The sequence below is a fragment of the Folsomia candida genome, unplaced genomic scaffold, assembly GCF_002217175.1.
Source record: "Folsomia candida strain VU population unplaced genomic scaffold, ASM221717v1 Fcan01_Sc024, whole genome shotgun sequence".
NCBI classification, from domain to species: Eukaryota; Metazoa; Arthropoda; class Collembola; order Entomobryomorpha; family Isotomidae; genus Folsomia; species Folsomia candida.
The window spans coordinates 2,315,952-2,379,813 of NW_019091216.1; the positions used below are offsets into that span (position 1 = coordinate 2,315,952).

At 32.9% G+C, this 63,862-nt stretch overlaps 2 protein-coding genes and 1 pseudogene across 3 annotated transcripts; 2 read left to right on the forward strand and 1 right to left on the reverse strand.

Moving 5' to 3' along the window:
• The first annotated feature begins 6,555 nt into the window (after positions 1 to 6,555).
• Positions 6,556 to 35,476, forward strand: LOC110859080. The gene is made up of 11 exons (XM_022107943.2): positions 6,556 to 6,984; positions 11,519 to 12,043; positions 13,717 to 13,896; positions 15,157 to 17,504; positions 28,787 to 28,845; positions 28,927 to 28,956; positions 29,344 to 29,375; positions 29,495 to 29,601; positions 30,977 to 31,227; positions 34,243 to 34,437; positions 35,129 to 35,476. The coding sequence occupies exons 1-11, from the start codon at positions 6,789 to 6,791 to the stop codon at positions 35,208 to 35,210; spliced, it is 4,005 nt and encodes a 1,334-aa protein (XP_021963635.1). The 5' UTR covers positions 6,556 to 6,788; the 3' UTR covers positions 35,211 to 35,476.
• Positions 35,477 to 36,789: 1,313 nt separating this feature from the next.
• Positions 36,790 to 54,430, forward strand: LOC118438652. The gene is made up of 10 exons (XM_035859194.1): positions 36,790 to 37,037; positions 37,928 to 38,361; positions 39,158 to 39,488; positions 40,035 to 40,888; positions 40,983 to 41,031; positions 41,101 to 41,140; positions 41,209 to 41,249; positions 41,338 to 41,432; positions 45,553 to 45,843; positions 53,941 to 54,430. The coding sequence occupies exons 1-10, from the start codon at positions 36,866 to 36,868 to the stop codon at positions 54,124 to 54,126; spliced, it is 2,493 nt and encodes an 830-aa protein (XP_035715087.1). The 5' UTR covers positions 36,790 to 36,865; the 3' UTR covers positions 54,127 to 54,430.
• LOC118438653 lies at positions 47,590 to 49,235 on the reverse strand (annotated as a pseudogene). Its single transcript, XR_004836974.1, has one exon. The product of XR_004836974.1 is annotated as a cytochrome b-like (transcript).
• Positions 54,431 to 63,862: the final 9,432 nt, after the last annotated feature.

A 63,862-nucleotide genomic window follows, 5' to 3' on the forward strand; every position in this document is an offset into this window, starting at 1 on the left:
TCTGTCTGTTTGTCTGTCTTTCGATAACTCTCGAACGAGTTGACCGATTGACTTGAAATTTTTACCATATGCACATTGGACAAAGTTAGGAAACGAGTTCGAAGATGGGCCAAATCGGTCCAGTGGTTGACCGGTGGGGGTCATCGGAGTGGGTGGGGTATTATGCACCAAAATTTCAAAATTGTCGCACAAAGCTGAAATTTGATACAGAGGTTGCTAATGGTTCCTAATACATAAAAATAACTTCAAGTTGCAAAAATTTTCAATTTGAGGAACCCTATGGGGTGACCCATACTGATTTTTCAAAATTGTCATATCGAGCTGAAATTTGGTAGAGAGGTTGCTCTTGGCTCTTAATTGAAGAATATGCATTGGAATCAGTAAAAATTTCATCAGGAAGGACCGTATTGGGAGACCCCCACCGATTTTCAAAAACTAACATAGAAAGCTGAAATTTGGACCAGAGATCCATACTGCTTTTTCACGAAATAATATGAAGTTAAATATGAACAAAAATTAACAGAGGGGCTACGGAGACGACCACCACTGGGAAGTAGTCAAAGGGAAGGGATACTAAACATTAGTAGAATTTGGAGCCTGGTAGTACGAAGGATTGATGAAGAATTAGTGCAAAATAGTAGCACATAATTTTATAGAAAATTGACAAACATGGGTTTACTAATCACGCCTGGTTCGGGCTAAGCAAAGCTGTACTGATAGGTTTTATATTTGACGTTACTGTGAAGCTAAAAAAAATTAAAATTTTAAAAAACATACTTTTCAAAATATTTAATAGTTACAATTTAAATAGTTCTTATTTCACGTTAATATGAAGCAATTGTAATATCGATAAACTACCTGTAATCAATATTTTACTGTAATAATTTCTTTTAATTTTTAATTTTTCACGTTATTGCGAAAAAGGGTAGCAAAAAAATTTTCGTTTTAAAATTTAATAAAATCGAACGAGTGAGTATAAATAATGATAATTGATCAATTTGATAATGATAAAAGATAATTGATAAATTGATGATTTATAAATTTCAAATAATGAGTATTTAATTATTGAAATTTATTACTGAGGTAATTCACGCCAGCATTCGTAATTCCGTAACCAAGTAAATGTATGAGCTTTAGACTAACTTATGACCATCTCGAAGGTAATTTTGTCTTACAAACTTACACTCTAAGAAACCCGGTAACTAAGTTATTACCAGGCGGAGTATCTATGTGACTCTACCGCAGGGTAATTTATTTATTATTTAGCGGCAGACATTTTGTTACCAAACCGGTAATAACCCCGGTCGCGAAATTTGAAAATATTACCAGTTGGTAACTAATTTTCTACCACTAAATAATAAATAAATTACCGTGCGGTAGAGTCACATAGATACTCCGCCTGGTAATAAATTAGTTACCGGGTTTCTTAGAATGTACAAAACCTTGTAGAGATTACGAACGGCATGTTTTTGCTTCGAAAGCTGATCTTTGTGTAAGTTTACTTGGTTACAAAGACTGACGTGAATTGCCTCATTTTTTGCATTTTTCATAGTTCGGATTTATATGGAGGTAATGGTGAAAAATAAATTCGAAATCGATTTTGTAAAAAAATTCATAATTGTAGAAACCATGGGATCTATACTATCTTTTATACGTGTTTGAGCTTAATAATTTGTCTATATTTTACAATCTGGCGTCGAAATTAAGAATATTCTGGAATAAAAATTTTGAAATTTTGCACATGCAAAAAATCCTCCGAGACAAATAAATCGCTAGTAAATTTGTATTTAATAATTGGAATTGATTTTTACTTTGCATTTTTTTTTAAAAATTTTACTTTGCATTTTTAAAAAATTTTTTACTTTGCATTTAAAAAAAATTTACTTTGCATTACTTTGCATTAAATCAATTTACAAAGAGATAATCTAAAATACAAATTTTACGGTGATAGTTTATGATAATTTTTCATATTTGACATTCCCGTGAAGCAAATTTTAACCAAGTAATTTTGCAAATCAAAAAAAAAACATTCTCGCAAAAAAACAAATTTAAAATATATTCATGTTTGTATTTACCTTAAGTGTTTAATTATTAGAATTAATTGTATTTAAAATACAATTAAAATTACAATACATAATTACAATACGTAAAAACGAAATTTGAAGTTTTCAAATTTCGTTTTTATGATGAACAATAAATTCAAAATAAGGTAAAAAAACTGATAATCTTAGTACCTAGTACTGCCATAAGTTTTGACCACTACTCAAATAAATCTAGCGGACTCGGTTTTTTGAATTTTGAAAAAATAGCGATATCACGAGAAAGCCCATTAAATTCCCTACAGAATATACTGAGCACTTTTCCAAATTTCCTCCTTTCGAAGCTACAAGAGCCCAAAGTTTAGGTACCCATAAATAATTCGCGGTACGCACTCATTCCCAGGAATATTAGTCTGATTTCTAAGCGATAGATTTTTTCTCGGAATCAAAACTTGTGTGGAGTTCAGCACGTGCATCTAGCTTCAGTTTGGACCACATGTCATATTCCAGAAGGTTGAGATCCGGCGACAGTGAATTTTGTTCTTGGTCCGAAATGGAGTCAGAAATTTTGAAATTCTACCCTCTCTTTACGATTTTGGCCTTATGAGAAGGTCCTGAGCCCTGCTCGAATATCTTGTAGCTATTTTTTGGTTGGGTGTGGTGTAGTGGATCTCCCATTGGCTCGATTATTTCAAAAAATACCTTCTGACAAAAAATTTCACCTCAAGAGAAAGAAAATTTACTTTTTTGACCAAATCCAGTTTACGCAGAATAAAAAATCACAGGAGCTGGATAGTGTGTCCGATTAAGATTTTTAAAATTTTCGTGAATAATATGGACTGGTAGAGTGTGGACACAGGCCTCGTACTGATTTTATATGGCCTCAATTGTAAAAGTTTGCCTATCTTTCAAAAATATTTATTTTCATCTTTCAAGCGCGTACCGCATGATCTGCGCCCGGCCTCTCAGGGTTCTATTTTTGCTTGGCGTGAAGTTAGCAAGTATTTCTCTTCAAATCTTGAAGACATAAGTTTAAGGTCAAGTTTAGTGGCCTGGGATCTTGTTTTACTCAGCCCGTTCATTTGGAGGGAAATTTTTCTTTGGCTCCGGCATGGGTTCGGCCGAATTCAGGTTTTCCGCGCCTTCGTGATTTTTTGTGACCTTTTTGACCGTTCCCGTCAACTTTTATTTCACTCATTAACATTGCCAGTACCAGTGGATCATTTTATGGTACGGTCGACCATCTTGCGATTAGTTTCGATTTTTATTGAGCAATTGAAAAATGCCGGATTTTTATGCTTACCAAAATGTTTCTGAAAAATTGCAACACGTCGGTTTGGCGGATCTGTCATTTTAGAACCTCGGGTCACAAAAAATTTCGGAACATGGCTTCTGATAGACAATTGCATGGGGAATTCAATAAAAAATACTACAACTGGCTAACGTAACTGGTACTAATGTTTTTGGTGCCCGGAATGCTTGAGACATAACTTATGGCAGTAGTAGGTAGAACAGACTTATTATCGAGAGTCAGCGTTATCTGTCATAATTAATTGACTATAACAATTTGATTAAATTTTACACTTTGGCGTTGAAATAAGCAAATTGTGTAATAAAGGTTTTGAGAATTTTACACAAAAAACATCATCCTGATAAATAAATCACTCAAATAGGTATTTTAAAATAGAAAATTTATTTTTTATTTCGGGTTCATTTGTTCGGAAACAATTCTGAAGACGAAATTATGACCTACTGGAAATGTTTTCCAACTCTACTTTATCTTAAGTTTTAATATTTGGCGTCAATTTGCAGCTAAAAAAATTAAAATTTCCAAAAACACGTCAACCTTCCCGTATCTCGCAAATTGAGCATAGCAACATAACTTGCGAAGTTTTGGGAGATATGCGAGATTTCGCAAAAATTTTGCTGGAAAACCATGGGATTTTTTTTCGCAAATTTACCCAGCAAATCGGCATGTTCGGCTTATTTCGCAAGCTTATTTCGCAAACGCATCCTCACCATCTCCAGCCAGAGAAATTACGAAGTCAGCTTTTGCGAATCCCCTCACGACACAAATTTTTTGATCTTGGCAAGTTTGCTTAATGAGTTGCGATGCAAAATAAGACGTTGTCGTGAGTACGCCCATTATAAAATATATTTTATAATGGGCGTACATTGCCTTTTTATAAAAAGGCAATGTATATCCTTTTAATTTTTAGTTGCACACCTGTTTTTGAAGATTAGTCGCATACATGTTCACATTCATTCATTTAATGATGAATGAATAAATTATTCAGTCAATATTCAAAATTTGAATGAATATTGAATGAATATTTTGTTCTAATTTTTGAATAAATGAATCTTGAGTGAATATCTATTCAATTCGTGTGAATGAATAATGCATGATTATTTTTTTTATCGTTCATTTTTAACTCAATGCTTAATAAATAGGGAAAGTTGAGAAATTCATCTAATACTGTGAATTTTGAATAACATGAATAATGAAGGAATGGTGAATAATGAATAAATGTTGAACAATTAATGAATATTTTTTTTACAAATTATGAATGAATGTATACGGAATGAATATTTTTTTCGAGGCTTCGAATGAATGAACTTTGAATGAATAAATATTTTTTGAACATGCATGATTAGTCGTAGATATTTATTTCTAAGAAATTTAAAATTTGGCAAATTTTTAATGAATAATTCGACTATTTTATGTCAATTTAATAGTAAAAGAAATTTGAGAATTTTGTACATCCAGAAAAAAAACATGTGACAAATAAATTCTTCATGAATATTAAATAATTACTGTTTATTTTTTATTTCAGGGTACACTCTTAATAATTCGGTAAAGTCACGCAGGTAATGATTTCTCGGTAATAAATTTAGTAATAATATTTTACCAGGTAGTAAAAATTCGTTACCATTATGGTAAAACTTTATTACCAAGCCATTACCACACGGTACAACTTATCATTGCCACTTTGGTAGAGTCATATACTTGTGCTTTTCGGTAATGTTTATTACCAGATTATTTACAGAGTAATATAAACTATAGAACACCATTTTGCTACCTGTAGTAAAGATTTGACAGTAATAATTTCTTATAATTTTTCTTACTTGACGTTATTGCGACTAAAAAAATTGATTCCACAAAAATATACGTTTTAAAATTTAAGAATGGCAATGAGGTTCAGTTGCACACATTATTTTACACACAAATTAATAAACAAAGTTTTTCAAAATTTGTCGAATTATTAATTAATATTGGAATGTTTTTGGATATAAGAAAATAAAATATAAATTATAAAATATAAATGATAAAATAGAAATTCTAAGAATTTTGCAGATAGTTGCAAGAAATACTTGCATCAAATTAAAAAATGGGAATGTAGGCACTTTCCAGGAAAAATTACGGTAAATACTTAATCGGAATGATTGATATTTTTTTCATATTTTTCATATTTGGTATTCACAAGAAGAAAATATGAAACTAAAATTTCTGAGAATTCCAAGAAATCAACTTTATTTGCAAAATCTTGTGCCATTAATCATTTCAGCAGAAGAATGCAGTTTATTTTAAATAATGTAATAACACCCACATTACGCGAAATTTAAGCATGTTCATACGTCGCGTATGTATTTACTGCACAAAAACAAGACGGATCATTACATGGTCTGCATTTAAATCGTATTAAGCAGATATTTCAACGGGTTAACTCATTATCAGAGGGCGGCTATGTAATTATTCTCAAGTTTTTTTAATCTGATGAATACCGACGTCAAACTTTATCTGTGTGTTCCCTAACTTGCATAGAACACAAAAATTTCAAAATGTCTTTACACATATTTCTAGGTTTTCGAACACATCTCTGCTATTATTTGAAAAATACTTAAATCTTTTCCATATTTTTTGAAAATACATAAATTTCGTATATATTTCAACGATGTGAGACGAAATTTTTATGTTTAAAGAAATTATGTAAGTCGCAAAATATCCAGAGGAATAAATTCAACAGGGCAAATTTTTCGAAAATTTGTATTTAAAGATTTTTAGACCCAAAGTATATAATACAGAGGATTGCATAAATTTAAAAGCACAAATTTTACGAAAATTCTTATTCTTGTTTTTTTCGTACATAGATAGTTCTTAAATACTTTGATCGTTTTTTCGCAAATATAAATTAAACTTTTCGTAAATACATATCCATCACCTGCTCATAATTATTATGACGATACGCGATGATACGTAGCAGTACCGACGGAAAGTGTGAGAAATAATGAATGACGAAGATGAGACAGAGATTTTACACAAGGGTAAAACCTGATGAATGCAACTAACTAAATAGCTACGTAACAAGATAAAACCCTTGAGATACGAGATGAAGATGAGACGAATGCAATGCAATGAAATGTAAATGAAGAGGAGGAAGAAGACAAAGTGAAGCAAATAAAATGAGAGACCGGCTTCAACAGTTACTTTGATCTGCACATCTTCTAAATCGTATCTACTTTGTTTCCCAGTTGCAAATAATTCAAGGGAGGAAGAACACGAATTTAACAAACTTTCAACTTGTGACAGGTTTCTTTTCCATTGTTTTCTTCTGTTTGATTTTGAAAAAGGAAAGTTTATTTTACTTTTTTAGTTGGAAATCTTTAGCATTTGGAAATCTGAAAGAATGCGGATTAAGTAATTCAAGGTTTAATTAGATAGTTAAGTGGTAGAAAGGGTTAGTTTAGGACATGTTTTTATTACGGGTAAGGAGAGGCAGTGTTGGTGGGGGGAAGAGGACTGATTTTTTTGTGGGGGTGGTGGGAGTGGTTGTGTGTTTTGTGGTGTTAAATAGTTTTGTGGTGGTGGATGGGAGGCATATTTCCTTAAAGAAATTGCATCGTCCGAGAGGAGAAAGAATTACGGAGGATTCCGTGACAGTGGAAGGTATGGAAATTAATATGTAATTTTTGTTAAGAATTCCAGATTTATGGAAACTTTGAAAACTATGGATTGTGTTCCTATAGTTTATTTCTCATAGACTTTCTAGTATGCTGCGTTATGCAAGTTCCAAATTTCCAAATCTTAAAGAATTCTGAAAATAGGCAAAACTATTCGAAATTTCTAAAAATCAGATTAAATAAGATTTAAATTTACACGAATTTTGATCATTCTGCTGGTGAAAAGTTGCAAAGCGAGAAGATGAAGTATAATTTTCATAAATTAAAATTAAAATTGATCTGATCTTTGAAATTTTAAAGTTGTATAACCCTCTGTGTAAAGATTAGTAATCTTAGATTACCATGAAAAATAAAGTGTAGGAGAACTTCGTTTTTTTGTGCAAATTGGCTTTCTTCGACTTTCTGCTAGCAGAAAATAAAATAATTCCGACGTTAAAATATTAAGAACTCAAGCATTTTTTGGAAATTTTATTATACATAAATTTACTACGAGTTTAATATAAAAAAATTTAAACAGCGAAGAAAATCTGACAATAAATTCTACAAGTTCAACTCTCCTCACGTATTTGCATAAAAAGGACTTACAAAAATGCAACTTTTAATGAAATTCTAGTACCACTTTATTCCTGAATTATTTACACAGCAAAAGTAAACACCACAAGATTGTTTAATTACCAAACCTTGTTGACTTTTTAGTCCCCGACTTTGCAAAAGTGGATAAACTTGCAAGTATATACTTACGCCAAGGATTTCGCAATTCGCCAAATTTATGGCGTTCATGAAATCATGTGCAGTATTTACAACACAATTCCCGAATACTTGACTTTTTATTTACAAAACAAATGTAACCAACATTGTTTAAGCAGCCAGCTTGCTCATTTTTAAGTCCCCGACTTTGCAAAAGTGCATAGCCCTGTAAATAGGTATAAAAGTCATGGATTTCGCAATTCGCAAAATTTATGGCCCCCATGAAATCGTGTACAAGTTGTATAAGTACAACATAATAAATATTATGACCAATTATGTACTTTGTTAGGAAGTAAAAAGTGTTGAGAGGGGTACAGAAGCCAATGCACTTTTAGTTTAGGCGTCGTGTCTGCTACTTCCCCAGTGGCCGCGGAAGCTGTGGGGACATTAACGTTGTAGGATGGGGGGAGGGAGGGGCTTATTTGCAAGGGTAGGTGATGGGTACATTAAATAATCGTGGGGACAGAGGTACAATGTTCCCACGCTTCCGCGGCCACTGCTCCTCTTAATGCAATGCAACCAGCTTCCGAATTCTTTCAAGTTCATCACCCAAGTTGATGAGGAAAAGAAGAAGAGGAAAATCGGCTTTTTTTCTCGCTTATAATAAAATCATCAGCTATTATTATTCAAAGTATTTTTTTGCTAAGTCCAGTTATGTCATCATCTTCATCTTCAGATAGGCAGCAATATTTTGGTTTTGTTTGACGCGTCAAAAGATGGGTTTTGCAAATTAATTGCGGTGAGTGGTTAATTTGACAGGAGGCTTAAGATTTAAGAAACAGTATAGTAAAATCCACCCGTTATAAAAAAAAGTTGAATGTGCGAGACAAGAGGTGATGTTTGTTGATTGGGTTGAAGTGATGTGTGTTTAATTACTTGGGAGGAAGGCCGAGATTTTTATGTAAGGATGGGCAAAATATTGTGTAAGAAATACAGATTTTTTTCGAGTTACTTCCGCAGAAATGCGAGAATATGTATGGAAAATACAGGTTTTGTACAGAAATTCATTTTTTATCGGTTCGAAAATGCTTTATTTTTAGAAAATAGTTTAGACAATTTCAAAAATATTTCAAAAAGATTATTTTTTTTTTAAAAAAAAAACATACTTTCGTCCGACTGTTGTCTTCGACACGTAGATTTTCGTCTTCTTGTGGGTGTAACAGCATTGGAAATTCAAATCCTGGGAAGAATCGAGTTCAAAATACTGCACTGCATTTTGACAAAGTTATTTGCCCACCTCTGTCTTTCAATGTCGTAAAAAATTTGTTATTCGCAATTCAATTTATTTTAAAAATTTCGTTGAATACTTGAGAAGAAAAAGGCATCTATGACATTTAACACGATTACAATTCAGAAAAAAAAATTCGGTGTCAAACTCTTAAAATTTTTGAAACCTTGTACGTATGTTAATTTCTCGAGAGTTTAAAAATTTTAAACTTTTGTCAGCACGATGTATACTCCTGGAAACTCGACCCCTGGGAAGAAAGGAGCTGAATATACTTACAATGCGACAGTGTAAACTGGAATCCTCTGATTTGGTTGAAATTTTAAAATTATGTGGTCCAAATCTACGTTTCTTGACACAGTTTGTGCGATGGTCATAATTTGTCAAAATATTTGAGGCCAATCATTTAATAATTTAAAATTTCTTTAAAATAACAAGTTTTGCTTTAAAAATGTAAATTCCAACAATGTGGATTTTATTATGCAACTTTGAACGTACTGATAATTATCAGAAGAGAACTTGTCTAAGAATTTACTTGATTTTCACTCATAAAAATAATTAAATTTTCCGGATTTTTGACTTGCACGCGAAAAATTAATCAGCTTTTGAAAAATTGAAAATGTTATCGTATAATTAAATCAGTCACAAGTTTACAGAACTACACGAGACTTTTGTGTGTAATTAGTAAACCGTCATCATCGTGGTTCCAGATGCAATGTTCAAACTCAATTTTTTCGAAATTTTGGAATGTTTTCTTCCGAGCAAGTATTTTTTCTGATGAAATGTCGGAAATTTCAAGAATGTGGGACTATCATTGGTTGAAATTTTTTTATGTTTCCTTGATAATTGTTGCTCTGTCATATCAATTAGAAAACTTGGGTTTATGATTTTTTTAGAAATTTAAAATTTTTTTAAGGAGAAGCTTAGTCTTCAAAAATTGAAAAATTTAAAGAATGTGGACTTTATTTTTATTATGGAACTTTTGGCTTTTATAATCATGAGAAGAGAAGTTGTCTCAGAATTTGTTTGATTTTCACCCATAACAAAATTCAATCTTACGGATTTTTGACTTACACGCGAAAAATTAATCAGCTTTTGAAAAATTGAAATTGTTATGTAATTAAATAAGTTACAAGTTTACGAAACACGAGACTTTAACGTGTAATTAGTTATTTCAAAAACCATCATCATGAACCGTTCGATTTTTGGAAGTCGACCTTGCCTCAGTTCAAACTTGAACTGACGGACGCAAGGAATTGTGGATTATTTAATGATAGACAAATTAGAGGAAAAGTAGCCATTCAAGTTTTGGTAGCTTTTCGGTGTATGAATTTTTTTCGTATTTTAGAATTGACGTGTTTTGTGTACCTCACATTTTATTTTTTTTGCACTTAACATTTTTCGTAAGTATTTTTTTTGTTTTGAAGGTGTTTTACAAAATTTTTGCGTACTTCGCATTTTACGGATTTTTTTATATATATTTTACGTAGATATGTTTTGTAGTTAAAATAGTACAATTTTGCAAACTTCGCATTTTACGGATTACAAAAATATATTTTATGTAGATATTTTTTGTAGTTTGGATTCTATAAAATTTTGCGAATTTCACATTTTATGGATTTTCTTGCTTTACCGATATATTTTTGAATGTCAAGTTTTGCGTATTTTGTATACTTGATAATTTACGAATTGCAAATACAAACTATGAAAATTTGTCATATCCAAAATACTATAGTTAGTTGGATGCATATTTATTTAGTAATTAGAATTTAATAAATTTAATTTTTTATTATTTCGCTTTAATATGAAGTATTGTTAATATTAATACCATCATTATCTTATTATCATATTATTATCTGCCATAAATAATTAATAACTTATTCATTTTAATTTACATATTTGACGTTACTATGAAGCAAATTGCAACAATAATAATTGGACTTATAATAAACAAAATTTTACGTTTAAAATGAGTTTTTAAACGGTTTTGAGGACTTGATTTCTAAAAACTATACAGTTTTATTTATACTCGACCAAGCTTTAAAAATTTTACGTATTTTTATACTTCATATTTTACAATTTGTTAACAAAAATTAGTGACATGTGAAATCTAAAAATATGTAAAATTTGAATTTCAAAAGAAGACATAATTAATAGGTGAACTTTACGTTACATGCATTTTCTATATTTCATATTTTACGGAATTTTTAATACTTCATATTTTACGATTTGTTAAAAAAAATTGGTGAAATGTGAAATATAAAAAAATAAGCAAAATTTGAATTGCGAAAGCATACGTAAAATATTTCATATTTTACGGAATTTTTAATACTTCATATTTAATGATTTGTTAAAGAAAACTTATAAAATATGTGGTATACAAAAAGTTAAATTCTTTTATGGAGTGTAAAATTTTGTAAAATGCTAAGCTCACATTTTTTTGTAGTTCGAATTTTACCAGTTTTTATCCACCTTCTTTACACAATTTAAACCGGAAATTTATCCAAAATTTCATTTTTTTTACAATAAATTTCCCATTTTTTTGCAGCCGTTCCCCCCACCACGTTGGACTCGTCGACGACCCTCCTCCGCGCCGGGTATGCGTCTCACCTCCGCCAAAACTTGAAAAAAGCCTTCGCCCTCCAACTTTTACATCAAGCTCAACAAAGAAACACGAATAAAAACCATTCGCCCACCAGTGACGAATTTATTTCGAGAAAAACCAAAAAATTGAAGAAAATCAAGAAAAATCAGCAAAATTCGTCCAAATTTCGGGCCCACATTCCATTCTTACCGTTCGACGATGACGAGGATGACGAAACGTCCGGCGAAAATGACGAATCGTCAGATGACGGAGGTTTTGATGACGAGCATAATTTTGCATCTTTCGACTTGGCCGTCACGCACCCCGAGGAAGACCCACATTTTTACCAGGAACGGTACAAAACGGATGGCGGCGGAAATAAAATTGGCGACAAGGCGCCGTATTCCTTGGCGAATTCGTACTTCGATAATGAATATCCGCTCTCCCAGTTGCAAGCGATGGAATGTGCGACACCGACGAAGTCGAAAGGTTGGTAAAAAAAATTTTATAATTTTAGTCAAATTTTTAAAGCTTAAAAAATTCGTTTAAGTTGTGTCACACAATTTAAATGCAATACCAACGAAGTCGAAAGGTTGAAGATTTTGGAATTTTTGTAGTATTTTTAAAATGTTCAAGAATTTGTTTAAGTTGTGTAACATAATTTCAATGCGATACAGACGAAGTGGAAAAATTGGTCGGAAGTTTAGGAATTTGTGTACTATTTTAATTTTTTTAATTCGTTGAAATTGTGTAACATAATTCCAATGCTACATCGACGAAGTGGAAAAGTTGAGAGTTTCAAAGAGTTTTGTTAGAAAATAAAATTTGAAAAATTCAAAGAAAAACTCCTAGAATTGAAATTAGTTGTGTAACGCAATTCCAAGTTTTCCAATTCCCCACATAAAATAAGTAAACTATTTAACAAGAGCAAAAAAAATATATTTAAAAAAGACAAATAAAATCAATTATTTAAATTTACAAAATTACGAATTAATATTGGAATTTACATTTGTTTCATTTTCATTTACAGAATTAAGAATTATTATTAGAATTTACATTTGTTTCATTTTCACGCCAAGTTGTAAATTATGAGAAAATTGTTATTGTTAAACACTAACTTAGGTTTATAATTGTAATAATGCAGTACTCTCTGTTGGAAAATTGAAGTAAATTCTAATGATAATTATACTATAATAATTCGTAATTTTGTAAATTTAAATTATGTAAATTGATTTTATTAACCTTTTTTAATATATGTTTTGCTCTTGTTAAATAGTTTATTTAATTTTTGTGGGGAATTGCAGTGCCGATTTTGTAAATTAAATATTTTGTCATTGGTTTTATTTACATTTTAAAAGATGTTTACTATAATTTTTTTTTGCGTTCAAAATTTACTCGTGGTATAATAAAATTGAATTAAATTCTAATGATACTTACTCTAATAATTCGTAACTTTGTAAATTAAATTATGCAAATTTACTTTATTATGTTTTTCAAATTTTGAACACAAAAAATTGTAGTAAATATTTTTTTAAATGAGAATAAAACCAATTACAAGAAATTTAATTTACAAAATCGGCACTGCAATTCCCCACAAAGATTAAATAAACTATTCAACAAGAGTAAAACATATATTTAAAAAACGGATAATAATAAGATCAATTTACATAATTTAAATTTACAAAATTTACAATTATCATTAGAATTTAGTTCAATTTTCGAACAAATTACTACCACTTGGAACTACTTACTGACCTGTTGTAAGTATTGAATTACTGAAAATTTATTTATATTTTACAATTTGGCGTGCAAATGAAGCACAAAAAGTTTCGAAAATATCCCATATCCAAAAAAACTATAAATAAATTATTATAAAATGGGAAAATAATATAACTTAGGATTTAATGACTTATCATCAAAATCAAATATTTTCAAATTCTGCACAATTATTTCTATTACAAGGCAACTAGTGTTATAAGTACAATTAAACAAAATTGTTCTAATAATTCGTAATTTTATAAATTGATTTTATTATTTACCCAGTTTTTACTCTTGTCAAATAGTTTATTTAATTTTAGTGGGGCGATTTTGTAAGTTAAATTTTTTCAATTGGTTTTATTGTCATTTTTTAATCTAATTTAATGCTAATTTTTTCATTGCAGGATATTGTTCCACGTTCCGAGCCTGTGTTCCGAGCCTGTTTAATGCGGAGGGTGACCTCGAAACGCCAGCGTTGGCGGAACTGGTCTCGATGAGCATTGGTTACTGCACGTCCGCCGTCCGATCCGATTTGGACGTTACGAATCAGTTCTTGAAGAGGAAGGGTCACCGTTTCGCGACAGGTAATCAAATTAGTCACGTGATTATATTATGCAAATGATTAATTAATTCAGGGTGAAATTATAAAATATTTTGATAATTTAGATGCCCCCATTTTTATTATTGTTAAGTAACCCGAGTCAAGGCTTATGCTCCCGTCTTAGTTGCTTGTCTGTCTGTCTGTCTATCGATTAGACTCGTAAAACTTATCAAATCAATGCAAAATTGTGCACATGCAAATTTAGGAATCGAGTTGGAAGATGAGCAAAATGTGTGCAAAAATAATTTTAAAAAAGTTGTGCACACGTGTAGGAATATGAAATATGTTTGGAATAGATGTCCCCATTTTTCCTAGTTGTAAGTTAAAAAAACGATTCTGAGCTTATGCTCCCATCTTGTGTGTCTGTCTGTCTGTTTATCGATTAGACTTGTAAAACTTATCCAATCGACAGAATATTATGCACACGCTAACTTAGAAATCGAATTGGAAGATGATGCAAAACGTGTGCAAAAATAATAAATAAATTGTAATTTTGGCCCGAGTCAGGACGTATATCGATTAAGGTCGTAAAACTTATCCAACCAGCAAACAGAAATTCTCAGTATCGTGCATATCGTGCATTTTTTCAGGTTAAAATACTTTGGATAAGGGACGTATCACGTATCATTAAAAAAATATTGTTATTTTTAAATTAAAATTCGCCAGAATTTTTTTTTCAGGGTAAACTATGTAGCAAGATGGACTGATCTATTACATTTAAACAAATTGAAATTCATCAGCATTTTTTTTCGGCATCAAAGCTTTCAATTGAAAAAAACTTTCACTCTATATACTTTCTGTACCCACAAATGTGTAAAACTGTCTTGTAACTTTAGTTCAACTCAGGACTCCTCAGATCTTTTGTCCGGGTCATGTTAGTTTGTCTGTATCTACATATGTCTGTATATCGACTACCAATGCTATGGTAGTCGATAGTTTGAAAATATGTATACTTTGAAACTTATATTACTCATTTGGTTGGATATGTTTTGAAATGCGTCATATGACGAATTTGGACAAAATCAGGTTAATTATGTAAAGTATTAACTCAAAATAATACAAAATACATTTCTAGGAGGTCCACGTGTTTTGAAAAAATAACACGTGGTTTTGAAAAAAACTAGCACCTGGGTTTGAAAAAAAACTAGCACGTGGTTTTGAAAAAAACTAGCACGTGGTTTTGAAAAAAAACTAGCACGTGGTTTAAAAAAACTAAAACGTGTTTTTTCTTTATTTTGTGCAGTGGCCAACCGAATAATTTGCTGTCCTGGCGTTCCCCCGCCGCCCGAAACTTCCGCGGAGGATTCTTCCGCTGAAAAATTTAACGATTTTCTGGGCGGAAGTGACTCCTTCCTTGAACCAGATGAGGATAACGTCCCTCTTGAAGGCGTATCTTCCCCTCCAAATAAGGTCCCCGGGACTAAAAAGAAACCCGGGAACGGAACGAATCCCGGCATCTTTGTCGACTTGAAGGGCGAATTCGTCGAAGAAAATCCCGACACGGAGGCGGAAGTGTGGCACTCGGAGGAAGACTTAAAAGCCGCGATGAATAAAAAACCGGAAAATGTTATTCCAATCGAAGCCTTAATTCCGGAGGATAAATTGCCGTTTTATGATCCACACACGAACTCGTTTTCGAACCAGATTTTGGATAAATTTGGGGACAAAAATGGTCAAAATTTGCCAAATAATGGGCAAAACTCGCAAAATAGTGGGCAAAACTCGCAAAATAATGGGCAAAATTCATTAAATAATGGGCAAAACTCGCAAAATAATGGGCAAAACTCGCCAAGTAATACCGAAAATTCGCAAAATAATGCAGAAAATTCGCAAAATAAAGACTCTCATGACTCCTCCCCACCACCTCCACCAATAACCGAGCCAAACGACGAATTCATGCCGGAAGGAAGCAGTGACACTGAATCCTCAACCGGAAGTAATGGATTTATTCCCCCCCACGACGACGGAATCATGTCATCAAATGACCCCCCAGATTTTGAAGGTCAACCGATAAGTGACGAACTGACGACGACGGTGCGTTCTTCATCACCCGGTGAGAATTCCACCTTTATAGAAATTTTCCCCAAACCCGTGAATGGTGCTAATGGAAAATTCACCTTGGAAAAAGGGGTCCACGTGCAACCTGCCGCGGCAAATTCAAAAATTCCTGCGCAAACCTCGGTCAATAATTTCGCCGAGAATGTGGTCGACTCGAACAAAATCCTGCTAGTCAGACCGACCAAGAATAAACCCCAGCCGGATGAAAATTCGAGTCAAAAAGTGGAAATTTTTGTGCAACAAACAACACAGACCGATTTTCCCGACGAAATTAATACCCTGCAAAATTTGCATAATGACGATAATTTGCATAATTATGATGACAACGATGACGCCACAAGAACGACGACAGATTTGTATAACAAGTATCATCACGCCGAAGTAGATGACACCTCCACGACGACTCGTTTCGTCGCAGATTTTCCTACGACGACGCCAAATTATGGCGAAATTGACGCCACGAATGGTGCCGGCAAGATAAGCCATAGTGATAACCACCACAATTATGAGAATGAAGACGTCGGAAATTATTTGGCGGACACGATAACAACGACTGTACCCCAGGGGGGAAATCAAAATAATAATTCCCCCGTCCCCCTTGGAGAAAATAGTGCAGATTTCCCTCCACAAACCACGACCCGTTATTACATAACGAATAATGTGGACGAGAATGGTTACACCCCGACGGAAGAGATTGACGGAAGTAAAGAAGCGACACTAGGTTATTTGGATGATGAACAAAGCCAGAAGTTTCCGGAAACGACGACCCCGATTTTTACTTCCGGTGGAGAAAGTGGTATCGGAGAAGGAACGACATTTATTAGTTTGGTTAATGACGGAGAAAGTGAAATTGGTCACGATATTCCAGAAGACATACGTTCAAAAGAACCGCCATATAATTTGAATGACCACGTGACCGGAAATGAAAATGGGATCGGGGATGAACAAAATCATCACTTATTTCCGTCCATAACTGAAAAAAATAAAGAACCGCAGCAGAATTTAAATGACCACGTGGAAGATAAAAACCTGCCCCAGAATTTGAACGAGCACGTGACCGGAAATGAAAACGGGATAGATAATCAACAGTTATTTCCGGTGGATGCGGCGACACTTTCGCCGCAAAATAACGAAAATTCTTTGGATAATGGACCACCTTCTGTTTTCTCTTCGGAGAAACCAATTTCCGGACCGGAAGTAAATACCGGAAGTCAAGAAATGACCGGAGGAAGTGCGGAACCTTCGAAAGAAGGGGAAACCCTGGAGGAAGGAAATCAGTCGATTTCCAACGAATCGAATGTTTCCGATGAGGGCGTTAAACAGTTTGAAACCCCGAAAATTTCGGTGAGTAAAGGACCCCAGATAAAAAATAACCCGGTAAAACATCCTCCCCCCATTCCGACGCCATCACAGGAACCCGAATTCGGTGGGGTTGGTCCGGGTGAATCGGACTTTCAGATTTTATCGGCCTGTGCAACGCAAGATTATTACCGATCACTGGAGGAGGACACGTATCGACAGTATCCGTATTTAGTAAGGAATCGTATTGATTTTCATTTCACGACAACTTTTGTAAATTTACGAGATTTACGAAAATTCCATATTTCGTAAATGCAGGCAAGATTGACGTATGTTTCTTTTGTGTTCGTAAAAATATTTGGGAGGAATTAGAAGTAAACATATTTAGAAATTAATTAAGGCATTTCACGTCATCTTCGTAAACGTCGTAAACAGTAAATTTATTTACGACGATTACGAAAAATCCATGCTTCGTAAGGTTGATGTGTATGTTTCTTTCGTAAAAAATTTTCGTAGGAATTAAAAGTCAGAATATTTTATTGATTTTATTGCATTTCACGCCATCCTTCGTAACTTCGTAACCACGTGAGTTTACGAAGATTACGAAACAAGAACATGCCTCTGATGTATCTTGGTGAGTTTTGCACCGTAACTTCGTAAGAAAAAATTATCTTCGAAATGTTCCCAAGTTTCGTCAAAAGTTCGTACGTTTCGTAAGTTTAAGTGGTTACGGAGTTACGAACGATGACGTGAATCGATTCGTGTAAATGCTGAGTTATATTATTATTTTTTCCCAAAAAAGTTCAAAAGTTCAAAATTTCAAAATTTTTCTCGAAGCTAAATTCATATCTGATATCAGTACAATTAAGTATTACAAAGTTTTACGAAATATTGTTTCGACTTTGAAACGTCACATTTTTTACAAAATTTAAAAAAAAATTATTCCCACACACTCAAAATAAGATAGTAATGAATCATTACCACGCGGAATGACTATGTGGCTCTACCACGTCGGTTACGATTTGTCGTAGAAATGGTAATAATAAGTTCAGGGAAATTCAAATTTAATACATAATGGTATTCACTTCCTTAATATTTGTAATGAATTTGAATTTACCTGAATTTATTATTACCATCTCTACGACAAATCGTAACCGACGTGGTAGAGCCACATAGTCATTCCGCGTGGTAATGATTCATTACTACCTTATTTTGAGTGCAGAAGAAACCACATCTGGCCAAGTTAAATATATTTATTTTTACATAATTTTGTTCCTACTTTGAAATGTGACAATCTTTTCGAAAAAAAGTGAATAAGCAAATTTTACAACATTTGCGAAAATTCTATGATTTCAAAGCTTCTTAAATATAGGCAAGATTGATGCGTCTTTTTCCTCCGTAAAAACGTTTAGTAGTAAGTTATGCTAAATTTCTTATGAAAAATTCAAAATTTCAAAATTTATTGTCACCAAAAACAATAATAGCTAACCAAGTTAAATATATTTATTATTACATAATTTTGTTCCTACTTTGAAATGTACTAATCTTTAAACAAAAATAGATAGGCAAATTTTACATAAAAACGTTTTGTAGAAAGTTATGCTAAATTTCTTATGAAAAATTTAAAATTTCAAAATTTACTTTCATCAAAAATTACCAGATCTGAGGAAGTTCAATAAACTATATCTATTTTTACATACTTTTGTTCCGGCTTCGAAATGTTACAATCTTTTTGAAGAAACTGAATAGGCAAATTTGCAACGTTTGCGAAAATTCTAGTATTTCAAAACTTCTTAAATTTAGGCAAGATTAATGCGTGTTTTTCCTCCGTAAAAACGTTATGTAGGAAGTTATGCTAAATTTCTTATGACAAATTCAAAAGTTCAAAATTGACTGCCATCAAAAATCCCAGTATCTGACCAAGTTCAATTAAATTTAATTATTTTTGCATAATTTTGTTCCGGCTTTGAAATGTAACAAACTTTTTTAAAAAATGAATAAGCAAATTTGCAGAATTTACGAAAATTCTAGGATTTCAAAGCTTCCTTAATAGAGGCAAGGTTGATGCGTGTTTTTCTGTCGTAAAAATATATCGAAGGAAGTTATGCTAAATTTCTTATGAAAAATTCAAAATTTCAAAATTTATTTTAGCCAAAAACAATAAAATCTAATCAAGTTGAATTAAGTATATTGATTATTACATAATTTTGCTACGGCTTAGAACTGTGAGAATTTATTTAGGAAAATTGGATAAGCAAATTTGCAACATTTGCAAGAATTCTATGATTTCAAAGTTTCCCAATTATATGCTAGATTAATGCGTCGTTTTCCTCTATAAAAACGTTTTGCATGAAGTTTTGCTATATTTTTTAAGAAAAAGTTCAGAATTTCAAAATTAGTTCCCAAACAAGCCTACCTAACCAAGTTCAATAAAATATATTTATTCTTACATAATTTTATTCCGGCTTTGAAATGTGACAAATTTGCAACGTTTGCGAAAATTCTAGGATTCTAGGAAAGCTTCTTAAATATAGGCGAGATTGATGGGTGTTTTTTCTCCGTAAAAACTTATCTCACGAAGTTATACTAAATTTCTCATGAAAAATTCAAAATTTCAAAATTTATTGCCAGAAAGAATCACCAAGTTCAATTTAATTTAATTATTTTTACATAATTTTGTTACGGCTTTGATATGTTTGTGACAATCTTTTAAAAAAAATTGGGTAAAGCAAATTGAAAAAAAAACAAATTTGCAACATTTACGAAAATTCTATGATTACAAAGTTTCTTAAATATAGGCAGGATTGATGCGTGTTTTTTTTTCGTTTTCAAAATATTTCTTAGGAACTAAAAGTCAAGAAATTTGGAAATTTATATTATAAAAATTAGCAATTTATACTTTAGTTTAATGCTACAAAAATAAAATCGTCGGTTTTCAAAGTGAAGATTTTTCCAAATGATGTAAATGTTGAGTCCTGCTAAATTTATTAGGAACACTTCAAACTTTCAAAATTTTAAAACTTTGTTGTAATTTTAAAACTTCAAAATTATAAAATTTCAGAATCTACTAAAATTGGAAAAAAACATCTAAACAAGTTTGATCCGATATATTTCTTTTACATAATTTTGTTACGACTTTGAAGTGAGAAAATTTATTCAAGAAAAATGGATACGCAAATTTGCAACATTTGCGAAAATTCTATGATTTCAAAAGTTTCCCAATTATAGACAAGATTGATGCGTGTTTCTTGTCTTCAAAATATTTTGTAGAAACTAAAATTCAGGAAATTTTGAGCGCTTAATAATCTATACAATTTTGCAAGAGTTTCAATTTCTGTTTGAAACAAAATAAATGCGTAAGTGTTCCGATTTTTTCGAAATTATAAAACTTAGAAATTTTATACTTTTGAAATTTTCAAAATTTCTTTCTTATGTGTTTTCGTTCGCAAAAATATTTCACAGGAATTAAAAGTCAGGATATTTCGAAATTAATAATCAGGCTTTTCTTGTCACCCTTCGTAATTCCGTAAACTCACGAACTTTTGACGAGACTTGGGAACAATTCGAAAATAATTTTTGCTTGCGAAGTTACGGTGCAAAACTCTATGAAGATGAAAGCAGGGCATGTTTTTGATTCATAAGCTGTACTGCGTAATTTTACATGGTTGCAAAGGTTGACGTGAAGCCTGATTATTCAAATTCAAAGTATTCTTGTAACTATGTTAACTATGTTCGAGGTTTACGAATATACCCATGATCAAATTCACATCATCCTTCGTAAACGTTGTAAACAGTGTAAATTTGCGACGTTTAAGAAAATTTTATGATGCGTGCTGAAGTTGTCGCAAGAAATTCAAAAATTCACTGCAGAAATTTAAAAATTTAAAATTTTTTAAATTCAAATTTAAAATTACGATTTTAAAATATAATTTGTGGTGCACACATAAGTCAGCACCTTCTTAAATGTGGTAAACGTTGTAAATCGCGTATTGAATTTACCAGATTTACGAAAATGCAGAAAAATTCCACAAGACGGAGGACACTCGAATTTTAAAATTTTTAAAATTTTAAAATACACTTTGTGGTGCGTGCGTACCCTTTTAAGTTAGACACATTCGCCCAAAATAAGGTATTTCAAATCGAACGATTTTTTAAAATTTTCTAAAAATTTAAATTGATCAATTTCGAAGCCAGAATTTATATTTTAAGTAAGAATTAAACATCAAGATATTTCGAGATCAATAAATATAGTCAATATTAAAAAAAAACTTCATGTTTTTGCTTTTAACAAAATAAATACGTAAGATTTTAGGGGAAAGAGTTATCCAATTTGTGTAAATGTTGAGTTATATTAAATTTATTATGAAAAATATCAAAATTTCAAAATTTTCATAGAAATTATAATTTCTGTGTTGAATGATCTGACCAACATTAATTAAATATGCTTATTTTCCATAATTTTTCCCCGACTTTGAAATCTTACAATATTTTTTTAGAAGTTTTTTTTACTTATTTTAATATTTCTATTTTATTGTAAAGACAACTTATCCACGTTATGAAAATGGTGAGTTGCGTTAAATTTATTACCGAAATTCATTCCCAAAGACAAGTTTAGTTAAATGTATTTATCCAAAATAACGTACTTCAAATCGAAAGATTTTCAAAATTTTCGAAAAATTTAAATTTTTGGTCAATTTCGAAGCCAGAATTTATATTTTAAGTAAGATTTAAAGATCAGGGTGTTTCGAGATTAATAATATAATCAATCGTTAAAAAACAGTTTCATATTTTTGCTTTTAACAAAATAAATACGTAAGATTTTAAGGGAAAGAGTTATCCAATTTGTGTAAATGTTGAGCTACATTAAATTTACTACAAAAATTTCAAAATTTTCAGACAAATTTTGATCTTTGTGTCAAGGTTAATTAAATATATTTCTTTCCCACAATTTTTTTACGAATTTGAAATCTAACAATGAGCGTATTCACGACAATGTCGTATTTCGCGTTTAGCAAACTCATTTAGCAAACTTGCCAAGATCAAAATGAGGGTATTGAGGGTAGATTTCGAGTCGCATCGTTAGCAACGTTCGCAAAAAAATAAAGTTTGCAAGTTCGCAATAAAAATTGGCTTGAAAATCAATTTGCGAACTTGCGCATCTCCAGGGCTAGTATTTAGTTCGCAAAATATTTTTCACAAATTTTTCAATGGGAAAAGTCCACAAATCTCCATTAGTTACCGAAGGTCTTCTGAAATATTTTATAAATTTCTTATTTTTAGACGCAAAACTTCGGTAACTAAAGGTAATTTGCGAATTTTTCTCACTACAAAATTCGAGATATTTAAATAAAATTTTCATTTGCGAAGTGTGATCACTTCGTTGCTTCGCAAAATTCGCAATTTCGAAAAAGTTATGTTGCGATGCGAACATGCGAACTCATAATGAATACCCTGATTAATTTTGAGCTCGTATGTTCCCATCGCAACATAACTTTTTCGAAATTGCGAATTTTACGAAGCAACGAAGTGAAGACACTTCGAAAATCATAAGGTTCGGAAAATTTGGTTCAAATGTCTCGAATTTTGCAATAGGAAAAATACGTTAATTCCAATTAGTTACTGAAGTTTTTCGTCTGAAATTTACAAAATAAGAAATTTTAAAAATTCAAAAGCCCAAACTTCGGTAACCAACAGAGATTTGTGGAGTTTTCCCATTGCAAAATCGGTATAATTATGTTTTGCCAACTTTATTATTTTGCGAACGTTGTTAACCCTTAGCCATGGGAGACCGTTTAAAAACGTTTTAGAGTTTTTGCTTTAATTCGGGAGACCGTGAAAAGCCGTTCGCAAAAAAAGTCTCTGCCTTCGGGGTCAACGGCTTTTCACGTTTCCATGTCAGGTGCGGGACAACGGATATTTCCGTGGTAAAAATTATTTAGCTGATTCGGGAAACGGCAAAACACGTTGGCACTAAAAACTAAAATTATTAGGGCCTTGATTCAGAATCGTCCGTGGTAACACTAGGTCACTTTCATATAACTTCGCCCCTGCTTTGCATAGGATGGGTTGTGTGTAAAATTTCTGACTCTGGTTTACTAACTGATAAAACTATTCAAGAAATTTATAACGGAAAGTTATTGAGGCCAAACCACACCCGTCTCGTGTAATCTTGGTTTTGTCAGGACATGTTCATTTTTGCTAATTTTCAACGTTGATGAAAAACTAGTGGGAGAAATTAGTTTCGGGTTTTCCCAGAAGCTCGACAAATATTTTGCTTAGTACACCAACTATCTCAGCTAATTTATAAAGGTACAGGGGATTATTTAAGATACAAAATATGAGGTAAAACCAGCGTCGCCAATAAATAAAAGGTTATATACACCTTCTATCAAACTCATAAATTATCAAATTGATCTCCTCGTATAGGTTGAGGTCTTGGCTGCATTTCAAAAATAAAATATACCAAATGAATGCATATAGTTAGTCAGAACTCTTGATCCGAGTTAAAAAAAACCCTTATGTAGATCCATAAACATGTCCATTTTACAAATGTCTTGAGTAGTTTTGAAGTCATAATTTTGCACCATAGTCGTAGTTCATAACTCTAAAATTATCATGCAACTTTGCTTTACAATGTTACACTTAAATTTTAATACTCATCAGTCATCATTTTAAATATGATACTTATTGATGTTGTCCCGCAGTTAATTTTCTACTAACGTGTTTTGCCGTTCTCCCGAATTGAGCATTTATAAAATCGTCCCGAATCTAAGCAACACATACAATAAAAGTCTCCAGATTTAGAACTTGTCAGATTTTAATTATTTTTTGGCTTCCCGAATGGTGACAATTGTGGTCATCGAAAGGCCCCGCAGCAACGCCAAACATAGTTACCGTTTCTCCTCGGCTAAGGGTTAACGAATGAATACCCTCAATATTTCTGTCGTGAGGGGATTCGCAAAATTTGACTTTGCAAATCTCAAAAATCTACTGAAAATCATCTACATATTTTGATTTATTTCCATGCATTTCTTAAATTTCTTTTGGTGAGGATGAGTTTGCGAAATAATTTAGAGAAATAATAACATGCCCAATTGCTGGGCAAATCTGCGAATTTTTTTTTATGGTTTTCCAGCTAAATTTTTGCGAGATGCTATTTTATTGTAAAGGCAATTTATCCAAGTTATGTAACTGTTGAATTTGTTACCAAAAATTGTTACTAAAATTTATTACGAAAATTTATTACCAAAAATTTCTTACCATAATTTATTCCCAAAGAAAAAAACCATATTTGGCCACGTTTAGTGAAATGTGTTTGTTTTACATGATGTTATTTCAACTTTGGAATGTAGCATCTTGTTTTTTTAAATTTCATTAGTAAATTTACAACATTTGCGAAAATTCCATGCTTATTACAAAGCCTCGTAAATATGGATAAGATTGATTTCCTTCGTAAAAGCATTTCGTCGAGTGTTATACTAAATTTGTTTCGGAAATTTTAAAGTTTCAAAATTTCAATTCCCGGAAACCTATCTGACCAAATTTAACGGACTATATTTCTTTTGCAAAATTTTGTTCCGATTTTGTAATGTTACAACTGGATAAGCAAATTTACGACGCTTACGAAAATTAAATGCTTACAAAGTTTCGTAAATAAAGGAAAGGTTGGTACGCTTTTACCTTCTAAAAAATTTTTCATTCAGAGCTATTCAAAATTTCTTGCGAAAATTTTCAAAATTTCGAAACTTGTCCTTCAACAACAAACCATATCTGACCAATTTCAGTTAAATATATTTATTTTTACATCAATTTGTGTCGACTTTGAAATTGGGCAATCTTTTTTTAAGAACCTGGGGAGTAATTCAATCGTAATTTGCGCAAGGCGTAAGCATAAATTTTGATTCAAAATCTATGCTAACGCTTTGCAGAAACTACAATTTAATTCCTCTCCTGTTTAAACAAATTTGCAACGTTTGCGAAAATTCTAGTATTTCAAAGCTTCTTAAATTTAGGCAAGATTAATGCGTGTTTTTCCTCCGTAAAAACATTTTGTAGAAAATTATGCTAAATTTCTTATGGTAAATTCAAAATTTCAAAAATTAACTCCCATTAAAAATTCCAGTATCTGAACAAATTCAATTAAATTAATTATTTTTACATAATTTTGTTCCAGCTTCGAAATGTGACAATCTTTAAAAAAAATTGAACAAAAGCAAATTTGCAACATTTAGGATAATTCCATGATCTCAAAGCTTCCTAAATTTTTCTCTCGTAAAAATATTTCTTAAGAACTAAAAGTCAAGAAATTTGGAGATTTATATTGTAAGAATAGCTATGTATGCTTTAGTTTCATGCCAAAAAAATATATATGCAGGATTTCAAAGTCAAAATTTTTCAAAATGATGTAGATGTTGAGTTCTACATTTATTGCAAACATTACAAAATTTCAAAACTTTAAAACTTTGTTATATATAATTTTAAAATTTTAAAATTTTAAAATCTACTACAATCGGGGTAAAACATCTAATCAAGTTTAATTCGATATATTTATTGTTACATTATTTTGTTGCAGCTTTGAAATATGATAATCGTTTTAAATAAACTGAATAAGCAAATTTGCTTGCGAATATTCTAGGATTTCAAAGCTTCCTTAATATTGGCAGGAATTTTGCATGGATTTCAATTTCTGCTTTAGTTTCATGAAACGAAATAAATAGGTAAGAGTTCCGAGCGAAGATTTTTTCGAAATTATGTTTTTGCGTTATTTTAAATTTATTAGGAGCATTTCAAAATTTGAAAATGGCAAAATTTTGAAATTCTATACTGTTTTGAAATCTATTTTGAAATTTAAAAGCTTAGAATTTTCAAAATTTCAAAATCGATTTCAGCAAAATGAAGCATCTGACCCGGACCTGTTCACATTCGTGAATTTAACATTGGTGAATATAGGAATGACTATTCATTCACAACGTTAAATTCATGAATGTTAACACCTCTGATCTGATCAAGTTTAATCGAATATATTTCTTTTTCATAATTTTGTCCTGACTTTTAAATTTATTTTTTAATGGATAAGCAAATTTACGACATTTACGAAAGTTCCATGTTTACGAAACTTAAAAGTATTACTTACGAAGGTACACTGTAAAGCATCCGGTAGAGTCACATATGTACTCCGTGTTGGTATTGATTTGGTAATAATTCATTACCGGATTGGTTATATTTTGATTCTAAGTGGTATAGATTTCATTACCACCTCATTACTGCGCCGTAACGATCGATATTACCGATGCCGGTAGAGTCATATATGTACTCCGTCCGGTAATGATTCGTAAAGATTCAATACCAGTTGCCTAAGAGTATACTTATGTAAATCTTTCGCGTCAGCCTATTGCAAATTGACAAATATTTTTCTAAACGAATCTATTTTAGTATTTATTCCATCATGAATGTGGTAAACGTCGCAAATATGTATATATCGTAAATTTACGACATTTATGAAAATTCCAGGCTTCGTAACCGATTTTCGTTCGTACAAATATTTCGTATGAATTAAAAGCGAGGATATTTCAAAATTGATAATTAGGCATTTCACGTCAGCCTTCGTAACTCCGTAAACTATAGAAACTTATGAACTTCTGACGAGACTTGGGAACATTTCGAAGGTAATTTTTGGTGCAAAACTTTACGAAGATGAAGTGCATGTTTTTGATTCGTAAGATGATTTTCGTAAGCTTACGGGGTTACGAGGTTGGCGTGAGGCCTGATTATTCTATTTCACGGTATTCTTTTAACTATGGTGAATTTACGAGGTTTACGAAAATTCTATGATGCGAAGTTGTCACTAGGTTTTTTTGAATTCAAAGTTCAAATTAAAAATTAAACATATAATTTGTAATGCACATAAAACCTTCGTAACTGTGGTAAACGTTATAAATTTACGACAGTTACACAAATGCAGAAAAATTCGTTGTGAAGCTACACGACGGCAGAAAATCAAATTTTTCAACTTTTTCAAATTATAAAATACACTTTGTGGTACCCTTTTAAATTGGTCACATGTACCCAAAATAACATTTCAAATCGAAAGATTTTTTTAAGATTTTCAAAAAATTTAAATTTTTGTTAAATTTCGAATCCATAATTTATATTTTATGTAAGAATTAAACCTCAGGGTGTTTCCAGATAATAATTCAATCAATCTTCAAATAAAGTTTCTAATTTCTGCTTTAGTTTCATGAAATAAATACGTAAGGAAATATTTTGTTTAATTTGTGTAAATGTTGAGTTATATTAAATTTATTACGAAAATTTGAAACTTTTCTCTGAAATTATGATCTTTTTGTGTCCGTCGATCTGGCAAAGCTTAATTAAATATATTTTTCTTTCCATAATTTTTTACCGACTTTGAAATCGTACAATATGTTTTTTACACGTTACTAAAGTAGTTTTTACTCACTTTAACATTTCTATTTTATTGTAACGACAACTTATCTTTGTAATTTAAAAATTTCAAATATCCCCAAATTTAACCGAATATATTTTTTGTACATATTCCGACTTTTAAATGGTACAATTGGATACGCAAATTTATGACATTTATAAAAATTCCACGCCTATAAAGCTTCCTAAATGTGGGCAAGATTGATTTATTTTTCCTAAAAATATTTCGCATGAACTACAAATAAAAGTCAGAAAATTTCGAGATTTTCCGCTTTTCTGTTTTATGTAACAAAATAATTTGAGAGTGAAGATTTTTCTAAATGATGTAAATGTTGATTAAAATTATTATTAAAATTTCAAAATTTCAAAATCTCAAAATCTATTTCAGTGCGAAAAAGAAGGATCTGACCAAGTTTAATAAAATATCTTTCTTTTCCATAACTTTGTTCCGACTTTAAAATTTGACAATAATTTAACAAAAAGAAATTTCCTAATAAGCAAATTTGCAACATTTACGAAAATTCTATGCTTGCACACCATGGGGAAAAATAATGTGGGTCTTCACGTCACTAAAAAACGTCACTTCGCAACACATCTTCGCAACTTTGCGGTGTTTGCGAAATCGGTGTCGTGAACGACTTATTTTACATGAAAATGCGTAAATTAATTCATTTGACGGAAAAGTTTAAGGTTGTCTGGCAACATTTCCCAAAATGAGGAGAAATTAAAATTTCACTTGACGACGAGTTTGTGAAAAATAGTTTACGACGATAATAGATGCCCTTTCGCTTCGCATGTTTCGTAAAAAAAATAAAGCAATCTGATTGGTTGTCGCATCGCAACTCTTCGCAAAAATCGCAAACTTGCGAAGATATGTTGCGAAGCGACGTTTACGGCTTTTACGAAGTTGACGTGAATACCCATATTATTTACGAAGATACATCTTTCACATCAACCCTTTGTAAATTGAATATTTTTTCGTTACGAATCAACAGTTACGAAGGTCGTGAAAACCCCAAATACAAATTATTTGAGTCACCTGGATACTTTATAATTGTGTAATTTTTTTGTAGGCAACCATTGTTGGGGGATCTCGACCGTTTTGTAGCGGAAGTCTGATTACAGATAGACAGTAAGATTTTCGAAATTGAATTTGCTTATTTTCGAAATTGATGTGAATTAATTAATGTGAATTTTTGTTTTTTATTTACAGTATTTTAACAGCATCCCATTTTGTATCGAAGTAAGTTGATCAATTAATAAAAATTGGTTGGCGTGCAAGAAATTTGAGAATATTAAAGAAACCAGTTGTTATGAATAATCTGCACAGAAGTAAAAGTTTTTTATGTATCCGGAGTAAAATTTCAGAACGAATTTGCAAAATTTTGATTTCTACACGTCATAGAAATGTGGATGATATTCATTATGCAAATTATATCTGCATGTATATAAAATTTGCAAATATTCTTCTGCGGAAGCAGGTTCTAATAAACCGGTGCGCAATTCCTATACAAGTTTTGTGAGGAGTAAAATGTGCAAAATTTCAAAATCATTAATTCTTAAGAAATTTTCAAAGATGCAAATTTCTGAAACGAGGAGGATTTGTAATTTATTGTTTATTATTTTGCAGTATCACGGTTGCGGATGTGTTCCACATGCGAGGTGCGTTAGGTTTCCAAGCTATTCAAAATTAATGAGAATATTATATTTCCATTAAAATTTTGAAAAATGCTTGAATTCTTAATTTTTTAAAAATATGTGATATATTTTTTAATTTGTAGTTCACATCGGGTACAAGACTGCCTTCGGAGGGCAGACCGAGGGACCCTTCGCGGTTCGAAAAGTCCTCAAAGTCATTCGACATAAAGGATTCAGCTTTGATAAATTGGTAAAAATTGGCACCTTTAAACCTCACAAGGGAGGTCGACCAGCGGATGCTCTCGGATTTTGAGCGAATTAGTGTGGTCCGATCATAAATTTAATTATGATGAAATTTGCGAAAGACACGATCTCCCAAGGGGCACGTTTCGCAGAGATATTTGCATCTGAAGAGGAGAAAACGCGTCGTTAATTTTGCAGTGTAAAATTTGTCGACTTTTCTCCTCTTGCGATGCAAATATCTCCCCCAAACAGCCGATCGTGCTCAAAATATTGTCAATCGATCACAAATTTAAGTAGTGTGAAATTTGCAAAAGCCATGAATTCCGAATGGCAGAGATATTTGCATCCGAGGAGGAGAAAACCCAGAGTAAATTTGGAACGTGTAACATTGCTGTATCTCAAAGTCAGAAAAAAATATTGAAAACAAATAAATTTAATTGAACATGACCAGATATCTGTTGCTCCTGATCTTCCATCGTAAACTTACAATGCGATGACGCCAGGGGTCTCGCTCCGATTTTGATGAAACGAGGATAATTATGTAGCCTTAGGTAAATAATTGAACACATGTTTCGGGATTTTTCATAATGCTCAGTTTAAACAAAGTTATGATGGTGTAAGTGGCCGAAAATTCGCATTTTTCTCCCTAAAAAACATTAAGATAAAAACTTCACGAGAAAAATGCGAATTTTCGGCCACTTACACCATCATAACTTTGTTTAAACTGAGCATTATGAAAAATCCCGAAACATGTGTTCAATTATTTACCTAAGGCTACATAATTATCCTCGTTTCATCAAAATCGGAGCGAGACCCCTGGCGTCATCGCATAGTTAGTAAATACTTAAAAATTTGTGAGCTTTTCTCCTCTTGGGATGCAAATATCTCGGCCAAACGTAAACGCCATTGGGAGATCGTATCGTTTCGCGAATTTCACTTTAATTAAATTTTTCAATGATTGGCACTACATAATTTAACTCAAAATAGTGTAAGTATTAAGTAATTTAATCATAAATTTAATTAGTATGAAATTTGCAAAACGATACGATCTCCCAATGGCGTTTACGTTTGGCCGAGATATTTACATCGCAAGAGGAGAAAATGCGCCATAAAGTCGACAAATTTTACACTTTACAAATTTACAGCGCGTTTTCTCCTCTTCGGATGCAAATATCTCTGCCAAACGTAAACGCCATTGGGAGATCGTATCGTTTCGCAAATTTCATAATAATTAAATTTGTCATCGATTCGCACTAATTTGCTCAAAATATGAGACCATCCGCTGATAGACCACCATATTTTTCGCAAGTTCACACCAAAAATAAAAGTAAGTTATGTGGAAATTAAGTATACAAAATTTGCAATTTTTTTCGCAATTATAGCTCAATGACGTCGCGATTCTTTTGTTGGATCGTCCCGTCCGCTTTTCCGAGGACATTCATCCCGTCTGTTTATCCAATAATCCTACCTTAAACGCGAACGGGATCGCGGAAGCGTTCGAAACGGGCTGGGTGGAGGATCCGATGGTGAAAACGATCAGTTCGCACCACCCCTTCGTGGACCCCCATGTCCAGAAATACTTCAGTTTTGGGTACAATAACGTGACCTGGACGTTGCAACAGTCCATGGCCAGGTAAGGACAAATTAGTTAATTATTTCCTGTCAATAATAAACAGAGGGCGAATTCGTATTTTTTACGAAGAATTGCTACACTATAAATTAAGTTGAGTAAAATTGCCACCAATGCAAATATTGATCAACATTTACTCTGACAAAGGTAAAATTTCCTCAAGGTTGAAAGATTTTTGCTCTACCTTGAGTAAATTTTACCTTTCTCAGGGTAAATTTTACTCAATTTTTGCTATGGTGGCAATTTTACTCACAATTGAGTAAATTTTAATCAAATTTATTTAGAGTAAATATTTTTAACATTTATGGAAAAAATGCTAAAATATTTACGAAATACGTACGAAACAAATATTGAAATAAGGATTTTACAAAAATTTGTACTTTGGAATTGAATTGTTTGTGATCCAATTTCTTTTAACAAAAAAGTTTTTGTCTCAAATGGTTGAATAAATATTTTAAAAAATTGTGAATTTTTGGCAAATTTTAAACAAAATCAATTTCTTAACGTAATTATTTAACGGCACTTTAAAAATGTTTACGAATATGCATATTAAAATAAGTCAAAGGTTTGTCTGACAGTTTTAGTTTTTGTAAAAAAAATAAATGTGACACTGGATGTGTTCAACAAACCGCAGAAACTACTAAAATTTTGAAAATATAAAAAAATGTTTCTTAATATTTCGAGGTTTCCTAAAAAAATTTTCATCAATGTTTCCGCTCTGATTATGACAGTAACTTCTCCTCGAAAATACTTAAATTTTCGTAATAATTATCGATTTGAAAAATAATATTGGAATCTAAAAATATCGAACTTAGAAGCTATTTCTGAAACTTAAGTGGAATACCGTCACTTAAATTTTTACGAATAATTTTGTACGCCAATTTTGTAGAACGCTAAACTAAAGACCTTCTTTTGTAAAATATAATTTCTTAACTTTGGGAAAATTTATTTGAATATTTTTGTTTTTGCACGAATTTTTCATATTATGAATAGTCTCAGATCTCTGCCGCATTCTTTTTTGTAAATGTGTTTTCAACTTCGACAAACGGGATAAAATTTCAAAATATTTCAAAATATTTTTAATACTTTCGACGTTTCCTACAAAATTGATTTAAAATCTAATATCATAAATTTCAGATGTTATATATTTACGAAAAAAATGAGTGAATATTTCATCAATTTTTGTTAAATATTTAAAATGGTGTCATCTTTCGGATGAACAAATTTTTTAGAGTAGAATTAAGAATAATAATTTGGACTCAAAGTTTTCAATATTTTTCATGCTTCTACATAGCTTTTCCCAAATATAAGTATTTTGTACGTTTTTCTGTGTTGTAATTTTAAAGAAATTTTGAAATTTTTACAAGTTTCATTATTTGGACGACGTTAAACTTTTTTAGGAGTTTTTATTGTAACACAAATTATATTAGGTGGAAATAATGTGCGAACGTGATTTAAAATAAAAATTCATAAATTTCAGATATTACAAAAATGACTAATTATTTCATTTTTTTAAATATTTGAAATTGTGTCATCCAGTAACCGAATTTTTTTGGATTTTTTGAAAGTTTTCAATTGTGAATATAAGTATTTTGCACGTTTTTCTACTAGTTTTCAAAAATTCTCATAATTTCGACGACGTTAATTTTTTTGTGACGTATTTATTGTATTGCAAAAACCAGGTTGTCGAGTAAATTTTAATTCTTGTGTAATGGTTTGGCATTATTTGCAAAACAATATGAAAATATTTGACCATTTTTTTAAGTTTAAAATTTTGCCAATACGATTTTGGGTGAACAAGTTTTTGTTACAAGTTTAGACTAGAAAATAACGGTTAAAATAATACTTTGGAGTGGAATGTTTTCAAAATTTTCCATACTTCAAAAATTTTCCTATGTTTTTCTGCGAATTTTAAAAATTTGGGACATTTTTTTAACATCAATATTTCGGCATTTTTTTTTGCGAAATGTATCTACTGTATAACAAACTAGGTTTGGCCAATGCAATGCAGAAGCTTGATCTAACTTCATAAATTTCAGTCATGACTTAATGGTTTGCCATTATTTTTGAAAAATATATAAATATTTGAACATTTGATAAACAATGTTTAGAATTTTGTGAATACGATTTTGCATGAAGAAGTTTTTGCTACAAATTTAGTGTAGAAAATTAAATTTAAAATTATAGTTCTTTGAAGTTTTAAATATTTTCCATACTTCAAAATTTTCCTTTTAAGTATCGTTATTTCTGGAAATAAAAAAAAAACATATCGAAATTTTTCGACGTCGTTAAACACTTTTTTTTACTGGGAAGTATTTATTTTATTAGGAAATAGATTCGTTGGTTTGACATTTAGCACCAAAAAATTTGAATCTTGAATTTACAAAATAATAACTTGGTAAGAAAATGCCCGAAAATTCGTCCCAAAAATATTTCAGCTTTTCATGCAAATTTTGCATACACATTAATTTACATATTTTGCTATTTTCCGAAAAAATTTGGGAAAAATCATGACCAAATATTTTATCAAATTTGTATACTGAATTAAAGAATAATGATTTGGCGAGAAAATTCTCGAAAATTCGTTCGAACATATTTTACCTTTTCTCGCAAATATTTCACACAAATTTATTCATATATTTTGCTATGTACGCAAAAAATTTGCGAAAAATCATGACCAAATTTCTAGCCAAATATCTTTTGTCCACTTTTTTCCAGAATCAAATCGATCTTTTCTTGCAAATATTTCATACACATTAATTTATATATTTTGTAATTTAAAAAAGATCATGACCAAATCTCTTACCAAATTTGTATAACAATTTTGGTAAGAGATTACTAAAATCTCTTACCAAACATGGTGTAATTGGTGTAATTGTAATTTGTAAGGTAAATTCGTTCGAAAATATTTTAGCTTTTCTCGCAAATTTGTCATACACATTTATTCACATATTTTGCCATGTTCAGAAACAAAATTGCTAAAAATCATGACAAAATTTCTTGTCCACTTTTTTTCAGAGTGAAAACGAACGACGATTGTCAATCGAATTACGAGTTTTTGGAAAAGAGTGGAATCTACATAACGGATTCGATGCTCTGCGCGGCCACGGAGGACGGAAAATCCTGTTCTTTTAAAGGAAACTCTGGCGCACCTTTGTTCATCATGCGGGACGGGAAACCAATCCAGCTCGGCCTCGTGAGCTGGGGAATTGGGTGAGTTAATTAATTACAATTAAATTAATCAAAGGCGAGCAAAATAATTTGTGAAAATGCCGTATTTTGAGCTCGGTTCTTGGCAGGGTTTGAATTTCGGGAGGTGTTACACCCAAAAAAAGACCAGAATCTACGCGGAGAAGGCAACAGTCAGTCGAAAATATAGGTTTTGCGAAGAAATTAACTTTTATCTCTGTCAAAATACTTAATTTGTTTAATCATGAAGACAATGACGCGATTTACCAAGTCCTTGATAACTTTGTAAAATCCGTAAACTTGCAAGTTTTTGGTAATATTTGCAAAGAACATTAAGTAGCTTACTTTTTTGTAAATTTGCTAAGATCAACGGCGTAGTATTAGTTTATAAAATTATTTTACAAAACTTATGGATTTTATAAAGTTACAAAGGACTGCGTTAATTGCGTCTTCGTGATTTAATAAAGCTAAGTATTTCGGCAGCGATAAAATCTTAATTTCTTCAGAAAGCCTGAAGTTTCGACTGACTGTTGCCCTCTCCACGTAGATTTTCATGTTTTTATGAGTTCAACACCACCGGAAATCCAAACCCTCGGAAGAACCGAGCTCAAAATACTGTACATATTTTGACAACGTTTTTTTTCACCATGCAATTTATGGTTCAAAATTCATATATAAAATTAATTATGACTTTCACCTCTCCATTAAAAAATAGATGCGGCCATTTCCCCGCAGTTTTCACCTCGACGCAAAAATATCTTCCATGGATAGAGAAAGTTGTTCAGAAAACGAGATGATTTTCACTATTTTTTTCTCTTCAGAGTGAATGATATCAATTATTTTTGTTGTAATTTGGTCGGTGTGTTGGTCTGTATTTTGTAAAATTTGGTGTGTTTTTCTGTCTGAACTTCATTTTTTGTATGTATTTTGTCTAACTTGGGGGGGGGGATTATTTTTACTTTTACGAGTATGTACATATGTATTTTTTAACAAAGAAATAACGACGAAACGAGACGTTCAAATAGAATTAACCCTTTAGCATGTATGATTAACGACAAGAAAATGCATTAAATCGGGGACACTATAAGAATGTTGTGGTCATGGCGCGGGAGGAGAAATTCAGGAGTTTTTAATAAAACTCGGAAAACTGAAAAATCAAAAATTTAACATTGAGTTGTATAGGGAAATATCCAAATTTTTGGGAAGAAAATCTTCAAATTTAGCATTGTGTTGGCATAGGAGAAATGCCTCAAAATTGCAACAAATTTTAGGTCGCGGAGAGAAAATGGTGAAAATCAATGACCTCCTAGAAACGATAATTGTCGTCCTTCCGCGCCATGACCACGAGTTTTCAGGACGACTTTTGTCGTACTCCCGAATTAAACCATTTCTTATAAAACGACTATTGTCGTCGTTACAGTTTAAAGGGTTAATTACTTTTTTTAAAGAAAAAAGAAGAACTATTATGTATTTAACTCTAAATAAATTAACAATTCCTTATTTGTACAAGGCGTTAATGAAATTTTGAAATAAATGAAAATGTCAACCGTTAATGCGTTAATGAATTTGTAATTGGAAACGTGACAGTCGACAAAAAGAAAGAAAGAGAAATAAAAAAACGTCGCATTTATCGTATAAAATCAAACCCACTACATAATTTGCATATGTGTGCATGTGTGTATTTGGAGGGTAATTAACCGTGTCATTGTGTCAGGGAGACACGAAAATTATTGTTCTCGGAGGGAACAATACAAATTAGGACAGAGTTCAGCCAGAAAGCGAAAGTACCCCTAAAAAACCACCTGTGTTTTTCATCTCTAGTATTTCGCCACATAGATGATACCAGTAGCCGCAGAAGCTGTGGGGACATCTGGGGACATTGCCATTGTAGGATAGGAGGAGGGAGGGGTTTGTATAACATGGGCAGATGATGAGAACATCAAACAACCCTGAGGAAATTGTCCCTCCAGCTTCCGCGGCCACTGTACACCAATGAATAGTGAAGATTCACTTTAATCCCAGCATGCGAAGGATCATGGATCGTATTTTAGGCATTGTTTGATTTCATTGTGAAACGAAAACCGTGGGACAACAAAGGATGAGGCATGACTCGACGAAATTGAATCGACTGATCCGAAGACGAATTTAGCAATTCACTTCCATTCCGCTTGAAATGTTTTGTTGTGGCGGAAGTATTGTCTAATTGAGTTTCATTTTCTGTAAAAATAATCAACTTTTAGGTTAGATTCTAGTGAATAATTTGATTTCCACGCGTGCAGGGTACACAACTCGCGCGGCATGGTTCAGTTGCTGCAAGATATCGGAAGCGTGCGTTGTGACGCTTGTACATCAAGTGGAATAAAATAAAAAAGAAAGTCGTGGTTTAGTTTCGAAAAATAATCAATGAAATTATTTAATTAATAGATAAGTAGGTTAGTTAAGAAGAGTGATAATGCAGGGAAAGTGTGGTGGTGGTAGTGATGCCAGGATAAGTGGGGCGCGGGGATTTATTACCGTTTTTTCGGGACAATTCGTTTTCAAAATTATTATTATTATTGGTGCCTTATTAGTGGTAAAAATTGATGGAAAAGTTTACAAAATTGGGGATTCTGTTGTGCTGGAAGGTAAGAATTTTTGGATTTTTTATTAGGTTGGAATTTAAAGGTAATTTTGATTTAGTCTACGTATTTTTTGGTAAAAATGCGTTTTAAATTTTTTAGCGTGGTAGTTACAAATCGATTAAAATTTTTAAAAGAGATGAAATTTTAGGGTATAGTGCCAGATAATTTCACACTTTATAATATACGTAGAAGAGCTCGCAGGATTTGAATTTTTGGTAGAAAAAAAAAACAATCCTCTAATTTCGGGGATGGAAATATTTGCATAATTGTGCAGAAATAATTTTATTTAGGAAAAACATCTCCAGATATATTTCACAAGAAGAAATTCATGAAAGAGGAAATTTTCATTATAAAAAAATAATTCTGCGTGTTTTACGAAAAAAACTGCATATTTTACTTACTCTGCGTAAAAGTTTTTTATAGAGGATGTAAAAAAAAGGTCGTATTTTTCGGCAGGTGGATTTTCATACGTTGGTAATTTCATTCATACAAATGAAATCTAATTTGAAAGAGATTGTTTCATAGAAAATATGAAATTTTTAAATGATTTTTGTATAAAGTACCTTTTTAAAAAACTGGATGAGTTTGACATCAAAAAAATAATTTTAATGAATCTGAATTCTTTAAAATTTGATAGATTTGTTTGGGCTTTTTCGCTGGTGAGAGAAATGATTGAATGATGGAAGATAGATATTTTTTCCCAACTATTTTGAGATTCTTTGGTTTCTAAAAGCTTGATTTTCAGAACATGAAAAACTAAGCGAAATTTGAAGCGACGATTTTTTTTTGTGTCTGAGGTCCCCCATAATTTCTGACATAATTTACTGGAAATATGAGAGGTTAAATTCCTTAAAAAATTGATGGAAATATTTACATATTTTGGAAATATACAGGAGATCCTCCTCCACGTCTACCAGGACCATCAATTTTTGACTATAGGAACGAAGTCATGATGACCCTGCGACCCCAGCAGCAGCAGCACAGCGTCTCTACTACGTTCGACCTGACAGCGGGAAATTCAAAAGTAAAGCGAGGCCACGAACAGGACGATAGTTCTTCATCTTCCTCGTCCTCCTCCGATTCCAACCTGTCCCCCCAGCACCATCCCCAACAGTACTTTGAACTCGCGGGGGACCAACTGCTCGTCTTCGAACCGTCCCCCATGGGTGCGTCCCCTTTCGTGGATGCCCTTGCCGCACACCGGAAACCATTCGGTCGTCGCAATAAAAAAACGAAATTTCACCCTCCCCTGTTACCCAATGTGATTGTGAAAGTGGCCCAAAATCCACTTCCGGTTTATAATTTTGACACGGTTAAGATTGAACAGGTTGGTTTGAATGTTGGTTCGTACACTCTTAAAAATAATGTTACCCTTTTGGAAAGTAGATAAATTAATCCTTTGATTCGTAACGAGGACAATTATTGAGAAAAATCTGTTAGAATTTCGAGGGATTTCTCCTATCCCAGCCAAATATTAAATTTGAACATTTTCTTGCCGAAAATTTTGATATTTCACAATATAAAGCAATGTTCAATTTTGTTTGCTTCATTTTTTTCGAGTTTTATTAAAGCTACTGAATTCTCCCCGCGCATACGCATTTACGCGCATTTACGACGGGGTGACAAATATGCAAAGTCAAATATGCAGCAGACATTAATGCAAAGACATATATACAACCGACGTATATGCAACCCGACAAATATGCATCCCGACAAATATTGAATTATATTTCAACACATTACATAAAAATACATTGAATAGATATTGAAAATCATATTTGTCTGTTGCATATTTGTCAGGATGCATATTTGTCGGGTTGCATATTTATCGGTTTATATATGTCTTTGCATTAATAACGGTTGCATATCACCCATATTTACAACTTATCTGTTTTCTTGTAGGTAATCATATTCCTTAAAGGGTTAAGTAAACTGTACTAAATCCAGAGTAGCGTTAACTTGATAAAGGGAAAAGTTCACGCTGGATTTAGCATAGCTTACTTAAGTTAGAATTTAGAGTGCATTTACTTTTAAAAATTGTAACATTATTTTTAAGAGTGTAGTCATTTATTGACATGTTATTCCTTGATCAGTAAAGTAATTTAATGACTGATGACTTTAAGGTGACGCCACGGGACGCCGTGGAGGGTCCTCAGGGCGGCGGGGGGCAAGAAGCTTCCCCGGGGGACTGGTCAGCAGAAAATAATTTTGGCGACGACGACGGGGGTGTGGCTGCGGCCGAATGTGTGAGTGCGAACGAGAAGGACGGACAATGTGCGCCGTTTCATCTTTGTTACCCCGTCGTGTTTAACGCGGTGACGGGGGAGTTGAGGAATCACGGGTTGGCGAGGATGCTGTACCAGGCGTCCGGACCCTGCGCCAAGAATGAGTCCTGGTCACTGCAAACGGTCAGCGTCCAAGTGCAGCCGGGCGTTGTGAGTCATGTTCCGTTGGGTGAGTAAAAAAAATCATTAAAATCCATGAAAATGCACGCAAATGCATTCCAACTAACGAAAACGCATTAAAATTAACGAAAATCCATGAAAATGCGTTCCAACTAACGAAAACGCATTAAAATTAACGAAAATCCATGAAAATGCGTTCCAACTAACGAAAATGCAATAGAATTATTGAAAATTTGCGAAAATATAGATTTGTGATATCCGGATCGCTTTATAAATCTATGCGCAAATTGCGTCACAATTTATTCTCTGCTCGGCATGGTTGAATACTTGATCGATATTGGCAAGAATTGGCGAAACGGATCGATGCCATGCAAATTTTTGTACACAATTTCATTTTTGCAATATCCATCCAATATGCCGTAATATGGTAAATTCTGCAAATATATGTTCAAAAATATGTTCCACAGATCAATTGGATAATTTACGTATAAAAATTTTTATAGATTTTTGTATATGTTAAGCGTATATGTAATTGGGTATAAAAATTTTATAGATTTTTGCACATGCAAATTTTTGTTTATTTCTCCCTTTGCAGAAATCCCTTCCGACTTTTACAACCACACGGTCTGCTGTCCAGGCTACTTTTACTTCGAAAACACAATCCCGCACCATTACTCCCCCCCAAAGGGTGGAAAATCTTCTCCCCCCTTGAAACCATCCCACCCCGACCCCATGCTACCCCCCACCCTGCGCCACGAGGGACGCTCCTTCCCCTCCCCACAAGACCCCTTCTACATCGGACGCCATCCTCACCGTCATCGTCACAATCATCCCCTCCCCATCCAGCAAATGTCACTCCCTCCCCCCCACCAAATCCTGCTCCATCCCCACGAAATGTTCGACTCGGACTTATCCCCCCCGCCGGGGGATGAAGAGGAAAACGTCGAAAATGACGGCCAAAGAAGCCAACCGGACTATTATTTTGACGAATTTTCGAACGATTTCGACTCCTCGTACTATACGACGCATCAAACTCCGACGACGACGTCGACGACGACGTCGACGACGACGCCCAGCACGACCAGTTCGACGACGTTGCGACCATTAAAACGACGAAAAACGACGCCACAACCGGCTAATTCGACTCTTGGCGACGGCGGCGGAGCTGAGTCGAAAAGAGTGAAAGTTGTGTCGGGGAGGAAAAATTCGACTGTTTCTGCGTCCTCCGCAGCGACCAAGGGGGGCACGACGGAGGGGGGGAAAGGGGGGACGACGTCGACGAAGAAGAGGACGAACAAAATTTCGTCGTCGAAAGCGCAGGGTGGAATTGGAAATCATAAAGTGAAATCGGAACCGTTGCCCCCGGTCGTTATAGAACCGCCGCATTTGAGCGCGTGGAATTGTCCGGGTAGGACGATGACGATGCCGAGGGGGCATTGGCCCTGGATGGTACATATATAATGAATTTTACTAAAATTTGAAGCTAATTTATGAGAAAACATGAGGCAAATTTCTAAAAATTAATTGTCCTTTTTTGAACCAGGTGGCTCTGCTGAATGAAGGAAGTCATTTTTGTTCGGGATCGCTCATAGGTAAAAATTTATGGGGGATGGTAATTTTGAAAATGCAAGTATTCATTTTGATTAATTTTGAATGTGCAGATCATCGTCACATTCTGACCAGCGCGTCGTGTGTTGCATCGTAAGAGGAAAAAAAATCAGAAAAAATACGTAATAATCATAATTTTGATGGTAATTTTGATGATGTAGAATTCAGGGGACGGATATTGGGAAAATGCGTGTAATTTTGGGTAATTTAGGATTAGCTTGAAAAAATTTGATGAAATTCGATGGAATTTGATGGATATTAAAAAAATTGGGTAATTTTTATGCATTTAGGTGACCGAGTCCTCTACTCTTCCATTGACGGGCCACACCTGTGGAGAAAAATTGTACGAATTACTCGGCACATTCAGTACAATTCGGAATCGATGGTACGTATTTGTAAAAAAAATTATGAAATATATATTAAATATGGAAAAATGAGGAAAATTTTTACGAATTTTTTTTTTTCGCTAAATGGTGTTATTTTATTTTATGATGCTTCTTTTTCCATGGAATAATTTTCTTATAATTTTTTCTATTAATATAAAATCTTGTTCGTATTTCTGGAAATGTTGAAGTATTTTTGAAAAAATGATTGAAATATGTATAAAATATTGATATTTATGAAAATTTAGGGAAATATTGAGAAATGCAAGCTAGGGTATTTTGCTGTTGGGATCTTTAACTAGTTACGTTATAAGTAATATTCAAACAAATAAAAATTGACGTTGAAGGACCACATTTAATTTTGCAAAAAATTCTGTCTTAATTTAAACCTTTTAGAATTTTCCGTTTTCAATTTCGTGTGCAAAAATTTTGCAAATTCCAAAAAAATTGACAGTAGTGAAGATCAAGTGAAAAAAGTCGAAAATGGCTTAGTAATTCAAATTTCTTGGTATTACCAAACTTTATATAATTTGATTGATCGGCGTTGGAGGACATATTTTTGAAATTGAGTTTATTGACAAGCTTTCGGCACCTACAGATACCTTCATCAGGTCATAAATTGGGGACAAATCATAAATGGCGAAGTACATACATATTTGTTTTTTGGGATTAATGAAGTGCAGTTTTGGTGATTATGGCGATTGATAATTTAAAAAAGTGACGAGTGCTGAGCACCATATAGGGTTGATATGCATTCCTTGAGAGTTATTCATTTTTTCTTCTGTGCTGCGTATGCATAATGCTTCCTTAAACTTCTGGAAATAGCGTCTTTTCTCCTTCATAATTAATTTGACAGAAGTTGTGTCTACTTGATGGTCATTTTCTGCCATGTGTAATGATACAGGAGAAGTTGTTACTGCTCTGCGTATGTCGGATTGATGTTCTGCAAATCTCTTCTCATAATCTCTTTGAGTTTCTCCAAAATATTTAGATGAGCAGTTTTTACACTTGAAATTGTAGATTCCAGCTTTGGTGTTGGGAGGTTTTTCTTTTGTGTTACATATAAGAGAGCTTAGTTTAGTCCCAGGGTAATATCCAAGTTCTATTTCCAATTTTCTTCTCAAGAATTTAGCTATTTTCGTAGTTACATCTCCAGCATAAGGTAAAATGATTCTTTTTTCAAACTCCGGATCTTTTTTTGGAAAATTTAGTTCTGCTTTTCTTTTTACTATATCCAATCTATTCTTAATTAACTTGTTTGGATAATCGTTTTTTCTTAAAATGTCCATTGTTAATCCTAATTCTTCTTCAATGTGGGTTTCGTCCGACAGTCGATGAGCTCTTGTAAGTAAAGTGTCCACTACACCAATTTTATGAGCCACTGGGTGGTGTGAATTGTAGTTCAGGTATTTATTGGTGTTGGTAGGTTTCCTGTATACATGATATCCAATTGATCGGTTAGATTTTTCATATAGCATCAAGTCTAAGAACGGTAATTTCCCGTGGTTTTCTTCTTCCGTGGTAAACTTAATTGAGTTATGGAAATCGTTGATTTTGGCTAATATTGTTTTCTTCTTTCGATGTTTGATTAATGCGAAGATGTCATCTACATATCTGCGCCAAAAATAGATTGCACGTTCGTTGGCAATGGTCTGAATTTCTAATTCTTGTAAAAATATTTCTGCTATTATGGCCGAAATCGGACTTCCCATTGCTGTCCCTTCCATTTGTGAGTAGTATCCGTCCTGAAACTTAAAATATGTGGAGGAAAGACATATTTTAAGACATTCCATAATATCATCAACGGATAATTTTGTGATTGAAGTTAAATCTGATATCCTGTTGAGTCTATTTTTGACTATATTTAGACTTTGTTCTATTGGTACTTTGGTAAACAGTGAGACGACGTCAAAAGATACCATGAGGTCTCCGGGTCTTCTTTTGAGAGTTTTAATCTCTTTCACAAAATCTGTTGAGTTTTTAATACTGTATTTGTGATTTGTTGTGACATTTTTCAAAATATTTGCAATGTGAGAAGCCAGATTATAAGTTGGTGACATTCTGAAATCAACAACGGGACGGAGAGGAGTGTTTTCCTTATGAATTTTTGGGGCTCCATATAATATGGGTGCTCTTGGGTCTTTTATTACAAGATTGCTTGCTACTTGTGGTGTTAATTTTTCTTGTTCAGCTAACCTCTTGGAAATTAATTCTACTTTCTTCGAAAGATTGGGCGTTGGATCTTGTGGTAATCGAATATAGGGTCCGTCGTGTATCATTTCTTCTACTTTCTTAATGTAATCCGTTTTATTCATAATGACCACGCAGTTTCCTTTATCAGCTTTGGAGATGACAATGTTTTGGTTGTTTTGAATTGACCGGATAGATGTTGAAATTGACTTACTCCATTTTGTTTTGAAGTTAGATTTATTGACGAATTTTTTCATAATTTGGGTTACGCCAGTTCGAACATCATTTTTAACGTTCTCTGTTATCTCCATGTCCAACATTCGTAATTCTATTGTGGCTGCTGTGTCAATCATCGGTATTCTTATGTCTTTGTGTGGTAGTGAGAAGTTTAGACCAAGTTTCAGTAATTTTTCTTCATTTTCATCCGGTTTGTATGAAGAAAGATTTTGGATTAGAATTGGACTTTCGGGATTTGAATGTTGGTCAATAATTTTAGATGCCGATTCTTTATTTAGGGCGTCTAGTTTTTGTACGTGCCGTTGTTTGATTTGAGTCTGGATGGAGTCTTGTGTGTGGTTTATTAATTCACATATCCATCCCCATAATTGTGGCATTTTTTCTCTGGTCGAGATTCTTAATTTTTTTAAATCATTCTCAATTTGGTGTAATTCTTGAAAATTGATCTTGATCATTGTTTTAAGGAGTTTCTCTTCATACTCGGTTTGAAATTTGGCAATTAGTGGATGAGGTCCAAACTGTTTAGTTAAATGTTGCATTTTGAAGCCTTTTGGTGTTAAATTAAGATTTTTGCATCTTTTCAAGAAGATTGTGTTATTTTGAATTTGTACTTTCCTTTTATGAAGAGATTCCAATTTTCTAACGTCGATGACTTCAGCCCCGCCGTGGAGCGTCCGTATTTTGTGTAGTAGTTGCTTCCATCCTCTGTTATATATATAATTTGATTGATCGGCGTTGGAGGACATATTTTTGAAATTGAGTTTATTGACAAGCTTTCGGCACATACAGATACCTTCATCAGGTCATAAATTGGGGACAAATCATAAATGGCGAAGTACATACATATTTGTTTTTTGGGATTAATGAAGTGCAGTTTTGGTGATTATGGCGATTGATAATTTAAAAAATTATGTTGGCATGTTTGGCACAGATATTTGCATCGAAGAGGAGCAAACCCGCAGTAAATTTGAAAAGTGTAAACTTTGTCGACTTTAATACGCGTTTTCTCCTCTTTCGATGCAAATATCTCTACGAAACGTGACCATTGGGAGATAATGTTTTTCGCAAGTTTCATACTACTTAAATTTGCGATCTGTTCACACATAGATCTGAGCATTCGCTGGGAGACCCCCATTGTGAGATGCCAATTTTTTGCGAAATTATGTAATAAATACAGATTGAACTGTACATGTGCACTAATTTCGCTCAAATTCAGGTCGCAGAAGTTTCCATGCACTAAAAATAAAAATTTGTCGAATCAACGCCGCCGGTGTCAAAATATGACTTAACCGCCTTGGTTACAATGTTGAATCCGAGTTATGATGATTTTGATACCGGTGGTTATAATGTTATGACTGGACGGAAAAAATTCGTTACTACTCGGAATCACAATTGTAACCAAGGCGGTTAAGTCATATATTGACACCGTTTTGTTTTGAGTGTGTTAATTTGGTGCGAAATTTGCACCAAATCATATTATCTGTTGGATTATTGTGCTTGATTACACGAATATTTTCAAAGTTCACAAATAAGTTTTTGCAGGGAAGCTTCATCTACAAAAATTTTTACCCTACATTTTTTTGCAAATTTCATACTACTCAAATTTGTCCCCGATTCAAACTAATTTGCTACAAATCAGAGAGCATCCGCTGGGAGACGTTCCTTGTTAATTTAAAAACTCTAATTTTTTTCCAGGAGCACGACGTGGCCATCCTGGAAATGGAAAACGCCGTAACTTTCACCCCGAATATCCAGCCGATAAATTTGCCCTCGTCCTCGAACAAAGGTCACACCGACAAAGCGATCGTGTCCGGTTGGTCGGGGGCCGATTTGGGGAAGCGTTTCTTCTCCCCGAGACCCGCGGTAGACTCCGTCGTGGAATTTATGGATAGGGAAGACTGCCACAAAAGATTTGAAGGTTTCAAATCCGAAAAATCCCTTCCGGATGATATCATTTGTACGAAACCGTCCGCTACTTCGTGCAAGGTGAGTGTTTGTTTAGGTTAGGTTAGGTTAAATATATAATCACTAGCCTTTTAATTAGAGGATTGTATGAATGGTTGAACGTGGCTTTGTTTTATTTATTTAAATATATTGAAATAAAATTTTAAGTGAAAATGCTTAAATGACTAATTAGACGATAAGACCCTATAGAGCTTTATATATGTATTCTGTTAAGTATTAAAATTTTTATTAGTTAATAACCAGGTTGTATATTTTATTGGGGCAATAAAAGAATAAAATTAACTTCTTATTAATAAATTTTATTTAATTAATTAACTTTTAGTATAAAATTTAATAGAAGTTACCTTAGGGATAACAGCGTTATTAAAGTTGAGAGTTCTTATCGACACTTTAGATTGCGACCTCGATGTTGAATTAAAAATTCTTTGAGGGGCAGCATTTTTATTAGATGGTCTGTTCGACCATTAAATTTTTACATGATTTGAGTTCAAACCGGTGTGAGCCAGGTTGGTTTCTATCTTTTAGTTTAATTTTAGTGTTTTAGTACGAAAGGATTAAGCATTAAATTATTTATTTACTAAGTTGGCAGATTAGTGCAATTGATTTAGAATCTTTAAATAAAATTAAATTTTACTTAGTAGTGTTTTTAAATTTATTTATAATAATTTTTTCTTATTTATTTTTAGTGGTTGGGGTTTTGGTTAGAGTAGGATTTATAGTGTTATTTGAGCGTAAAATTTTAGGTTACATCCAGATTCGTAAGGGTCCTAATAAGGTTGGCTTCACTGGAATTTTACAATCTTTTGGGGATGCAATTAAATTATTTATTAAAGAGCAAACTATTCCTCTTCTTTCTAATTTAATTCCTTTTTATTTTGCCCCAGTTTTTTCTCTATTAGTTATTTTGCTTTGAAGAGTTGTTCCACTTAGTTCTTCTTTTATTAATTTTTATTTAGGGGGTTTATTTTTTTTTGTTGTACTAGATTTGGTGTTTACACTTTAATGGTCAGAGGGTGGTCATCTAATAGAAATTATGCTTTACTTGGCGCAACCCGTGGAGTGGCGCAAACAATTTCATATGAAGTCAGAATAGCTTTAATTTTTTTGTCTTTTATTTTTGTGACTGGTTCTTTTAATTTGAATGAATTTCATTTATACCAAAGTTTAGTTTGATTTATTTTAGTGTCATTTCCTATTTTTTTATGTTGGCTAGGTTCTATTCTTGCGGAAACTAATCGCACTCCTTTTGATTTTGCTGAGGGAGAGTCTGAGTTAGTATCCGGCTTTAATATCGAGTACGGGAGTGGCGGGTTTGCTCTTTTATTTTTAGCTGAATATGGTAGAATCATTTTTATAAGTTATTTAGTTAGTTGTATATTTTTTGGAGGTGGTGTGAGAGGCTTATTTTTAGGACTCATTGGCTCTTTTTTTTGTTATTTATTTATTTGAGTTCGGGGCACTTTACCTCGGTTTCGGTATGACAAATTAATATACTTAGCCTGAAAATCCTTTCTTCCTGTCTCTCTTAATTTAATAATTTTTTTTATTATTATAAAGTTGCTAATTTAGAAAAATAAAGTTAAGGTTTGCTAAAGCTAGGAGTTGATGCAGGTGTCCTAACATAATAGAGAACAATAAAAAATTAATGATTTTGGTATTTTTTGTTTTCTTTAAGATTTCATGGGCATAATTCTTAACTTAAATTATTAGGAGGCTTAAACTCCTGTAAATTATTTTCAAGATAATTGCTTTATTTAAGCTAAATAATTATTTACATTATTTAAGAATTTTTTCTCAGGTTAAAGTGATTAAAGGTCTTGTCAAAAAATATAAAAAATATATTAAAGTTAAGATTTGCCCTACAAGAATATAGGGGTCTTCGGCCGGTCGGGCTCCAATTCAAGTTAATAAGATTACAATATTAATCATTAATCAAAAATTTATTTGATTAAAAGGATTAAATTGAGTTCTTTTAAATTTATTTTTTGAGTAATAGGTAAAATTAATAAAATGGCAATAGATACTACTAGAGCAGCAGCCCCTCCTAATTTATTAGGGATCGACCGAAGGATAGCGTAAGCGAACAAAAAATATCATTCAGGTTGGATATGAACGGGGGTAACTAAAGGATTTGCAGGGATAAAATTTTCTGTGTCTCCTAGAAGATAGGGGTGTATTAAAGCTAGCGATACTAATCCTCATATAAGCATAATAAATCCAAATAAGTCTTTAAATGAATAATATGGGTGAAAGGGGATCCTATCTGAGTTGGAATTAACTCCTAGGGGGTTATTTGATCCTGTTTGATGTAAAAATAGAAGGTGCACTAATGTTATTCCGGCGATAATGAATGGTAGAACAAAGTGGAATGCAAAAAATCGCGTGAGTGTAGCGTTATCTACCGCGAACCCCCCCAAATTCACTGTACTAATATTAAACCTATATAAGGGATTGCTGACAATAAATTTGTAATTACTGTGGCGGCTCAAAATGACATTTGTCCTCAGATTAATACATACCCTATGAAAGCAGTTGCTATTACTAAAAATAAGATTAATACTCCTATCGTTCAAGTCATTGTATAAGTATACGATGAATAGTAGATCCCTCATCCTACATGGAGGTACAGGGCAATGAAGAATATAGAGGCTCCATTGGCGTGTATGACTCGTAGAAGCCATCCGTAGTTTACGTCTCGGGTAATATGAGCTACTGTATTGAATGAGATGGTTACATCTGCTGTGTAATGTATTGCTAAGAATAAGCCTGTGATAATTTGGGTCACTAGGCATAATCCTAGAAGAGACCCAAAATTTCACCAGGCTGAAATATTAATTGGGGCAGGAAGATCTACTAAAGCATTATTGGCAATTTTAAAAAGAGGGTGTATTTTCCGTTCTGCTATCATTATTTTAAAAAGTGTGAGAGGGTTTTGAGAGGGGCCTCAAATTTATTAGAAATTTTTACTACAATCACTAGGGTTAAAAATAAATAAAGTATAGAAGTGGTTAAAAGAATGCAGTTGTTTCATCTATAAAGGAAATTAAATGTTTTTGTTATAAGGAATCTTGTTCTTGATTCTTTAAATTCTTGGAAGTCTACATTTATAATTATAAAGAATACCAAAATTATGGGGATAAAAATACTATTAGGGAGGGTGACTATTTTTAATCTAATTAACTCATTTGATGCTAGGCTAGTGATATAAATAAACAAAACTATTAACCCCCCCAAAAAAATTAGGAATAAAATATAGGAAAATCATCTAGTTTTTATAAAAAATCATACAGTGATGCATAAAATTATAGTCTGAGAAATAATTAAAACTATTATTATTACTGGGTGTCTTCTTAGATAAAATATAGCTCTAATTCTTGCGGAAGTTAACAAAAATATTTTTATACAAAATTTAATTTATGAAAAATATTAGCTTTGGAAGTTGGAAAAAAGTGGATAACTTAATTTTGAAGTTTTTATGATTTAAGCATACTTAAGTTTACAAAACTAATATTATAAAATTAACTATAAAAACTTATATTTTTATCTTTTATTAGAGGTTTAATTATTCTTTCTGGGATTTGGATTGTGTGCTCTAAGCGGGATCATCTTTTGTCTGTTCTTTTAAGACTTGAATATATTAGATTAGGGGTTTTTCTTTTATTGTTAGCATTATTGAGAAAAGGAGACTTTTTCTATTCTTTAGTTTATATTACTTTTACAGCATGTGAGGGTGCTTTAGGTCTTTCTATTTTAGTGACGATAAGACGGACGCATGGAGGTGATTATTTTAAGTCTTTTAATTTTTTTAAAAATTTATGATAGTAAATTTATTTTTTATTTTTTTATTTATAGGGTTTTTAAAGAATTTTAAATTAAATTTAATTTATGTGTTAACATTTATTTCTGTTTATCTAGTAATTTATACATTAGTGGGTCAGCCAGAAACGTTTTACTTAGACTCTTTATTTTATTATGACGGGATTAGATTTATTTTAGTGTCTCTAAGAGTTTGGGTTAGAATTTTAATAATTTTTTCTAGATATAAAATTTTTCGTTTCAAGGAGTATACTTTTTGTTTTTATAGTTTTGTTTTTTTATTACTTTTTATTTTACTATTGACTTTTTTTTCGGGTAATTTATTATTTTTTTATTATTTTTTTGAGGTTTCTCTAATCCCGACACTTTTAATTATTATGGGTTGAGGCTACCAACCTGAGCGTGTTCAAGCAGGAATGTATTTTTTATTTTATACGCTCACAGCGTCGCTACCTTTACTTTTATTAATTACGTACTTATATATAATTGGAGGTGGTGTTTCTTTATTTTATAAGGAGTTACTTTTTTATTCATTTTCAGGTTTTAATTTCTTTGTTATTACTGCTTTTATGGGTTCGATAGCCTTTTTAGTTAAACTCCCTATGTATTTTACACATTTGTGACTCCCTAAAGCTCATGTTGAGGCCCCCGTGGCAGGCTCGATAATTTTAGCTGGGGTTTTATTAAAGTTAGGGGGCTACGGGCTTATACGAGTTCTTAATATCACAGGGGTTTCGGCTATAAAGTTTAGCCCTTACTTTATAGGGCTAAGATTAGCTAGAATAATGTTTACAGGGATCTTGTGTTGTCGTTTAAATGATTTTAAAGCTTTAGTAGCGTACTCTTCAGTAGCCCATATAGCTATGGTGATTGGGGGGCTAATAACTCTCTATTCATGGGGATTTATGGGGGCCTTAGTGATGATAGTAGCTCATGGAGTTTCCTCTTCAGGTTTATTTTGTATGGTTAACTTATACTACGAACGAACTGGGAGTCGAAGTTTTTTTTATTAATAAGGGGCTTATTTTAAGTTTTCCTATTTTTTCTTTACTAATATTTTTTCTCTGCGCGTCGAATATTGCTGCCCCTCCGACTATTAATTTATTATCAGAGATTTTTTTGATAGCTAGAATTATGAGTTACGATTATATTATACTTTTATTCTTCCCCCTAGGCTCCTTTTTAGGGGCGGTTTTTACATTATTTATATTTTCGTTTTCACAACACGGGTCTTCTTATAATTCACTATATGGGTTTGTTCATTCTAATGTTCGTGAGATCCACACTATTAGACTTCACATTGTCCCAGTAAATTTTTTAGTTTTAGGGTCTAATTTTATTTTTACATTTTACTAAATAATTTCATTTAAATAGTTTAAGAAAAATTTTAGTTTGTGATTCTATAGATGGGGGAGCCCTTTAAGTAATATTTTATTTGATTTTACCTTTTTATTTAGGAGTTTTATTATTAGTGGCTAGCTTAATCAGTATGCGGTTTGGTCTTTTATATTTTCTTTCTGCTGAAACTATATTTGTTGAGTGAGAAATATTTTCTTTTAGATCAACTTCTATTATTATAACTCTTATTTTTGATTGAATAAGTTTGAGATTCACAGGGCTCGTAATATTTATTTCTTCTATGGTACTTTTTTATAGAGTCATATATATAGAGGGGGACAAGTTTTTAACTCGGTTTATTTTTTTAGTGTATTTCTTTGTCTTGAGTATAGTCTTTATAATTTTAAGCCCTAATATAATTAGAATCTTATTGGGGTGGGACGGACTCGGTCTTGTGTCGTATTGTTTAGTAATTTACTACCAAAATGTAAAAAGAGCAAATGCGGGCATAATTACAGTTCTTTCTAACCGTGTGGGTGACGTAGCTATTCTTTTATGCATTTCATGGCTACTGAATTTTGGTAGATGGAATTTTTTTTATTCACAGTTTGTGTATTCGTACGAAGTAGTTTCTTTTATAGTTATCCTAGTAATTTTAGCAGCTATAACAAAAAGAGCTCAAATACCCTTTTCTGCCTGGTTACCTGCGGCTATGGCAGCCCCCACCCCAGTTTCGGCTCTTGTGCATTCATCTACTTTAGTCACAGCCGGGGTGTACCTATTAATTCGGTTTAATTACACTCTAGGTGTCAATAATTTTTTATTATTTATTGGTATGTTGACTATATTTATATCTGGTTTAGGGGCTAATTTTGAGATAGATTTAAAAAAAATTATTGCCTTATCAACACTAAGTCAGCTCGGGTTAATAATAACATCTTTGGGGCTGGGCTTCTACGAGTATGCCTTTTTTCATCTTTTAACTCATGCTATATTTAAATCCCTATTATTTCTATGTGCTGGGGTGTTTATTCATTCTATAGGGGACACTCAGGATATTCGAGCGATAGGGGGGCTAATGATTTCTTGCCCAGTCACATCTTTGTACTTCATTATTTCTTCAATAGCTCTTTGTGGGTTTCCGTTTTTATCAGGATTTTTTTCTAGGGATATAATTATTGAATTTTTTTTTCAAGGTAAAATAAACTTAATTATGGGATGCTTAATAGTTTTATCTACATTGTTTACATTAACGTACTCTGTTCGCCTTTTGTATTTTTCTTTTTTTAATAATATGGGTAACCGGTATCTTTTAAGTTTAGCTGAGAGAATTAACATACTAATTCCGATAACATTTTTAATTTTTATGCCATACCTGTTCAAAAAAACCTTGTTCATTCAAAGTTCAGTCATCCCAGTTTCAGACTGAAGATTTTTATTCACAATCAGTCATTTTCTTTCAAATTCATTTCATTTCGCTTCATCTGGCTTCGTTTCTTACTTCACCCCATGTTTTAAGCATATAGTGAAAAATGAAATGAGTGAGAAATCCTTTCCTTCACAGTCATTCATCTGAAATGAAGGAATCCTTCAGTATTTTTCAGTCAAATGACAGGCAATTCATTTTCACTCACTATCATAATCAGTGAAATGAATGAAAGTGAACAGGTATGCTTGCAAGAATAAACGAAAATCCCGAGAGTAATCTTGGGTTTATAAAAAAAAGTTGTAAAAATCTGTATTCTATATTGTCAATTTAGGTTTGTTAATAATTTCGTTTAACACTCAAACTCTAATAAGATTAAACATCTATCGTATTTTGAAGTATTTAAATTCGCAAACACACGAAATATGCAAAATTACGAATCAATATACGAAATTTCACTAGAAAACAAAAACTTTGTGTGATGCAGACGCCGAAATAAATTTTGATGTTAAGTTTCATATAATAAATATAATTAGATTCCGCTTCATCTCCTAATATTTGAGCAAAGAAATACATTATCAATATGGGTTATTTAGGAAAATTTTGGAAAAAAGAACAATTTTTTAACCGAAGCTTTAAAATCTATATTATAAGCTGGAAATGTCTGTTGGCAACGGAAGTGAAAGTTATTTTCCGCAACGGAAGTGAAAATTTGTTTGGATATTTTTTTAAGTTTTTAATTTTCCGAGTGTTATAACTTCATTTCACTTCCATCGACGTCAGTGACTTTCAGAATAAAAAATAATAATTGTGTGGTTAAACGCTCGCCCGGAGGGAGACGGGCTTATACGCTAGTTATATAATGAAAATTAGGAGTTATGTTGGAAGTTGGGGAAAATGCGTGGAAAAATGAAATAGTTGTCGTGGTCGGGGTATTTCTAGAAAAACCCCAACCCCTGGGTTTTTGTGGGTTTTTGGGTTTTTATGGGGTTTCGTATATTTTGGGGTTGGTTGAAACCAAATTCAAAAAATACATATGAGACGAAGACTAGTTCAATATTCCAATTCACCATGAAATTTTAAGTATTTTCATTTGACTTCGAGTTTTAAGTCGAAAGTTCATGGTTTACAAACTAGAAAACCATGAAACATTTAATTACTTGGAAATTCAAGTCGTACATGAAAATGCTCAAAATTTTATGCCAAATCCGAAAGTTGAATTTTCATTGAACTAACTAGTAGTTTAAAGAATTTAGCTTCGATTTGTCCCAAAATCTTACAAAAAAAAACCGGAAAAACCCACAAAAAATCAGGAAAAACCCCATTAAGCATTGCAGTTTTTTCGGAGATTGATACCCTAAAAACCCCAAAAACCCCAACCCACAAAAACCCAGGGTAGTGAACCCTGGTCGTGGTTGTTTTATACTTACTTCGATTTTTACTTACACTCTGACTCGGGCTAAAGAAGTCTGCACCCTGGCTTTTTTTCTCCTGAAAAGTAACGATCAAATTTAAAATGCATATTAATTTTGTTCCAGGCCGATCTCGGAGCCCCGCTGATGATGAAGACGGGCAATTGTTGGCACGTGATTGGCATCTTGAGTCATGGCCTCGGCTGTGGAACATTTCCCGAAATATTTACCGATACTCAGAAATATATTAATTGGATTCAGAAAAATATTCGGCAACACTTCCCAATTCAGGACACCTTCCTTAAAACATAGTTTCCCGTTTTAGCTTGAGTCTTATGTATTTTGTGTAAATTTATTTGTACAAAAGCTGACGTTGGTCGAGAAATAATTATAATAATTATGCAAATTAAGCTTATTATGCAAATATTTACTGTACAATTAAATGTAGCAATTTATGTATTTGATGATATGGAAATAGAACTTCGGAAAAGTAACGCTTCTGCTATTATTAACTATTATTATTATTTTTAATTGTGGTTAAAAATTGCGAAGGAGATTTTCGTGGGGACACCGAATTTGCAAAAAAATATCAATAAATTAAATTGTAAAGTTGAAATGTTTAAATTTTCAATTTATTTAGATGCGAATTACATAGTTATGTTTGTGAATTTTGGATCATTGAATTGTGACTCATATTCATCATTTAGACGCTACATGGAACCTTAATTAATGATTTTATCCAGATACATAACAGTCAAGGTTGTTGTTTTCATTGTTATGCATAAATTAACTAGATTAGTGGGTTATGGGGTTAAATATAGCGAGAAATTTATTCCATTAACGTTGGAAAAACAAGTCTAATTAAATGCAATTGATGAAAGTATAGTCAACACTGTGGACCAGTGTACACCTGAAAGAAAAGCACATGCAAGAAATTGTTTTTGTCACAGTTTCTTGCACGAGTTGGAGAAATGTAAGAAATTGTTTTTTAAGCATAATTTCCTGTTTTTCGGGATATTTTTTCGGGTATAATTTTTGCACGAGTGGAAGAAATGCAAGAAATTATTGTTTTTTTCGCACATAATTTTTTGCACAAATGGAAGAATGCAAGAAATTTATTTTTTAGTATGCATTTTTGCACGAATGGAAGAAACGCAATAAATAAGCACCATCTAGTGGGTAATTCCAATATTTAAGCGTAGTGCGAACTGTGAGCCGCTTGGTGGCGAGTATTTCTTGCATTTCTTGTAGTTTCTTGCCATGCAAGAAATTAAACACGGAGCTGTATGATAAGGTGACCAACGTCATTTTGTACGGATATTACGTTTGAAAATATTCTTAATGTTTTCGTTTTTGGACCAATTTCTGAAAATAACTGCGTAAATGCTATCCATTTTCGGAACCTGAATGAGTACAGGATATGCAAAATGGAATGTTTTGAATAGTTACTGTGAGTAAACAATGATTAATCAAATTGACAATGATTGAAGGCGATTTTCAGAAGTTCTAGTAACTTTTGTGCTATTTTCTTCTCCGACGTGCTGACTGAGAGGACAATTTTTTGATCAATTTTGGAAATATTAGATTGCTTCGATTTTCTGAAATTTTGGAAACTTTGGTACCATTTTCTTCGCCAACATACCGACCGAAAGTGCAATTTCTTATCAAATTATAACTAATTGTTGTTGCGATTTTGTGAAATTTTAGCAACTTTTGCAACATTTTCTTCCGTAACATGCAAACAAAAAGTGCAATTTGTTGATAAAATTTGCAATAATTTGATTCCTGCAATTTCCCAAATTTTTGACAAGTTTCTTCCCCAAAATGTTGTCCGAACGCGCAATTTCTGCGGTGCATTGTCTCCTCGACGTGGGGAGTGGGTTGAAACTCTTCCCCTTTGATTGGGACCCGAAAGAAAAGTGTGTCAAAAGGGCCGGAAAACGGCACCGGTTTTATTTCAAAATCCATAAATTTATAAACATTGCGATGAACATTTTTGCTGCGGTGAGACTCGTGCAAGCCTTGCACAGGGGGAAATTCCCCCTGCTTTTTCGCGTATTAAATACCGTGTGGATTTTTGCGTATACCTTGACAACAATTTGCTTCGTTCAGTTTGATAGGAAAGAGGGCGAAATTTTGCAATTTGTTAATTGCTTGCTCGCTTATGTGAAACGGACGTCGAAAAAAGGTGAGAGTTTAAGGTGCTATTGGATAACGATTTTATGTTATATAGATTTTTAATTTTATAAAAATTGTAAACCATCGTTTTCCTTAAGGTGGAATAACTCCGTTATAGATTTTAACTCTCACTCTACCCAAATTCAAGGTGTTTAAATTTTAAAATGACATTAATTTCGAAAGTAATGAGATAAATGCAACTTTTCATAATTAATTCAGTGCTAATTTTTGGTACTTTCGATTAAAAAAAACAAATTGCTGACTCACTGTCATTTGTTAACAATAAACTTCCTCAAAAATCAATTCACAATTGTTTTAAAAATTCAAATCGATAGTTATGTAGATAGTACAAAAATTATGTCTGCATTAGGTATGAATAGATGAATTTCATTTATCTCAAAACTCATAAAATTTATGGAATTGTAGCTGCGTGTAAAGAGATTGAATTGGGGTAGAGTGAGATTAAAATTCTATGACCGCGTTATTCCACCTTAAGTCTGTAATAATATTTTTACAGATGCTTTTTTGAAACATAATTTTCTGCCGGTCTGCATTTTCAGACTTTAAAAAAATTTCTAAAAATGCATAAAATTTTAATATATTTCCAGTTTTGCCAGATTGTATTGCTCAGCCTCAGCTCAAGCTGCCCAATACTAACGAGCAAAGATTGGCACGATTAAGTATTCAATTTGACATCTTGGAGGAAAAAGGAAAGCCGGATTTCGTCAATATGTCAGAAGTTGACCATATTTTGACGAATAGAGAAATCCAAGCGTCGAGAAGCCCAAGTCGAAAAAGTGTCGACACTCCACGTTGGGATGAGGTTACATTTTTGAAAAATGAAGAAGAGGACAAAATTGAGTCCGCAAATTATGACGACGTGCCAAAAAATGTTATTCCAAAGATTGAAATTGAACCTGAAGAAGAAAAGGAGTCTGAAATGGAGGAGGATATGGAGGACGAATTAAGGTGCGATTGGATGACGATTTTATTAGATTTTAAATCTCACTCTACCCCTGTTCAATTTCTTTAAGTGCAAATTTCTAAAATTTGCAGAGTTTTCAGATAAATGCAATTTTTCAAAATTTCATGTAAAGTTTTGGTAGTACAAAATTACCAATTTGAAAAAAATTAACGAATTATTTTAAGAAGGAATTTACTGTAATTTTGTGTATTTAGTAAACTATACAAAATTCTGTGAGCTTTCAACGTCGTAATGCAGTTTTTAAGAAAAATGTTGATTTAAGCACGTCCAAAGGTACAGTTTGGTTTGTTGTGCAAATTAAGGTCAAATCTTATTTTTTTATAAATATGGTTCAAAAAATTGTATTACAATTTTTTTTGCTTAAGGTTACATAGGATGAGGATTTTATGTATAGATTTTATGTATTTTAAGTCTCAGTTTACCCCTATTTAAATGCAAATTTCTAAGATGACACTAATTTTATAACTTTTCAGGTTAAGGGCAGCTTTTCGTACTTTTATGTAAAGTTAATTTTTGGTAGTTCAAAACTATCGATTAAGAAACTACTAATTTGCAATTATTTTGCGACAAAATTTCATAAAAACGAATTTATTTTTCCAAATAGATATTCTTACGGTACCAAAACTAACTTCCCGTAGATTATAGTTAAAAATTAGCGAATTAATCAAAAAATAAACAAACAGAAAATTAAAATAAAAATTTTGTGGAAATTTATTGTGAAAAACGGTAAATGAAGTACACTCAAAATAAGGTAGTAATGAATCATTACCATGCGGAATGACTATGTGGCTCTACCACGTCGGTTACGATGTTTCGTAGAAATGGTAATAATAAGTTCAGGGAAATTCAAATTTAATACATAATGGTATTCACTTCCTTAATATTTGGTAATGAATTTGAATTTCCCTGAAATTATTATTACCATCTCTACGACAAATCGTAACCGACGTGGTAGAGCCACATAGTCATTCCGCATGGTAATGATTCATTACTACCTTATTTTGAGTGTAGCAATTTTTTCCAAATCGATAGTTTCGTAGGACCTGAAACTAACTTTCCATTAAACTATGAAAGGTTGAATTTATCTGAAAACTAATGAAATTGACCCCGTTCGTAAATCCATTTTAATAACATTGAATTGAGGTAAAATGAAATTACACATTTATAACGGCCTTATTCCACCTTAAGGTCGAATTACGAACGTGACTCTGCCGCCGTGACGAAGTCCGTGTCACGTTACATTCTCGTCGGGATGTTGATGTTGGCGGGAAATCCGTTTGTACACATTTTGCTCGTGGAGGAGAGCCCTTGCACGCCAAATTTCATTAGCTCCCTCTTCCTGCCGTGTGAAGGGTTCAAAAACCATGGGGTTTCCCTCCTTCAAAAGGCGCCCTTCATCGGGGTCGAGTACTACTTGACGACGGTTATTTTCTTCTCGTGGTCATTTAACTGGACCATAATTTATCTGGGGATGTCCTGGATCATTGCGGAACTTCGAGTCATGTCGTAAGCATACCTGTTCAAAAATTCAGTTTTCCTTCATAAGTCATTCATTCTGATTTCTGAAGACCTTTCCTTTACATTCAGTCATTTTCCGTCAGACTCATTTCATTTCACTTCATCTGCCTTCATTTCTTACTTCACCCCATGTATTAAGCATGGTGAAAATGAAAGCAGTGAGATATCCATTCATTCACAGTCACTCATCTGAAATTATTGAATCCTTCTGTTATTTTCATTGAACTGAAAGAAAATTCATTCTCACTCACTATCATAATCAGTCAAATGAATGGAGTGTACAGGTATGCTTGAAAGAATAAATAAATGCAAAATCTCCAGAGTACTCTTTGGTTTATAAAAAAAAGTCGTCAAAATCTGTATTCTCAGCTAGTCAATTTATTTCAATAATTTAGTTTGACACTCAAAATCCTAGATAACAATTGGGCAAATATCTATCATATTTTTAAGTATTAAAATTTTCTAAAATTTTTTATTTTGGCGTCAAACTCTAACTGTTTAACCTCTTTCGGACTATTAATTTTAAAATAAAATTTCCCTTCTGTACGATTTTGATTTCATAATTATACCTGATAGCAACCAATTAAAATTTTCCACCAGTTTCAAATATTCGAGTTTTCGACGAAAAACGCGAAAAATCCACTTTTTAACATTGGTCGGTATATGGAAAATTCCAAAAGTTTAGGAGAAAAATATCGAAGAAATCCACTTTTCACCATCGAGTTTTCCACAAAATACCGAAGAAATTTTCTTCTTTTAAAGAAATTTTGGTGTAAAGGAATAATAAACTACTACACAAATATGTGTACTTCGTCGTTAAGAGCTTAAAACGTGTATGATTTCCTTCGTAAAACTTATCCAATCGAGGTTAAATGAAATTGTGCACAAGAAAAAATTCGGGGTTAACAAAAAGCAAAAGCTAATTTTTAACCTGTGTCACAGGAATTATGTATCTTTCATTGTTGTCTGTCTGTCGATTATGTTCGTAAAACATGTCCAACTCATACCTGTTCAACAACAACTTTTTTAATTGAAAGTTCAGTCATCCCAATTTCTGAGTGAATATCTTCAGTGTTTCGGAGATATTTGCTTCCGAAGAGGGGAAAACAAGGAGTATTACCTATTTGTTTGCGATTTTTTTTGCGAGTGAATTTTCTGTATTTTGTTCAAATTGAGGTCACGAGTGTTAATTTATAGTTATATCGCTTGGATTATCGTATTTGACAAATATCGCAATTGTAGTTTTCGCAAACTTTTTGCAGGGAAGCTTTATCCACAAAGGTTGGATCCTCCGTTCATCAGTACCGTTCCATCGAGTGCATCGCGACCTTAATGAATGACGCATTTTTCATGTACCTCTCCACCTTTCCGAACCTTCTCTTCGCCATCGTGTCCATCCTCATGTTCGGCGTCAGCCGCATTTGGCACTACTCACCCAGATCCAATCTCATGTTGTAAGTCTTGGCTAAACACTTTGATAATAATAAAAATCTCACATTTTACTATTACACAATGGAACCTTTTTTCAAGCTACAACGGAATTTTCTAACAAGTTATATCAAAAAATCGAGCGAAAAATTAGGAACCACACACATGACACTTATAATTCCGTTGAATGGCCCCTTTCAAGAAAAATATTGGGGGTCAAAGTACCCACCCAGAGCGCCTTGGTTTTCGCCTCGTGGAGCGAATAGGAGGGAAAGTTTGCTAAAAAATTGAACTTCAATGCAAATATTTTTTCTTCAAAGGGACCATTGAAAGGAACGATAAGAGCCACATGCTTTCTAATTTTTGGCTTGATTTTTTTTATATAACCCGCTAGAAAATCCCGGTGTAGCTGAAAAAAGGTCAGTAAAATTAACTTGCATGATTTCCGAGTCTTTGTTAATTTCTTAAAATTTGATTTTGACAACAACGCATCTAATTAAATTGCATCTTATTTTAATTTGTATACTAAACATTTTTTTCGACGTTATGCTTTCACATTTTGCGACCAGATTTGTAATTCATATGAAATTTTATATTACGCAGTGTAGCCTGAAAAAAAGTTCCATAGTTAATTAAACTGTATTTAACAGTCCGCTGTGCGGGATCCGGTGCGCATTCGAGGCCGTGACCCCGCTGGCCGTGGCGGGCGACGTGAACGACAAGAACAAGGAGGTCGTCGCCAAGTGGAAGCGGGGCGTCGTGGCGCGGAGGGCGATGAGCAAGGCGAAAAAGGAGGCGATCGCGTACCAAAAGTCGTTCCACGCGGTGCGCTGCACGGCCGGGTCACTGTACACGTTCGAAAACTCGATCGTTCTCTGCTGCATGAATAACTGCATGCAGTTGACGCTCAATTTATTCCTCACGTTTAAATAGAGAGGAGAAAGTTGTGTGAAATTTGTGTTAACAATTTTGGGCGAGTAAAAAACATATAAAAGTAAATAAATATGTATGTATGACCTGTGACCAATTTTTGCACAATTTGGCATGATTTATTTATACCACAATTTTCACCGACCCCTTTCACATGTCTAAGTTTTGTAAAATATGCAGTTCAGGCTCATTTTTATCCACAATTTTAAACAGTGTGAAGGTTACATGGAATTTATGTGGACGTATGTAATAATTTTGAGCGAGTCAGTAAAAGAATAAATAAACAAACGTGTCCTGCTTTTCACCCTATTTTTCATACTTTTCACGAATCATTTTCTAATTACTGATTATATTGGTTTACATTTTGGAATTTTTGGTTGGACAAAATTGTTTGCAAATTTTAATGTTGCGAAAAATATTGTTGCAAGAAAATAAATTTAGGTTGGACACTATAAAGTTGACCAATTAAAACTCAAACATTTAAATAGCAAGTTAAGGATTTATTAAATTTGAGCGTTTTTATGATTTTTAGTTTAAGGAAAAATATGCATTTATTACTTTTAAAAAACGAGTTAGGGATTTGTTAAATTTGAGTATTTTTATGATTTTTACTTTGTGAAAAGTATGTATTAAATTTTGGTGGTTTTAAGACTAAATGAGAACTTGACGGTTTATTCCGTAATTACTATTGCTTTCAGACTCTCCATCCACCCAAAAGAGCTTTGGATCAAGCAAGTCCGACGTCGAAAAAAGGCGTCCAGGCACGACGTCCAAAAATTATGTTAGCCGAGTCAGCCGAATTATCCTATGATTTAACACCAGTTTATTTTATTTTGGCGTAGAAGTCACTCAACTACTCAAATTCTTGCCACGAATTGAATAATTTGAACGCCAAAATAAAATAAACTGGTGTTAAATCATAGGATAATTCGGCTGACTCGGCTAACATAATTCTTGGACGTCGTGCCTGGACGCCTTTTTTCGACGTCGGACTTGCTTGATCCAAAGCTCTTTTGGGTGGATGGAGAGTCTGAAAGCAATAGTAAAATGCAATTAAAACTAAATTTTTATAACTTCTTTGTCAGCATTAAATCGAAATGGTTAGTGATTTACTCGAGCAATTAGGGTCAAATTATTAACTTAATTGCTACTCGTGGCGAGGATGACACGTGCGGCGAAAAAGAGGTGATGGCGTATCAAAAGTCGTTTAAAAATTTAGAAAATTTAACGCCATAAAACAAATTTTGGTGAATTTAAATAGTTAAAACTGTAATAGATCGCCAATCTTTCTTTCTTTCTTCTAATGTGAAACGAAATTATTTAAAGGGAGAACTCACGTCGAAGTTTGTAAAATCACCATTTGAACAAATAGAAGAAGGGAAAGTTGAGACATAAAAATTTAAACTCAAAACCCGCATACAATGGAACGTTAAAAACAAAGGTGGCTAAAACCCTTTGCTGACCGTGGTTTTGTTAGGTTAGGTTAGGTTAGGTTAGGTTAGGTTATGTTAGGTTAGGTTAGGTTTAGAGTATTTTTTAGGGTGTGTCTTACTTTTGTGTAAGGTTAGGTAGGGGTGGGAAGGTGGGTGAAGGGATGGATGGAAATTGGTTGGGGGTGAGGTTGTTTGGAAAGTAAAGATTGGGTGATGGGCGACAGTTTAGGGTTATTATTTGAGGTGGGGCGACGTTTGGTTGGGGAGATATGGGGTTTAGAAGGTCGAAATAGGGCGGGTTTGAACGTGTTGGGTTGATTTGTTTTTTGGCGGGTAGTGAGTTGGTGCTGGTAAGGTTTTGAGGGTTTTGTTTTGTAGTTTGAAACCTTGCCAACAAAAAAGGTTAAGTGAGTTTTGGTCGGGGGACGTTTGGTTTCCGAGATGTTGGGGCTGGAAGGTGAGGCTGGGTAAAATTGGGTAAAATTGGGTGTTTTTGATTTTTTGGTGTATTTGTTCGGCGCGACTTTTTGTTTGGCGACTGAATTGATTAGTTTGGGTCCTAGTCGACAAATTTTGGTATCCATGTTGGGTGGTGGGGGGTTTGGATGGCGAGATGTGATGGGTTGAAGGTGGGTATGGGCCAATTTGGTGAAATGTGGAAAAATGGGGTTTATAGGAAAAGTGTATCGGCGCGACTTGTGTTTAGCGATTGAATTGGTTAGTTGAGATGCTAGTCGACAAATTTTGGTATGTATGTGAGGTGGTGGGGGTTTGGGTAGCGAGATATGGGGGTTGGGAAGTTGATGAGGGGTGAATTTGGTGGTTTGGTTAGGTTTTTCGTCGTTTGACGGGTAGTGAGGGGGCGGGACTCGGTTTTAAGGGTTTTATTGTTTAGCTGGGGTCCTCCCGGACAGGTTGTGTTATTTCAGTTTGATGATACGACTTGAGGTTGTAGAGATGTGATGGGTTGAAGGTCGGGGGTGAGGTTAGGTTTGGGTAGGGGTAGGGTTTTGTTGATATTTCTGGGTTCCTGGATGGGTTAGCCTCTTTATGGTTGGCTTTATTTGTTGGGTGGAAGGTAGGGTGAAGGTTTATGGGGGTCGTTCATTTAGATTTGGACATTTGTGTTTCGACTTTGACCCCACCCCAGACCCTTAGGTAAGGTTAGGTTAGGTTAGGTTCGGTTAGGTTCGGTTAGGTTTAGAGTATTTTTTAGGGTGTGTTATACTTTTGTGTGAGGTTAGGTTGGGGTGGGAAGGTGGGTGAAGGGATGGAAATTGGTTGTTTTAGGTTGGGGTTTTTTTTGGGTTTTTCGTGTAAAATATAGGGTATGCGTGATTTTGTGGGTTTTAGACTCTAGGTAAGGGTTAAAAGATTTAATATAGCTGTGACAACATGTGGTGTAATGGGATATTGTTTAATGGGATATTGTTTAACAAAAAAACTCACTTTGCCTCGTCCATCGTATCCTTCCCTGTACTACAATCCACAAACAAAAAAACTCACTTTGCCTCGTCCATCGTATCCTTCCCTGTACTACAATCCACAAACAAAAAAACTCACTTTGCCTCGTCCA

Excerpts from the sequence above, each read along its gene's own strand:
- LOC110859080 (XM_022107943.2), top strand. The coding sequence starts at position 6,789 with ATGTTTTTATTACGGGTAAGGAGAGGCAGTGTTGGTGGGGGGAAGAGG. Across the intron at positions 6,985-11,518 it reads GGATTCCGTGACAGTGGAAG|CCGTTCCCCCCACCACGTTG; the intron begins GTATGGAAATTA and ends ATTTTTTTGCAG. Across the intron at positions 29,602-30,976 it reads GATTCAGCTTTGATAAATTG|CTCAATGACGTCGCGATTCT; the intron begins GTAAAAATTGGC and ends TCGCAATTATAG.
- LOC118438652 (XM_035859194.1), top strand. The coding sequence starts at position 36,866 with ATGCAGGGAAAGTGTGGTGGTGGTAGTGATGCCAGGATAAGTGGGGCG. Across the intron at positions 38,362-39,157 it reads ACACGGTTAAGATTGAACAG|GTGACGCCACGGGACGCCGT; the intron begins GTTGGTTTGAAT and ends GATGACTTTAAG. Across the intron at positions 40,889-40,982 it reads GGGGGCATTGGCCCTGGATG|GTGGCTCTGCTGAATGAAGG; the intron begins GTACATATATAA and ends TTTTTGAACCAG.